At 50.3% G+C, this 67,521-nt stretch overlaps 17 protein-coding genes across 17 annotated transcripts; 4 read left to right on the forward strand and 13 right to left on the reverse strand.

The window, feature by feature from the left end:
* Positions 1-1,178: 1,178 nt before the first annotated feature.
* ALTATR162_LOCUS164 (uncharacterized protein) lies at positions 1,179-3,421 on the reverse strand (the record flags this gene model as incomplete). Its single annotated transcript, XM_043307757.1, has 5 exons — positions 1,179-1,849; positions 1,904-2,252; positions 2,392-2,874; positions 2,935-3,195; positions 3,272-3,421. The coding sequence occupies 5 exons, from the start codon at positions 3,419-3,421 to the stop codon at positions 1,179-1,181; spliced, it is 1,914 nt and encodes a 637-aa protein (XP_043163692.1).
* A 7,131-nt stretch (positions 3,422-10,552) lies between these two features.
* Positions 10,553-12,606, reverse strand: ALTATR162_LOCUS165 (uncharacterized protein; the record flags this gene model as incomplete). Its single annotated transcript, XM_043307758.1, has 6 exons — positions 10,553-10,985; positions 11,040-11,250; positions 11,715-11,725; positions 11,776-11,897; positions 12,260-12,347; positions 12,413-12,606. 6 exons carry the CDS (start codon positions 12,604-12,606, stop codon positions 10,553-10,555), a joined length of 1,059 nt encoding a protein of 352 aa, XP_043163693.1.
* Positions 12,607-16,062: 3,456 nt separating this feature from the next.
* ALTATR162_LOCUS166 (uncharacterized protein) lies at positions 16,063-18,069 on the reverse strand (the record flags this gene model as incomplete). Its single annotated transcript, XM_043307759.1, has 2 exons — positions 16,063-17,142; positions 17,191-18,069. The coding sequence occupies 2 exons, from the start codon at positions 18,067-18,069 to the stop codon at positions 16,063-16,065; spliced, it is 1,959 nt and encodes a 652-aa protein (XP_043163694.1).
* A 3,861-nt stretch (positions 18,070-21,930) lies between these two features.
* On the reverse strand, positions 21,931-23,367 carry ALTATR162_LOCUS167 (uncharacterized protein; the record flags this gene model as incomplete). Its single annotated transcript, XM_043307760.1, has 3 exons — positions 21,931-22,086; positions 22,142-22,544; positions 22,592-23,367. 3 exons carry the CDS (start codon positions 23,365-23,367, stop codon positions 21,931-21,933), a joined length of 1,335 nt encoding a protein of 444 aa, XP_043163695.1.
* Positions 23,368-23,943: 576 nt separating this feature from the next.
* ALTATR162_LOCUS168 (uncharacterized protein) lies at positions 23,944-25,393 on the reverse strand (the record flags this gene model as incomplete). The annotated part of the gene is made up of 3 exons (XM_043307761.1): positions 23,944-23,995; positions 24,053-24,075; positions 24,116-25,393. 3 exons carry the CDS (start codon positions 25,391-25,393, stop codon positions 23,944-23,946), a joined length of 1,353 nt encoding a protein of 450 aa, XP_043163696.1.
* Positions 25,394-25,962: 569 nt separating this feature from the next.
* On the reverse strand, positions 25,963-28,519 carry ALTATR162_LOCUS169 (uncharacterized protein; the record flags this gene model as incomplete). The annotated part of the gene is made up of 3 exons (XM_043307762.1): positions 25,963-27,681; positions 27,729-28,305; positions 28,356-28,519. The coding sequence occupies 3 exons, from the start codon at positions 28,517-28,519 to the stop codon at positions 25,963-25,965; spliced, it is 2,460 nt and encodes an 819-aa protein (XP_043163697.1).
* Positions 28,520-33,213: 4,694 nt separating this feature from the next.
* Positions 33,214-34,789, forward strand: ALTATR162_LOCUS170 (uncharacterized protein; the record flags this gene model as incomplete). Its single annotated transcript, XM_043307763.1, has 4 exons — positions 33,214-33,635; positions 33,690-33,938; positions 33,992-34,173; positions 34,221-34,789. 4 exons carry the CDS (start codon positions 33,214-33,216, stop codon positions 34,787-34,789), a joined length of 1,422 nt encoding a protein of 473 aa, XP_043163698.1.
* Positions 34,790-37,830: 3,041 nt separating this feature from the next.
* Positions 37,831-38,481, reverse strand: ALTATR162_LOCUS171 (uncharacterized protein; the record flags this gene model as incomplete). The annotated part of the gene is made up of 2 exons (XM_043307764.1): positions 37,831-38,377; positions 38,423-38,481. The coding sequence occupies 2 exons, from the start codon at positions 38,479-38,481 to the stop codon at positions 37,831-37,833; spliced, it is 606 nt and encodes a 201-aa protein (XP_043163699.1).
* A 2,709-nt stretch (positions 38,482-41,190) lies between these two features.
* ALTATR162_LOCUS172 (uncharacterized protein) lies at positions 41,191-42,154 on the reverse strand (the record flags this gene model as incomplete). Its single annotated transcript, XM_043307765.1, has 3 exons — positions 41,191-41,646; positions 41,774-41,782; positions 41,834-42,154. The coding sequence occupies 3 exons, from the start codon at positions 42,152-42,154 to the stop codon at positions 41,191-41,193; spliced, it is 786 nt and encodes a 261-aa protein (XP_043163700.1).
* Positions 42,155-45,408: 3,254 nt separating this feature from the next.
* Positions 45,409-47,713, forward strand: ALTATR162_LOCUS173 (uncharacterized protein; the record flags this gene model as incomplete). The annotated part of the gene is made up of 2 exons (XM_043307766.1): positions 45,409-45,499; positions 45,549-47,713. 2 exons carry the CDS (start codon positions 45,409-45,411, stop codon positions 47,711-47,713), a joined length of 2,256 nt encoding a protein of 751 aa, XP_043163701.1.
* A 651-nt stretch (positions 47,714-48,364) lies between these two features.
* On the reverse strand, positions 48,365-49,791 carry ALTATR162_LOCUS174 (uncharacterized protein; the record flags this gene model as incomplete). The annotated part of the gene is made up of 4 exons (XM_043307767.1): positions 48,365-48,451; positions 48,495-48,728; positions 48,780-49,404; positions 49,469-49,791. 4 exons carry the CDS (start codon positions 49,789-49,791, stop codon positions 48,365-48,367), a joined length of 1,269 nt encoding a protein of 422 aa, XP_043163702.1.
* Positions 49,792-51,654: 1,863 nt separating this feature from the next.
* Positions 51,655-52,614, reverse strand: ALTATR162_LOCUS175 (uncharacterized protein; the record flags this gene model as incomplete). The annotated part of the gene is made up of 1 exon (XM_043307768.1): positions 51,655-52,614. One exon carries the CDS (start codon positions 52,612-52,614, stop codon positions 51,655-51,657), a length of 960 nt encoding a protein of 319 aa, XP_043163703.1.
* A 2,602-nt stretch (positions 52,615-55,216) lies between these two features.
* ALTATR162_LOCUS176 (uncharacterized protein) lies at positions 55,217-57,046 on the reverse strand (the record flags this gene model as incomplete). Its single annotated transcript, XM_043307769.1, has 2 exons — positions 55,217-56,907; positions 56,956-57,046. The coding sequence occupies 2 exons, from the start codon at positions 57,044-57,046 to the stop codon at positions 55,217-55,219; spliced, it is 1,782 nt and encodes a 593-aa protein (XP_043163704.1).
* A 717-nt stretch (positions 57,047-57,763) lies between these two features.
* On the reverse strand, positions 57,764-58,933 carry ALTATR162_LOCUS177 (uncharacterized protein; the record flags this gene model as incomplete). Its single annotated transcript, XM_043307770.1, has 2 exons — positions 57,764-58,149; positions 58,204-58,933. 2 exons carry the CDS (start codon positions 58,931-58,933, stop codon positions 57,764-57,766), a joined length of 1,116 nt encoding a protein of 371 aa, XP_043163705.1.
* Positions 58,934-61,492: 2,559 nt separating this feature from the next.
* On the reverse strand, positions 61,493-62,311 carry ALTATR162_LOCUS178 (uncharacterized protein; the record flags this gene model as incomplete). Its single annotated transcript, XM_043307771.1, has 1 exon — positions 61,493-62,311. The coding sequence occupies one exon, from the start codon at positions 62,309-62,311 to the stop codon at positions 61,493-61,495; it is 819 nt and encodes a 272-aa protein (XP_043163706.1).
* Positions 62,312-63,316: 1,005 nt separating this feature from the next.
* ALTATR162_LOCUS179 (uncharacterized protein) lies at positions 63,317-65,233 on the forward strand (the record flags this gene model as incomplete). The annotated part of the gene is made up of 3 exons (XM_043307772.1): positions 63,317-63,459; positions 63,507-63,610; positions 63,657-65,233. 3 exons carry the CDS (start codon positions 63,317-63,319, stop codon positions 65,231-65,233), a joined length of 1,824 nt encoding a protein of 607 aa, XP_043163707.1.
* An 846-nt stretch (positions 65,234-66,079) lies between these two features.
* On the forward strand, positions 66,080-67,130 carry ALTATR162_LOCUS180 (uncharacterized protein; the record flags this gene model as incomplete). Its single annotated transcript, XM_043307773.1, has 2 exons — positions 66,080-66,164; positions 66,214-67,130. The coding sequence occupies 2 exons, from the start codon at positions 66,080-66,082 to the stop codon at positions 67,128-67,130; spliced, it is 1,002 nt and encodes a 333-aa protein (XP_043163708.1).
* Between the last annotated feature and the right edge of the window lie 391 nt (positions 67,131-67,521).

A 67,521-nucleotide genomic window follows, 5' to 3' on the forward strand; every position in this document is an offset into this window, starting at 1 on the left:
AATACAGAGTACTAAGATCTAAGTCTAGGCTTCAGCAAGCGGAGTGAGTGCTACTAAAAAGACGCCGTCGTTGCATGCATGCTTAAAGGGGGAAAGGGTCTGCATATTTTAGGGATGTAGCTGTCGTACAGTTGTACAACGAATGGCTCCTTGCATGAGCACTGTAATTATTAGGGCTGTAGAAAGGTGCCACAGTTTAATCTCTAAGGATGATGAGGAGTTCGGATCTTCCATACTCATGAGCGATGGGTAAGGGTAAAGCAGAGATCTGATGGTAATTATGCTTACTATGGGAATACGCTCTCTAAAGCTGCATGCCGTCCTGTCATCGAGGATGACCCTTGTATCTCTTGTCAAGATGGGCGATGAAGACAGTGGTCATGTGACTGATGTTGCATGACTAATTAGCGTCAGTACTTAGTCTTAGGTCTCACCTTGACAATACGATAACTCTTACACCCCCAAAGTTTTGTCATCTCTTCGCAACGCCATCCAGTGCGCCCGCCTATAGCAAGCCTGTGGCCGGTGCGGGTCGGCCGTCCTCTCTGCTTGTGGTGGCAATTCTTGACTGAATGTTTAATTAACTACTTGTCTTGGCGTGATACATCCCGCAAAAGGGAAGAAATGTAATCAGCTGATAAACTGCGTCTTTGCATTAGTTACTTAGGCTAAGGAGTTCTATTCGTCCTGAGCTCTTGTTTTGAGCACGTTACCACAGGTTGTCTAATTACAGCTTCTGATCTAGTATATTGAAGGCAGGCACGCTCACGAAGCAGCCGTGCAGGCTGATATTGACTCACAAAACAATTTAGGAAGAAGCGCAACCAGCTGAGCCTTCTAGTGTTGTCTACCTGGCAGCTTTACAGTATGATTATAACTAGGAGATACAGGAAGCTCAAATGATTTTAGCCTAGCCTAGCAAAACCGTTAAACGACCAATGAATGTTTGCAGCCTTTGAGTCCTCGAAACTTATCTCTTAGCCAAGCAACGCACCTACCAATCATTTAAAGCTTTCGTCAGTCTCGAGATATGACTTCCTAGGTGCCCCAGCGCCCAGAAGACGTTGATTCACGAACAATTATGAGAGAATCTTATCTAGACTGGTGACCAGCGTGACGTGGGTATACCAAGGAGTCTTGGGAGACTACGACCATTTTGAATGCCACTACTGCCCGAACTATCCTCGTGGTGGATAATAGTCGAACCTTTGCTGTTGTGGCGCGTATCCCATATTCGGCCCATGCCCACCATCGCGACTATCTTGTGATGGATTTCCGTGTGGCAAATTCGGATCGAAAGCATCGGAAGGTCCAGGTTGTACCCACAGGTCTGACATGTTGACAAACGGTACGCCATAATCGAAGTTCGTGAAAAATGGGCTGCCAAAGGCCATCGATGCTGCGAGTTCGTGCTGCGGGTAGAACTGGTCAAAATCACCCTGATATGCAGGCAGATTGTCCAGTGCATCGTCCTGGAGAGGCTGAGGATTGAAAGTGCCACTATTATCCATTGGGTTAAGTTGAAAGTTCCCTTGTGGCACTTGCGCAGTTTGCTGAGCGTTATGTGGGATATGATGATAATGATAATGCTGATAAGTATGAGGTTCTGGGGTTCTTTCTTCATACAGGGTGAGAAGTTCATTAGCCTGAGATTGCAGAGCCGGAGCACATCTCTTGAGGACTCCTCTGATGACATGGTGTGCTCGAGCGGCGACGGGATCGTTATGCTGCATTGCGCGCAACCAACGAATCAGTTTTTTTATGGAAACGACCATGCTGGGTTCAGAGCTCTCCATGTCCTTGTTCCCGTAGGCCATTTCTAGTATGAGTACCGCAATTGACTGCATGACTGGACGGATAAAATTAAATCATGTTGCATACTTCACGCTGGATGAAGACTTACTAAGATGAACAACTGTCCACCACGGCCCCTTAGAATAGACGAAGTCGAGGTCCGGCTCATCAGGGAATAGTTTGGTCATTTCCAAAGCAGCTGCGACGCAAGCTTTTGCGATTGTCTTATTGAACTCAGCAGATGCGTTACTCTCATCGCGAATACGCCGTTCTATCCTGCAGAGACATGGTCGTGTAACGACCATTTTGGTACTCCAGTAGTCTGCCTTGAGGAGGAACTTCTCGCGTTCAAGACTCGTCTTGTGCTTCTCTTGTCCTGTTTGGCAACCCCCGGGTAATGCTGCCTTCGACCATTCCTCGAGCTCATCAAGCAGTCCCGAGATCTTTCTTTGAACGGACTATGGACACCTACTGTTAGCATATAAACGCAAAAACGATAGGAGGAAACGAGTGTGGCTGCAAGTGTCAACCGTAAGGCTAACACCGGAGGGTCATCGCACCGCAGCTTTGTATGCGGATTCAGGTTAAGATACGTACCTCCCAAGACTCAGCTGCAGTTCGAGGTGAGTACAGCTCTAGCAAGGCTTTTTGCGAAATGATTCTGATGTTGATGTGGTCAATGAGGTAGCGATGTTGATTTGGGACTCGTTGGCCAGCCTCGGACATGCGGCCGCTTCTCATAGTTTGCGGCAAGTTGTATCCGGTACGCCTCCGTGCTGATTGTCGAGATGTGTCTCCGGACTCTTGTTGTTCGCCTGGAAGGTTGCGTGGTAGAGATACTGTGCAGTCTTCGAAAGCAACAGCAGGTGGTCTTCCCGTGATTGCGCTCACTAAACACTCCGTCGAATGCAGACTCCACCAAGTATGCACAAGCAACTCTTTCTTTGATTCTTCGGCTCCAGGATCTTCGTTCCGCAAATGAAGACCAAGAGCGAGCGCGAGCCGTATGGCTATTCCAATCATGATCCATGCCCTACTCACATGGCCTATCGCTAAGAAGTAGAATGCTAATGCGCCGGTCTGCGAGAGTTAGTCAACTAGTATATGGCTAGTGTAAAACTGAAGCTGTATGATCCTTACTGCTTGTACCAGTTCAATGTCCGGCGCTGTAACGATCATGATAGTGTTCTTCAAGCCGAGAAGATGCGCAGCTCTGGTCATATATATCAAATGATCGCGATCATCCTCCCTCCATTCGGCGCTAATGAGATGGGAGTATTTCGCGCCTATAGCCAAGAGCAGATTCATTTGGGCTCGCCACTTTTGGGGTACCTGATATGCACCGTTGTGCCTTAGTGCAGTCAAATACTTGCGAAACTGGTCTGCAAAGGCTTGGGGTACCTGATAGGTAGGAACAATAAGCCAACTACTACTACTACTACTACTACTATTGGCAGTTGATCGTGGCGGAACTTACAAGAGGGAAAGAAGGATGAACAGTCTCAAAATAGCAGTTGAACAGCCTTTCAGCCGCATCGGGATCCGGGTCTTCATAAGGATCGAGAAAAATATCCATTCCGATGTCGTCGTTATCCAAGTAGAACGTTGTGTCATTCATATACTTCATTGAGCCTTGCCTTGAATGCTCTTTGGTATCGTCTCGTCGGTCATGGAGAGCATCAGAGCGCTTACTAGCAGCATTCCGCGTCGAGCCTGGCGGCCCATGTGGTTGACCATAAGGCTCCGCTCCTGTATCTTCGGTTTGGCGTTGTGCACTACGGAGCCACTGGACTTCAGAATTCAGACCAACGTAGCCGGTAGCCCTCGATTCGTGATCACGCATCAGGTCCTCGTCGAGATGGTCGAGACCCTCGTTTGAACCGACCGATGCGGTGACGTAGGCTTCACCATGTGCTTCGCCATCCTCGTCCTCACTATTGGATGGCTTTCTGCTGCGCTTTCCCAAATTGAGAGACGCACTCGCCGCATGCGAGATTAAGTCATCGGCCGCCTACGCGAAACAAGAATTAGTCATGCACGACGACTGGTAAGGCTAGAAGTAACGCATAAGAGCTAACTCACGTCTTGGAGAGCGTCGTCAATTCTCTGCTTATTTTCGTTATCGACATGCTCGCTCAAGTCCCGGAGAAGGGTCGCCAGTGTGTGATTCAGCTGTGTGGCCCTGTACGCTTTCAGCAAGTGAGAACTTTTTTCTGATGGTCATACTCTCTCAGACGATCCCTCCGAGCTTGCTCATAGATGCAATTAAATGGCTTCAGTCGGCAGTTGGAACAACGCGGCACTTCGCCTGAACATTTGATTTCTAGCCGAGTAAGCAGATAAGCTCAACGTAGTTGCAGATTGAGAGACACTAACTGCGTTCACGGCATGCTGTACATGCTCGGGCTCTAGAAGATCGTCAGCGCGAAGGCAAAAGAGGACTGCTGACTTTCACAACATACACGTGGCCCTCTCTACTCCTTTTACTTGATGTGGGTGGTGGTGGTGGAGCACACTTAAGCCTAGGGATGGCCATCTTGGGGCCCTGCTGGGAGCTGCCCAACTCTTGAGAATCGCCCTGCATAGTGGATAGTGGCTGCCTCGCCCGTATAGTTGCGAATTCTCAAGTACGTACTCGACAATGACGTCACGTCACGTGTTGTGTTTTGCCCTCGTAATAACTGCGATACGGTTGCTGCTGTTCCAGAATGCGTACTGACGAGGTACGCAAGCGTTGTGGCAGGTCGAAGATCGGAGAACCGCAGGCCGCTTGGAGCAGACACAAATCAGGTTGTTGTTTTGGCTGTCTTATGTGAACTTGAAGCTTGATAAGGGTAGTTCGACAAGATGCAACAGGAAGGCTTAGGCTACCTACTCTGAAACATCTGGCGCCATGTAAAAAAGCGATTATCGTTAGATTTCTTAGAGTATTGTTCTATAGACGTTGTCACGGGGGCGGCAGGCAGGGAAGATAGATGCACGTGATCGGTATTCACTACGTATCGCTGACAGTACGGGTCAGGCTGAGGACAAGGACGTAGCTCAAGGAGCCTTGGGCGGAGCGGCGGTTGCAGGTTTTTCTGTACAAACGCCGGGTGCGACTGGCGCACCCGGCTTTTGTGGAGCAAATCAGCGTCACGCGCCTCTTAGCCCCTTCCTCAGCTAGCGCCGTGACAGATGTATGCGAAACTTTATAACGTGTCGGATAAGCGAGTAAGCCAGGCAAGCGAGTGAGCCACCCCACCAACTTTGCGCACCCTACATCCTCAAATCGCCTATGGCTCCACCAAACCTATCTCAACACGCCTCTTGTAAGGCTAATATAAACCTTGCAATCTTAGCTCTTAATACAGATTAAATTCAGACTAAGAGACACGCTGCAGCGACGTTTGAAGTCTCTCGCGCTACCCTCCACCGCCAACGCGCTAGCAGACCTTCCCGACGCGATTGCCAGCCCAACTCGAAGAAGCTCACCCAGCTAGAAGAGGAGGTAATAGTTCAGTATATACTTAGCCTAGATAAACGCTGATTTGCGCCTACGTACGCAGCTGTACGTGATATGGTTAATAAGCTGCTAGCCGCGCGGCGCTGGCCAGGTTGGGCAGAAGTGGCTAGCTAACTTCGTCAGGCGTACAGACAGTCTCACGACGCGTTTTAATTGAGCGTACGATAGGCAGAGAGCTCTGTGTGAGGATTCTGTGTTAATTAGGAGCTGGTTTAAGCTCGTAGAGCAGACAAAGGCTAAGTACGGCATCTGCGATGAGGACGTCTACAACTTCGCCGAGGCAGGCTTTATGATGGGCAAGATTAAGACCCAGCTCGTTGTAACAGGTTTAGAGAGCAGAGGCAGGCCAAAGGCTATCCAGCTAGGCAATCGTGAGTGGGTGACGTTGATCGCTGCGATCAACGCAGCTGGCTGGTCAGTCCTACCGTTCCTCATCCTTGCTGGCTAATATCACATATCTGCCTAATACGAGGAAGCAGAGATCCTATGGCTTGCAATACTGCTTACCAACCGGCAAATATGCCGTGAGGCTAGTGTTATACTTTACGGAACGAACCACTTCCATCTTGTGGATACCACGCAGCAACAACTCGGCCTTCTGCGATCATTCTTAGACTGCATTGGGTCTGTGAACGCTGCGTCGTTGTCTCATCTATGCATTGACTTTCCGGTCTCGGAGGAAGTATATGGCCAAACAGGGGAAGTCAAGTTAAGAGACGACAACCAGCAAAGTTTGAAGCTCCTCAGAGAAAGGTGTACCAATCTATCAACACTGGAGACCCTTGTGCACAACAAAAGTAATAGTGTCTTTAGAGAGACCGGCGATTCTCTTCAAAAGGCATTGTTTTTAATCGACGAGCAACTCAAAGCCATATCCTCATTGGAAAAGATTGTTGTCCGGGTCGTGGCCCGCGATGGGGTTCCAACAACTCTAGCGAAGAATATCATGCAAGGACTTGGATGGGTGCTTGTCGATGATGGGAATCAGAACCAGTAACCAGAGAAGTCCTATGAAGATACATAGTCTAGGTTCTGCTCCATGCTTCACGAAACTACCTGTATTGAATGCCCAAGGTGTTTATTGGAAGGACACAATTCGGGAAAAGTCGGGTGAGAAAGGAGTGAATGGTTGGCCTCTGTCGCGGCCGTCGACCTTGCAGGGAATTTGTAGATTCACCCAATCGTTGGTTTCTGGGGTCATGGTCAAGCGCTGCATTGAAGTTGTATTAGGTATAGTGGGTGAGAGAGCATGAAGGACTGAGTTGATTTAATAGCTATGAAGGAGGGAGACTATATATATGTGTATAATGAGAGAGTAGGGATAATCCCGGTGATAAGTTGGGAGAGATCGTCAAAGAGGTTCTTTCTGCCACTGTTGAATGGCAATGAACGGCAGGCGGGGAGAGTTTGCAGTACTAGAACGAGGTTGATGTCGTGGTCATGCAGACCTGTAGCAATTAGAAGAGCATTAGAATCCGAATGTTCAACTCTTACTGTCGTTGTCTAACCGAACTAGCTCCGTCGTAGGACGAGCACTGCAAGGATATGAGAAGGCGCTTGGGCGAGAGAAACCTCAGACACTTATTAGCGTTAACAACCTTGGGTCAGCGCTATGTAGTGAGCAGGTTTTTGGGTACCAAGTGCTTGTATGTTCAGATGAAAATTCTACAATGTCATTTATGTATCTCTAGGTTTGGCTACTTTCTGTGTTCCTAATCCTGTCACCAAAGCGCCTCGTTACCAAAGCGCCTGCGTCTTGATCCTGCTATCCTCACCGTCCGTACCGCTAACTTTAAGCGCCACAAGTCGTACGAGGTCTACACTGCCTCATCTTAAACTGCCGCTGAATTATGGCCCGCCGCTACTCCGCATATGTATTAATGTCATTGCTAGGCGGGTCTGGCGTGCTATCAGCTGTGTGGTTCGTATAATCTTCAGAGTCCTTAAGCTCGTCTAGTGTTTTGCGCTTTCCTGTTATTTGGCGAGGGCTAAAAGGCGGCATGCTATGGACGGTTTCTGCGTAGCTCCAGAACGTTTCCTTAGAGCTAAGTGTGCTTTAGCAGTGCGGGTGCGGACAAACAGCTAGAGGAACATCTAGTTAAGCTAGATGCTTTCTTATATAGGTATGCAGATTAAAAGCGCTGTTAAATTGCAGAAAGCGATCAGGCAACGGCGCATTCGTATCGCCTAAGCATAAGAGGCAATGCTCGGCAACTATAATTACACTATTAAGCTAGATGATGCCGCAGAAGTTGTTAAGTTCTAAGAAGTGGTATAGTTTAAGATGCTGTGACTACAGCTCGTCTAAACGGCACTATTCGTCGTGCTCGTAACAGTAGTGCATCTTTGTCAGCATAGTCTAATCGTTAGGGACTTGATGCTCTTTAGAGACGTGATAAGCAAGCTTCTCGTAACTCTAGAAAACCTAGAGGCACGCATTCTATAGACACTGGTGACTGCGTATATTGTAGATATGCCTCGTCACATGAGAAGAGTTGGTCCCGTAAGATTTTCCACGGAAGCTAAAATTGCAGTCGTACTAAGCACAACGGTGAATATAGGCGAATTGACGGTCTATGTGTTCTCGTGCATGTTGTATGTGTTGTTTGCGAGCACAATGAAGTAAGTGCTCATTTATTCGATCTGGCCTTGATCTGCTATCGTTAGTAGAGCACACAACATAATGCGGAGTACGTACCTCTTATTGTTCTTATGAAACTGATGTCTACACACACTACAACGGTTCTCCTTAGTGGGTAAAGCAGAAACATAGGCGTACCGCTTCTTCTCCAGACGAGAGATCTTTACCATTAGCTCGAGTATAACATCGAGCGAGATCTTAGTTCCTTCGGCCGCGACATCAGCTGCTGTAGCGCGGCCAGGGTAAAGCAGTCTTGACATAGCTTTCCGTTTAGGCTTAAACTTCAATAGAGCTTGCAGATATCGCGATGGAGTACGCAAAGGCTTTGTTGTGGTTTGTCCAGAAGTCGATGATGTTGTATCATCGGGAGAGCTAGTACTTTCTCCCCCGAAAAAAGCCTCCCGTTGCTTACAGTACGCGACTTTTCAGAATTGCCGTCGTATAGCATACTCTTGGCTTGGAGTTCGTTCTAATAAACTTACTTCCTTAACAGTCTTACTAATCTCCTTAGCTTTTAGTATGACACGGTTAGTAAGTTAAGATCTAGGAGGCATTGGTGCAAGAAGATTCCTTTTCGACATTATAGAAGTGTTTTCGTCAATAAGTTTGGTCTTTTGCTCTCGCCCGTGGATTATGGACTGGCTGTCAACTCCAACAATGCCGGAAATGTAATACAAGACCGTATCATCGTTAGAATGACCCATAAGTAACCTCCTCTAAGCTAGAGTTGCCGTCTCTTTTAGATGGTCAGTTAAAAGCAAGCATTATATTATCGTGTGATACATACTCTCTACTGCTACAGCATAAGCCCTGCGGAAGCAATATGCACTCAGCCTATCTTTGTACCTAGCCCGTTGTCCAAGACCCTTGATCATGTTGTTGAAGCAATTGTATGTGAGGATATCGTTTTCGGAGACTATACCGTTGTTGCAGATACCTCGAAGGATAGGTCTTTTCTTCGCCTCCGGCTTGTAGCGATATTTATACAGCTTACTACCTAGTGGCAGTTCCTGTGCTGCAACGTCTTGGAAAGACTAACAGTCCGCGAACACTCCGTCTGCTAGTGCTAACGACAAAAAATGTGTGACTAGACATAGAGCTCGCGTAGGTTCTTCGTAGAGAAGCATTACAGGTCTGTTTTTTCTTAGAGTTGAGTCTTTTGCGCTTGGGGATCTTCGCTTACGAGTGCTTTTTATTGTTGCGGTGTCCTTTTCGGTTGCGCAACTTGACATGAAGAAGAAACCCTACGTATTCTTCATTTTGGAAACGTACGAGAGTGATGTCACTATACAGGAGCCCCTTATTACTGTGTTTCCAGGCCGCTGATTCAATAATTTCTCCTGGGCGGCTGCCTAAATATGTCATAAGGACGATGGAGAAAGCTAACTGCAGACGTGCACGTGGATGTGCAAATTAATATTCGTTGCACACCTACATAAATTGGATTAAATCCTCAGCGACAAGCAAAGGAGCCACTGGCTTAATATAAGCCCCAGTTCTAATTTTCTCTTTATGTACGAGCTCTTTCATAATGTAGTTCTCTAGCTCCTTGTTCTGCGCGGAGCTATATTAGTAACTAGTGTATAACTTGATGGCTCGTTTAAGTGAAGACAGGCGGTTCCGAAGAGTAGTGTCTGTAATGTTCTCGTCTAGCTAGCCAGTTCTTGTTGCAGCAAGCCAGAACAGGTGCATCTTAATGCGGTACACAGCGGGTGCTTCTCTAAACTTAGGGTTTACGGGTTCGTTAGGGTAGAAGGTTTTGAAGAATCTAGCTTGCTAGCAAAAGCTTTGCACCTAATGCTAGCCCTTAACTTACTCTATCTAGAGATCTATAGTGTACTTGTGTGACTTGTAGCTTAAAGGAATTAACATAGCTTTTACGTCTTCCTGCGTGAGTAGAGTTGGCTCTTCCTCGAGCTGAACAAGAGAGTGCAAGTGCGCAATATCTTCACTCTTTTTCTTAGGCGCCATAGTAAGCACACGGAGAAGTTAGGACCGTAGAGGGAGTAGCACTGCAGCGGAGACAATGCGAGGAGGACAGGAAGGTTGTGAGCCCGATCCTGGCGGCAACTTATCCTTAAACTAGTGCGCTGCTATTGCAGCGAGTACTGTTAGACGCATACAGGAATGGTGAATGACTGTTAATGGTCATTCGGGGCTATGGTGGTGGGGGCTGCGGACGGAGTCGCGATTCCTGAAACGGGTAACCGAGGACGAACCTCAGTTAATTGACCTCAACACGGCACCGCGAGTTTTGACGGATGGCGAGGGTGAACTAATTTTCAGTGTCCTATGGTCGTATGTGGAAGAGTTGCCATTGTATCACAATATAATCTTAACACATTTGTTCGAATTTTCCAACAGTAATTTGCTAATGCCTGTTGATGTATCTCGGGCTCCAAATTTGTCCGGCCTGGCTTAGCTAATCTCTTCGAAGTGCGTTAGTAAAGGATATTAATTAGAGACTACTGTATCCTAAGCTCAAAGGTGTTCCATGCAATAGATTTTGTTTCAATGTTTGCGATTGACTTGGTCAAGGATCTGCCAGACTCTTGAACCTTCGAGAGCTGTTCATTTCTGTGGACGTGCTCACCAGCGAGGCAAGTCCACCGCTAAAGTACTGTATGATAAGCCGCCCTAATGTAGGCCTTGACACCCTTCTTTTTCTGCCCGTCGCGCATCTCCTCGATGCTCGCGCGTCTCTGGTCTTCGGTCACACCTTCGCCGCTGATTACCTCCCTCTGTCCCTGCCTCATGCCAGTATAGATGTCGATGTCCTTCGTTCGAATCCACAATGGACGGTGCGAAGGATACTTGAACCAGCTGTAGACCTTCCACCCCAAGTACAAGACGATGAGGAAAGGTGCCGCCATGTAGGTTTCGAAAAAGCCCTCGACGCTGAGAGGTGTTCCACCGACTGGGTAAAGCGCGACGTAGAATTGGGCGATGAGCGCAATGGCGTTGATGGCGAAGCATACCCAAGAGCCCCAAACGCCGAATGAGGCTCTGTATGGGATTTCATCAAGAGTGTGGCCATTCAAGGCCCTAAAATAACGTTAGTGCCAAGACAGACTTTGCATACTGTAGCATAGGACTCACCAAGCTCTGCGGAAACGGATATGTGCGACAGCAATACTGCCGAAGACGAACAGCACAGTGATGCCAGACAAAGACAGCAACCAGGTGAAGATATCTCCGCCGCTGGGAGCGAGATTGATATATGCCAGCAGTCCGAACAGAAGCTGAATAACCACCACAACGACTGGACGACCCCGCCTATCAATGTAGGCGGTGAATTTCGGACCCATACCTAGATAAGCATTACGATCAGTAAAGGACTAGTATGTTGTGGTGTAGAACACTCACCGTTCGCCGCAAGAGCCTGCATCGTGCGTGTCGAGCCAAAGGTGCAAGCGTTGGCGACGCTCATGACTGCAATGAGAATGACGGCATTGAAGATTGATGGAAGAACCTTGATTCCAGCGAGCTGGATAGCGATTACGAAAGGTGAATGAAGCGAACTCGCGCCAGCACTGCCGTTCAATGCTTCGTTGTCAACGGGCACAACTAAGCCGACCAGAGCAAGGTTCACAACGTAGAAAAGGATGATGCGATAGATGACTTGCTTCGCAGCCTTGGGGATCTCCTTCCTAGGGTTCTGCGTCTCAGCTGCCGCCAAGCCAGTAAGCTCGGTGCCAGTGTATGCGAAAGCTGCATTGACGAAAACACCGCAGAAGCCATGAAAGCCATTACGGAACCCCGCCGAGGTCACACCAGGAATATTGCTAGAGTTGAATCAGTAAACAGCTCTGCGATCCGAGTAGGGAGGACGTACTAGTATCTGTTGCCAATATAACCCCTGTCGTCGGTTGGCACACCTCCGGTATTAATAATAATGCCCAGGATCATGAATCCTACGCAAGCCAAAACCTTTATGATGGATAGTACAAATTCAACCTGTTCGGAAATGTTAGTCCGGTTGTCTCATAGCGGAGCAGGCCACAGAGCAGCACACTCACCTCACCATAACCCCTGACACCGAAGAATTGAATGCCGATCAAAGCCACAAGAAGTGGTGTGATCCACGCGGCATTGTTGATGCCCTCCGATCCTGGCCAGTAGTGGATGATGTTGCAAGCAGCGGAGATCTCGAAAGGCAGGACAGTGAGCCAGCTAATGGCGTACTGCCACCCACAGGCAAAGCCCCAAGATGGATCGACGAATCGACAGATGTACATGGTGAAGGCTCCATTGATTGGATACATGACCGCAAGCTCGGCCAATGCCTGCATCATCAAGTACATCATAATGCCGATGACGGTAAATCCAATGATAACAGCGGCAGGTCCACCAGTGACGAAGGATGAGGCAGAACCAATGAACAGACCGGAGCCAATGGCACCGCCACTGTAAAGCATGTCAGCCTGAGCAAAGCATAGTTATTCCATCAAGGAGTGCGCGGCGAGACTGACATGGCAATCATCTGCATATGACGACCCTTCAAGTCGCGCTTAAGCTCGTTCTGATCAGAGGCGACAATAGCGACATCCTCGTCGTTGCTACTGAGCTGATGTCCTTTGGCAGGATCCGCCAGGGGGTAATGCACAGGAGGTGGGTTGTCATAGTGATTCTTTTCCATCCCGGCAGTCTCGTGCGCGAGGCTCATGATGGCAAAAACGTAACGAGAACCAGCGAGGACCGTGCGACACTCAGGCCAGGCTCAAGACGGAGTGAATACGTCCAAAGTCGCGAACGTTTGGAACGTCGAACGGCGATCAAAGAGAGGAGGGCAAGATGGAGGGCAAGAGTGAAAGAAGCGAGGTGTGCGCGAGATGCGGTAATAAACACATCGGTTCGCGACGAGGGCCAGGAGCTTAAGAAGAGAGGACGCGGCTAGACAGTCAGTGGCGACCATCTGGTGGCTGCATCCGCGCACAGGGACTCAGCCTATCTTCGCCCACGAACCGCTATATCAGACCCTCTGGCACGGCGTTCAGCACATAATTGGTATAGTATACCCTACCAAGATTTACCGACCCTTTGTACCACGCCACCCTCGTAAGCCTAGGGTTACGCTCCGTGTGGTCATGCAACACAACGTGTAGACTGACGTGGAGACGGATCCGAGGCCTCCGCGAGTGGTTGTGGAGATATGTTCTAAGGTCTTTGGGTGTCTGGCTCGCGGTATCGCTTACAAGCAAAGAACAAAAAGTTCTTCTGGCGTCTCTTCAGTACAGACCGTACATTGACTTGGAACGCGTTCGCGCACCGAACTACCTGCTAGGATCCCAGGGTAGACTCAGAGGAAGGAAACTCAGCACGTTTGGGAAAGCACCAATGTCGGACCTTCTGTACCCATCTTAGCTCGCGACGTTTCCACCTCCGCAATCGCGCAACGCCCGAAGATCGCTCAAACTCCAACATGTTATCAATGAACCGCTCAGCCACAATAAGCACTAACGTACGCTACAGGCACGCTAGCTATCAATCAGGCTAGGTGTCTTTAATAAGAAGCCGCTAGGAGAGGCTTCGACGCATCGAAGAAAGCTTGCACAAGCTTGTGTGTGGGATTGCTCCAGGCACGTACGTGGTGGGCACTTGTCGCAGGATCGATGGGGCGCTGTTTGAGGCAGAATGTGATAGATGTTGGTTGTTTAGATGATACCCTGACGCATAACCCTTACAATCCAGATAGAATAGATTGCATCTAGTCCATAAACCCTCCGTCCTCGCTCCGCGGCGTGTGTCTAGACGCTCAGGCAAGATCGGGATTCGCATTGTGATAACAGCCCACCTCTACTTTGCGACCCGAGACGAACTGCTAAAGCTATTAGGTACGCTGCAATAGACGTGGTGGGTGAGTTCTGGAAGATGTCTATCCCGAAAAGGAAGGTCGTCGGGAGGGTTTGCCGCACATTTCTGATTGATTATGCAATTAAGGCTCACGCCGTTGAGTCTCCGAAATCGTCCCGATCAAACTATGACGTGCTGTTCATGTGTATTTATCGCAGCCTCCTCCCCTTCTTGCCGCAAGAGGAGCTTTTACATGTCTGTTGCTCTAGGTGCAGGATAGCACGATTGGAATCTTGTCCGAAATGCCTCCGCTGCGCATGGTTTGGATCGTTCACGTCTAAGGCTCGCGATAAGCATCAGCAACCTCTGGATCTCAATCCTTTGAACGCGCTCCAGAGTGGTCGAACTTGCTAGGTACTCTTAGAGGCTGGTTATCGCTCATTTGGTGCAAATTTCCCAAGTTCCCGAAAACAGGAATGCGCATTACACCGTACCCAAAACAGTACCACGACAGACGGCAACCTGGGCAGGAGAACTAATCCTCAGTTTCCTATGGTCGTGTTTGGAAGGCTGGCTTTTTCAGTACAATATGTCCTCGCTGTTCAGTTGCAACCTTCTTATGAGCATACCTTGGAAGCTGATGGATCTCGGTCTTCGAACTCGTACGGCTTGGCTTAGCCAATTCTCTCGGAATGCGCCAATAGAGGAGATGTTTACGCTGACTGCATCATGTCTACAAGATGATGCGCAAAATCTTCGACATCGCACCGCTTCATCGCGTTACACTTCCGAATTTGATCCTTCATCTTTCAACCGATGTATCTCGAGAAAAGAGATATCAAGATTTGGCAACGGCATTAACATCAGCGGACCTTTATACCTTGGCGTCTTGAAACTTTACCCACTCTAGTTCCGAAGCATATAGGGCATAAACAGACTTAGCGGTTCCAACACACAAGCGCGTAAATGAGTAGGACTAAGCATCGTCGTATTCTTATACAGCTTTACCCGTATCAAGTCACCGGCGGGAACTTGTTATGCCGTCATGTCGCGTTACGGGAATCCGGTGTCGCGAATGTTTTGCAGGACTTACGCAGGTAGCGCGGGTCAAACACCTATCAGTATTTGATGAACAGCTTCTACATAAGACTGTAAGAATTCTTGCGTCTTCAACTCAATCATACCATTTGGACAGGGTGATTGCGCATGTTTCTTGTCTTTCCTTGTCTTGCCCTTTCCTACATCGACACACCAACACCCGAACCACTCCTTCCTAAGCCTGTCACAACAGTAAACACTAACTAATCGCGGAACACAGCTTCTGTACCTCCTCTACCAGTTACCCCGATACCGGAGTGGAGACAGGAGACGACGAAAGGAACGGTATCAATCTGGAGCGGGTCCTTCTCCGTCAGCCTCTCCGCGATCCAACTCGCCGCCGCATCAGGTCTTCACGTCATCGCAACCACATCCCCCACCAACTTCTCCCTAGTGAAGAGCATGGGTGCGGAAGAAGTGTTTGGTTACAAATCCGAGTCTGTGGTTGGAGATACCGTTGGTTTGCTCCAACAACAGTCAAGCAGATAATCGAAACGCTTCAAAGCAAAGTACAAGTCGTGGTTGTTTTGCCATGCGCTCACGACATGTGTTCAGAGTGGTTTGACCCGCAGTTCTCCATTGCGTTCCAGTTTCTGGCTTTTCCGAATTAGTTTATTGGAGAGTATCTGTTTGGGGAGTTTGTCCCTGAAGCGCTGGAGAAGGGAGTGATTCAACCTAAACCTGATGCTGAGGTTGTGGAGCAAAGGCTGGTGAGCGTGCAGCACGGTATTGATGTGTTGAGGAAGAGGGTTAGTGCGAAAAAGATTGTTGTGGAATTGTGAGGTAGATGTGTGATTGGAGTTTAGATCGTGAGCGCATTGCGCGTTGCGTTTGGGTGGTGGGTTGAGAGTTGTTCGATATCATGTTACAAATGGCAGGTAGAAAATCAGAGTCTAGTTGCGAAGACAGAATGAGAATGTGAAAAGGTTATACTGTAAGATGGTATATTGAACGTAGCATTTACTGGGCATGATATAAACTATACTTTGCTCCGATGAAACCCCAGCTAATGCTACATACGTCGCTAATGATAGTAAAGAAAAAATCAGTCTTTCTGACCAATCTATTACAACGTATATTTGTTGCCGCAGCGCCGTGGGAATATTGGTATCGTAAAAAAGAACAAAGAACCATTGTTACGCCAGGTGTGTATCTCGCTCCGTTATATCGTCCACATAGCCCACCTTTTGAACGCCATAGAATCCGGAAATGAACAAGAGAGGAGTTTGTGTTATTGGGGAAGTGATTGGTGTGTGATGTGCGTGTCTTGGCCTGATTCTAGTGGCTCGCCTGTCCTCATGCTTGTAGGGAGGGAAGCTTCCTGTTCGGCGTTTGATGGCGCTTGTCGTGACTGAGTTTGTGATACTGCGGATGGCATCACGCCTCCATCAAGGGAAAGGTGTTGCGATTCGTCTTCTTGGACGTATGCGATAGGGCCCCACACGCGCCAGTGAAGTAGTATGATGTGTGTGATGCGGTTAGCGAGGTCGGTCAGTTTCGCGGTCTCGGGGTGTAGATGGGCGAAAGCAAACGTATCGGAGATGGTAGGTCGTGAAAGTGTTGGAAGTTGCGGCATGGAATGAGATGTGGATACAAGGCTGTTGAAGAGTTCGATGGGCGATGAGGAACTGTGGCGGTCGACATTGGCAAGGATCTGTGGTAGGAGTGACGCCTCGAGACGCGATGCGTGCCAGGCAGATTTGCGGACGAACATGAGACGGAGGCATTGATTAGATTCAGCCATGCGATCGAAACTGCACCCGGGTGTTTGTCCGGCGAGATGTGAAGCTTGGCGCAGAATCTCAAGCGAGAGAGCTTCAGAGTTCATCATCCACTGTTGGGGACCATGACCCGCAGCCTCACCCATGATGGCGGAGAGAGCGGTGCGAAGCTGCTGTCCGATGGCCATAGTCATGGGTCCTTGGTACCCTAGCTGTCTTGCGAGCGTCACGTACATCTCCATGCAGACCTCAAACATGACAAGATCGTCAACCTCGGCTTTGAGTATCACTAGTCGATCGTGGTCCAGGAAGAAGGTTTCGGGGAAGTCACTCCGGCCGTCCCTGCCGAATGAGATTGCCACTACCGCGCGAGTAAAGACCTCTAGCTCAAAACATGGTCCAGCTCGGGGTCGGGGCGAACACTGCGGACCAAACTCATCAACTGCGTTTGTGAACCAGTTTTGTGCCGTGTTGATGTTGACTCTTGCTCTGCCATGCACAAGTCTATCGAGATGGTAGTGCTTCTCAAAGTTGATCGTGTCCTCAATCAGAAGAGTCTTCAGATTGCGGATCTGATGGTTCGCTACGTCCTATTTGCAATTAGCTTATGGATACGTTATATCCTCTTCGTGACTTACAAGTTTCATAGCCTCCAATATGCCAAACAGCTTTCGCAATCCTTCGACGATCTTTTCGAGATTACGATCTGCCTCACCCAGTCTCGTGCAAGTGACCATCTCGTCAACCAAGACATCGCGCATCGGCGCGCAATGTTCCTTGAGTAGTTGCGCCATCCACTCTGCCAGCCGTCCCAAATCACACACTCCTCGCTCGATAGCTTGCATCAACATGGGAACATCTAGATGCTCGTCCACTCTGGAATGATCTCGGTCGGGTACCAGACTCTTGAGAACGTCTCGAACGTTCTGGAATAGGATCGGTATCCGTCGTTGCGCATAGGGAGTGAAAGCTTCCACTTGAATCGCTGATAGTGGTGGCGTTCCATGGAACATACGGTTGTACAGTACCAACTCGGCGATCAATGCTCCCCAATATTTGTCCGCTACTTTCTCCTTCTCTTGCCCTTTGACACCATCGACATTCGGTCTGAAGCTCAGGTCTCTGTCGAAGTTGACATCATGCCGCAGCTTGATGTTGGTGATGATACTCTGAATGTCCAGCTCACTTAACGACTGCTTAGTAACCGGAGGTAAATCTAATGCTTCGAGGAAGTTCTCTGCCAGCTCTTCGCCTGACAATTCCACTCCAGTCTGCCCAGGCATCATAGCTCGTAAATGTCCCGCGAGCTCCTCTGGAATGGTAGAATGAAAGAGTGATAACGACTTTGCTGGACTTCCATCTCTTGACGCAACCTTGACCGATGCATCTGAGGTGGTAGAACTATGCCATGGTTGCGAAGTGTTTCTCTCAAAAGAGGAAGTCGAGTTAACAACAGGTTTGGTCGACTGGGTACGCATCTCTTTCCGTCGACGGATGCTCCCGCAGTTCTGCTGCATGGTCGGTCGGGTTCTCATGAGATGACGTAGGTAGGGTGTACGGTGACGGTTGGAAGCGGTACCGAGTTGAGCGCGCGAGTGTGCGTAATGGCGACGATAAAGCCTGGGAAAGCGAAGGCTCAAGAAAAGCGCATGGGGTTGCTACAAGCGCGGACTACCACTCGTTAGCTTACCAAACTATCCAAGACAGAGCGGTTTGTAAGACACAAGCCGTCAACGTGTTCATAGGTTGTTTGACGAAGCCACGGGTGGGCGCTGAAACGAACGAAATAGCTCCCGAGTCAGACAAGCACGAAGACGCGGCGACAGGCGGGATCGTGCTTGGGAGAGTCGTACCTTTTCGCATGTGCCCAACTTGGATACTAGATCAAATAGGATCTCTCGTATGCAAGTCGAGGCTTATTTCATAGCAAAGGAGGACAAAGTGGTCATTCGCGATGACAAAAGCAGAACAATGACGGTTGCGGAAGCGTGAAGAGACAGCTTCGATAGGAAAACCACTTTGCAAGAAAAGCAAAGTGGAACAGCGCGGAAAAAGAGCAAAAATCAGAGAGACAGACTGGAAGGGGTACTACTGAACGGAGTAGTAATGTAGCGACAAGGCGTGGGAGTGCGGCAAGGTGACGATGCGGAAATCAAACAGCGTTTGTGTCGTTACGGGTGGTTGTGCAATAACGGAGGCTGAGGTCAGAGCGGGTGCCCTTGCATTCTTGTTTAAAAGAAGGGCACAGACTACAGGCTACGTCTGTGATTATGCTCTGACCATATCTTAAATGTGCAATCCAATACTTTGGGACGTGGAGGCGATCGCCACAGAACGACCGACGGCGTTAGGGCGTTCCGTAAGTCACATCGGGGGCGTGTCTGGTGAGCGTGAAGCTACAACGCGTGTCATCCCAGCAGCAGTCCACACCGCTAGTCAGCAGCAAAAATAAAGCTCAGCATCAAGACGGTAAACGTGGAGCCGCAGTAGCGTCGTCTGGCCCGTCAGACACTGTAGACGACGATGTCGTGAGGGAGCAGAATGCAGCAGATGTGCAGGCCCAGGACGCCGAGACCGCTTGCGGCTAGCTGTGATTGGCTGCAGCATCGGAGAGCGCATCACGACCGCCTCACTTTTATGAAAGTAGGGCGAGCATTTGGCGTATGCGTTGCTACCAAGGATGGATGAAAAGAAAAAACCGGTGCTGTGTCGCGACATGCTCGACCCGCGCGACTGACCGGATGCTCGCTTCCACCCTTTACCATCGGAGATGTACCGGAGGCCCGCTGCAGCAGAAGCCACTGAGCTGCAGTAGACAGCTGCTAGAGCACATGGCGAGCAGACGCGTCGCACTCGTGTCCAGCCTCTAGACTACTCCGCGGTGGGTCAGACTCGTCGACGTCAGGTTCGTGTTCTTGGTCTCTTCGATACCATCATGAGTCGGACACAGGTGCGAGTGTCCTCGCGTGCGGGTTGACTGAAACGCAACCGCTTCATCTAGCAGGCCTTGCCGCTCCGACAAACTGCCGAAGTACTCAAGGACCGACTCGTTCAGAGGCATCTCCGGTACGTGTGTCGCAGGATGGTTGCTGATCGTGATGTGCAAAAGCAGAGCAGCCTCTCATGGTATGACAGATAAGCGACGGGCGGGCGACAAAGGGCTGCTAGTAAGGAAAGCCCTGGTGCGGGGAGTATTTGTCGTATATCACATTGCGGGTATGAGGCGATCTATACCGCGTGCAGAATGCGTGCGTGGGACCAAGAGCATCTGGAAGAACAGAAGCACGGAGAGGGCCCCATTTATTTATATAGTAGGGCTGGAGCCGCCGGTGGTTGTTCCTGAGGCAGCAACAACGCCCTCTTGAGGTTTGGGAAAGTCGCGATGTCACACGACGCAATCTCTTTTAGGTCCGACTAGCTGTCTCCTGCCGTCCGGCGCACTCTGAGTGGTTATCTCTCAGAACTGCAGGAGGACGATTTTATGGTGAAACATGGTTGAGAAGTCCTTCGCTTGCGTGTAGCGACGATGGACGTCCGGTGACGCCAACGTTAGTGCAGGGAAGAATTGCGTTCAGGAAGATCATGTTCGTTAACAGGCACACTTCCGACTGACGAATCAAGACCTACGCCCTATTCGACTTTCAATCTCGAAAAATAATGAAGCAAACGCGCAAGTCTCTGAATTCCGCAGCATTGCCATTACCCTACACAGCGTTCACCTACCTGTCCAAGAATCGCGTTGCAAGAACGAAATAACCGCTTACAAACAAGCCCCAAATGATTAACCATCGCCAGTCATTCATCGAGGGAACGCGCAATGTACTAAATGTGATTATCATACTGACTTACTTAACAGCGCTGGGTTGCCTTGCGTAGGCATTGACACATACACCACGGCAATTCATCACCCCCAAAGCCGGATGCCTATCATAATTTGGGCATCTGGTCCAGTCATCCACGAAACGTAAACTGTGCAGATACTTCTCATGAGCAGGTTTTTTCATGTTCACCTTCTCGCTCAGTACTACTACTACTATTGCGACTATTCCAGCCCAAACTGACCTCGATTTCCTTGGTATGCAGGATATCTTCCCATTTCCCGTCCATCTCTAGTCCTCCATCTCTCTTCCTATCCTTCTTACCACCCCACCAATGCACCTTCCACCTCCCCACCTATATCCCACCCAACCCAAGACCCTCCATTTCTCATCATAGTCAATCCCACCGAACAAACCTCCCCCTGCCCCTCCCGTACCCTTGCCTTGCCTCCACAGCCAACCTTGCCCTCCTCCACTGCACCCTCCCCTCCCTCGCCTTCTCCCTCCCACACTGTCTACACCACCCACACTCCCCCTCTACCCACATGGTCTGACTCATTCTTCTACCCACAGGACACGCCTTGATGGGGTCGAGTGATCTTGCGTAAGGGCAGAGGCGGAGGTAGGGGTATATGGGGGCTGGTGGGCAGGCGCAGTGGGAGGAGGTGGCGAAGAGGACTATACACATTTGTTTGTGAATAAATAGCTGGATGAACGGGTAGATGGGTTGACGTGAGGTATTCTTTATCGTCGTGGGAGTTGGCTTGATTGATTGATCAGTTGGTTCTTGGTACTCGTGAGGTACGGTGAAGTGTTGATATGTATTTGCGTATACCACTCTCTCCCCTCCAAGATCTAGTAGCCGCCGTGCACGTCGTGATGACTCTTCTACGTATGTAGTGGAGTTTGGTCGTCGTCGATCAGACAAGAAACGATCTTGGGTTCGCAGCGATTAAACAGCGTCAGAATGGGAATAGTACTTTTGATAATCGACTGCGCACTTTCTCGTCAGGTTGAGAACATATCCGGTCATCCATCTTATTATCAAGCCATTCCTTTCAACAATGCCTCAATACCTTCTGTCAAAGATACGCGAGAAAGGGAAGGGAAACAAGCCAGGCGATTGCGCCGTACAACAACCATACGTTTGGCTAACCAACTGCGTTTGACCAACAGCAAAGCAGGCTTTGCAAGTTGTCATCAGGACAAAGGTAAGTAGGCGCTTAGCATAAAACCATGACTGTGGAAATGGAGGTTCGGCAACACAAAACAAGGCGCAAGAAGGCGCAATTGGCAACGAGGAACAGAGTAAAATATTATGATAAGGTAAGTTTTCGCCCTGCTGGAGAGGCGGAGCAACAAGTGTGGAAAGACTCTCCTCCTCTAGCCACGTATCATGTTCAGTCGCACAAGGTGCCTAAGCGGTGCTTGCTAGATCTGGCTGTGCAGACGTTTGATGGAACCAAGCAACTTTTCCGATGTTCTCATGGAGCGCGAGTTTTTGGGTCGAATTAAAGAAAGGTACGCAGAGGTCTAGTACAAATAGCGGGTCAAGGCTTCCTAAGCTGCAGTATCCATAGCCTCGCTCTTCGTTTGTTTGCCAGTACGTCCACGGGGCGCTTCCTGATGGGGACTCCTCGCTTCCTGCTCGTCTGAGCTTTCGTCAATGGGGCTCTGCGGCCTACTGTCATTAAGGTTACGACGACTGCGGGCCATCTATAATCTCGTTAGTACTATGTTCGCCATGTCCACAATTGCTGGCTGCACATACCCATGATCGCACACCTCCAATCAAACCTAGATTATATCCAGCCGCGAACTCGGAGCTTTCCCTCGTGCTGTTGTTCGCACGCGGGATGTCAAGGTGGCTGAGGCGCGATATAGCAGAGGGCGATCGAGCCACGTTGGCTGATTCCATGGCCTCGGCCTGGGTCTGCTCCCGTGTTGGTGTCCGAGCTGGGCTTGCTGGACGGCTTGATTGCCAGAACTGGCGGAAGTCCTTGCTAAGTTCCTGACCGGTTGTGGTCCAGTTCGCTTTGATGCTGTCACGGAGCTCGGCCATGGTGCGCTTGACGTCGAGCTCGTTCTTCTTCAGCCACGATACGTTGAGTTCTTTGCGCGAAGTGCCGCGTTTGAGTTGGCGGTCGATGTACTGGTCGTAGTCGCGTACGATTCTGCAACATATTAGCATATGACTTCAAGTGCGAGCGGAGAAGTTTACTTTGTGATGATGCCCGTTGTGCTGAGACCCTCGGTTCTTTGGGTGACCAAGAACATGCCTCGCTCCTTGATCGGACCGTAAATGTCATCACCCTCGTCTGCGCCATAGGGGAGGTCGTCGTGGGCAACATAGTCGATGTTGTGCTTCAACAAGAACTCGGCGGTGACGATCCACGGGCAGTCCTCAATGACCTCGTCGACCCATTTGCAATGGCGCACACTCTCGGCACGCTCCCTTGCCGATAAGACAGTAAGGCCCTTGCGCTTGTGTGTCTCCTTGTTACCGGTAACGCCGACCACGAGGTGGACGTCGGGGAAGGCCGTCTTGGCTTGCTGCAGGGCGCGCATGTGTCCGATATGGAAGAGATCAAAAACACCGTCTGCATATATCCTGACCGGTCGTCCCTCTGGCGGGGGGTTCGTCTTGTAGCCTACAGGGTCGACCAAGCCAGCTTTTGGTGGAGGCTCCATGCGCATGCTTCCGGCCTCACCACCCTCGCCGTGGTCGTCGCCCGCAAGCGATGATGTGCGTCGGCTCTTCTTGCTCGCGCGCTCATCCTCGTCGCTGTCTTGGTCGCCGTGGGCGCCCCTAACGCGCACCCGCTTAGTGGTTGTGCCATTGGCATCGGCCTGTCGCTCCTTCTTGGACGCGACTGCCTGGAGAACAGGGTCCTCGGCACCCTCGTCCGAGGCATCGCGCGATGAGGGCTGTACAGCGTCCATGGCGTCTTTCTTGACCGAGGTTACAGTGGCTGATCGCTTTCGTTTTGGCGGCATAAGCGTGGGGAGTCCGAAGGGTTCAGGCGGTGAACAAGCAATAGGACAGATGGGCAATTACAGGCGCAGTGGGCAGACGATTACACTGCACGTGCTGGTTCCAAACTATGCTGAGGTGGAAGTAGTCGTAGGTAGCAAAGTAGACAGATGTCGGGTGCGCAATGCCCAGATATGGGGAAACGCGGGTGATAACGGTGTCGGGAAGACAATGCGCGAGCGCCAATTAGATGGAGGAAGTGACGAGAGGCTTGCACGGCATCGCAGACTGGACACGATAAAAGATACAGGTCAGATGTCGGGAGAGAGTACGGAGAAGAGGGTCTCTAGTACATGTTGGAGACGCGTAGATTACACCTAGCATCAGTCCCTAAAATCTCGCTGCGCTTCCTTGAATCCTGATGTGATCGGCACGCTTGGCATGACGAAAGTCCGCCCAACGCTCCCTGCGCCACACAACCAACCCCAGGGCCTGCATCAACATGGCCCACGTGTGGCATTTCCCATCCTGATTCCTCGCATTCGCGCCAGATTGGCATGTGACAGGGGTGATATCTGCCAACTTCTAGATCCTGCATCTCAGAACGTGTCATGACGAGGGAGATGGACACCCAGGTCATGACTTGGATAGCTGCTCCAAACTTAGCACCTGCAACATCGGGATACGTAAAGCTTGATTATGCCGTACTTGCTATGTAGATATTGTTCATGCTTGAGGCACGACCGCATCGTCCAGAGTCCACACTCGAACTTCGCCGTCATCACCAGTACTCAGAACAACCTCTTCCCCCTCTTCCCTCTTGCCCTTGTCTGCTCTCCTCGCCCAACTGACATGGTTGATCTCAAACACATCATGTCCTGAGAATAGTTCCGCAACAACTACCCACTCCGTTGGGGATTGTGCTTGCGCGCCATCTACCTCCATCTGGTCGCCGTTTACACCACCAGAGGCGGGTTGTCTCCATCTCTCCTTGTAAACAATAATCTTGCCGTCGCTGCCTGCGCTGACTATCATACCCGTGGTGCGACTCCAAGATACTGAGTATATGGCGCGTTCGTGGACTTGCGGAAGGATCGCTTCTTGATACCAGTCCTCATCGATGGCTGCAGAGCGGATGATGCTAGGTACGCCTGTGTTGCTGCTTGCATTGTCGTCCCTCTCTTTCGCCTGCCGCCGCCATATCCTCACTGTGCAGTCGTCCGAGCAGGTTGCGAGCCTAGGTCCAGACCTCTCCAGGCCCTCAATATACTGTGTCTGCTCCTCTGATAGTCCCGTCCTCTCTGCCCTCCAATCCTTCTTGCTCATCCCGCTCCCCTCAAACTCGGCCCACCAAACTGTCTGGTTGTGCCCGTCGATCATCGCGACCTGCACCCAGTCGTCCGCGTCTTCTCTGTACAACCGGACGGTATCGTCGTAGCTTGTGCTGACCAACAAGTCCTCCTCTGGGTGCCATGCCACGCACTTGACATCGCCATCATGTTCCTGCAGCACAGCTACCGTCTCGAAGTTGTCGTCCTCCAGCTCCTCCCATATCCACACGCTCTTGTCGCGCGAACAAGTCGCTAAGTACTGCCCCGAGGGACTCCACGACAGGCACTTGATCTCCGACTCGTGACCGTCGAGAATACAGCTGAACTGATAATCGTCGGCGTCATCGTCCTGGTCCTCGTCGTCTTCTGCGCCGCCCATTCGTCGGTTCGTGAAGTCGTTTTCGAGGCTTCCGCCGTGCTCTTCGCGTCGCCAGATGCCAGCGCTCGAGTCGAAGCTGCCTGTGGCGAGAACGCTCTGTCCTCGCGTGCCAGGCTTCCAGCTGACTGTCCGTACACTGCGCTTATGACCCCCTGTTATCGAGTGGAGAAGTGTAAATGATGTCAGGCTGTAGACGCGCACGCTGCGGTCGGAACAAGCCGTCGCAACTATGGGGAGAGAAGGGTGTGGCGCCGACTGCCATGTTCGCGAGTTGGATGGTGGTGTGAGAGTTGCAAGAGCGGAGAGAGTGTGTGTCGGTGCGTTTGTGGGCGAAGACATGGTGGAGGGGCCGCTGCGGGCGGGTTGCGGCTTCCGAAACTCGTCAGCGGCGAGCAATTGGAGATGTTGGTAGAGGTAGGGGTGAACGAGTATTAATTGAGAGCAATCGTATCAGCTTGTCTGCCGTGGTCGCCTAGAGCTAGCATTGAGTCAATGTTTTGGAGAGTTCACGCGTGGGGCATAGAAAGTTCAGATGAGCGTCATCCGCCAAGCCTCCCACCATTGCGGGCCGGCCTGCGTTATCGGACACCTACAGACGTGCTTTATCCTTCCTTGACCAGATGTGTTTTTGGAATCCTTCTTGTTATACACATTGTACATATTACGTATTTGATACACTTTTCTCAAAGATTCTAGGAGACTCTCTCCTCACCAAACCCGATAAACGCCCATCTCAAAATACCAAACTTCCCTTCTTGCTGTCGTTGCTGTCATTGCATTTCATGATGAAGGGTATCACAAATATTAAACAAACTCAACGCCGCGCAATGCTTCTTAAAAAAAAAAAAAAAAAAAAAAGAGACAGACGTGTACAGAGGTCCATCTGTCCATCTGTCCATGAATAGAATCTACTTCCGGATACCGTGGTAGCCAGGTCGTTGTATCGCGTGCGGGTCGCGGAAGGCAGTCGTGATAGACATTAGTCGGTCCGCCAGCGTCTGCTGCTCCGTTTCCGCCATACCGACTTTGGCTCTTACACCAAGATCGTGCAGCTCTACATTCGCTCCGTCCTTGGTCTCGTCCACGTGAATGTTTTGGGTCGAAGTGACCATGATTCCTCCCCAAGGATGTGTCGAAGGCTCGGGCGCAGAAGTCGTGCTGTAATTGACAAGACCCTTCTCCGAACAAGCGTCCGTCTGCCAGGTCAGTTCTGTTGAGTTTGATCTCTTTGAGCGCAGACCACGGGTCCATTTGCTTCCGCGGCTACTGGGCGGCATCTTCGTAATGGATGGTACTTGTCGAAGACTGCTAAACTCCTTGTGGTTCTTCTGTGCCAGTATCGCGTGATCGGCACACCCTGGCTGTGACCTCAAGTACGTTTGGAAGAAGGATAATGGAATCGCCTTGAGTGTCAGGCTTTGCAGCGATTGGACATAAATCTCTTTGATGCCGCAGAACGCGAATATTGTTGCCTGGCTGGACTCGGTCTGACCGTGCATCATATCGAGCTGCTGCGATGAGAATATCGCGCGATGTAGAGTTTCCTCAGGACAGTCCCGTAGAAGCTCCATAATCCGGTTGCGAAATTTGTCGAGGAACAAATCGTCCTCGTGTTCCGTCACCGATCGGTTGTTGATTCGCAACAGGCAATCATCTAAAGTAAGGCCGTTGAAAGTCGCAAGGATGCCCATGTGTCGATTTTCCAGCTCACCATCGCTCAGCTTGACCATTGGTAGGCGTCCAGGTGTAGCGCGCGGCACAATAATATCCAAGCCTCCCATACCAGGCTTAGGCTGTACGAGGAAGGATCCGATGTAGGTACCTTTCTTGGGGAGCGACAATTGCCTCTCGCTGAACGCATGTAGGCGTCCAACGAGGTTCTCGAGATCGTCACGCGGTATCTGCAAGCTGCGGGCTAGAAGATCGCTAACCTGCTCGACACTCGCGAATCCATATCCCAGATTATGTAGCCGATGTGCCTCAGTCGTATCAACCTTCTTCGTAAGAACGAGCATTTGACCTCTGCCAAACAAGATCGGATTCACCATAGCGGCTTCAAGATCTTTTGTTGCTACATCTGCAGCCACGATCGTTTTGTTGCCGTAGTTGTTTGTCCAGATCGCCCGGTTGTTCATGGTTCCCGTCGTCAAGACGTCCTCGTATAGACATCCCAAGTTCTGCAGACTCGTATCAAGGGTTTTCGCAATCTCATGAGCTGTGACGCAGAACAATTCCCGAAAAGTGGCCGAGTAGCTCGAATCCTCGTCAGTTTCAAGAGAGGTCCGGCTGTTGCTTGCATAAGTAGGCGTTTGGAGATAACCGGTCGCTTGTAGATGCTCTCGCATTGTCGGAATAAGATCGGAGATGCCAGTCCAGTTGCGCGATACCCGAAAGATCCATTGGAATACGGGATGCGATGTATTGAACTCGTCGTCAAAGGTTCTTTGATGGAATTGGTGAGTGATAGTCTGACACGGCATCAGCCCACTTTGACTAACTAGCAGCTTTCCTTCAGGGTCGAACGTAGCAATCGCCAAAACGACCTGCTGGGCTCGATTCTTCTCCAATCGTCGTTGGCGTTGCTTGATGAAGCCGAGTAGAAAGCATACGGCACATGCGCTCAGGCACTGGTCCTAATTAGCAATGCGCAATGCTTATAAAGCAAGTGACTTACAAGGCACAGGGAGATGATCAGGTTTGTATTTCGTTCCTGGCCAGGCCCGCTGTGATAGCCACGAATCTCATACCAGGTACCAGCTGCAGCAGTCCAATGCATTCCGCAAACAGCCAAGGCCAGTACGATCGCCACAATGATTCGTCGCCAGACATTGTTCATCCAGTGCTTGCTCCAATGGAAGAAGAGACTGAATGAGATGAGACATGCGCCCACAGCGATAACGGCGGCGCCGACAACGTGTGCCCAACTCAGTATGATCCGATAGTTAGTTGTGCCGTTGTTGCCCAGATAGTGCATCTCCGTGACCGCTGCTCCTCCACAAACACCGCAAACACCTAGAGATGCGAATCGAACCAAAGATCCCTTACTTCCTTTGTAAAACTTGTCGGCGGCCAATAGTCCTAGGAAAATGACGACCACGGGTAGAATAGCCGATACGGCGGTAAAGGTCGAACTGTAGTAAAGTTGGATCTCGTCTTCACCGTCACCGAGTACAATAGCTCGGTTCCCTACGAAGTGCATGCACCAAATCGCTACCAATCCGAAGGAGACCGCACAACCTCCTATCTGTACACTGGAACTTGGTTAGGGAATGCTATACAGCAACGACCTGTCAGAACATACCACGATCGCCATCCTGCTCCTGAAACTCTCCGATGCAGCAGCTCTACCGTTGTGAAAGCACCGATTAGGCTGACCACGTATGAACCCACGATGAGCCCCGGGAGAAATGATATGCTGGGTCTGCTCCCCAATGGATACTTCGTCTCGATATCTGAATTCAACATTGCAACGCAGATTCTTGATTGAGTGTGTTGAAAGGTATAGTAATCACGTAAGGCTGATGATGCGCTCTTACGTACGCTGCTCAATGAGCAAAGACTGCAGTTTGTCAGTTAGTTATGCTCATCGGGCTGTGTCAAAGAAGAGACGATCTGGGACGCACCTTTACAAAAGAAGAGACGATCTGGGACGCACCTTTACAAAAGAAGAGTCGAACCAGGTTGAGGATCAGCCGAGCGGAACCGCACGGGTTATGATCGTTCTGGTTGTCTTCTTGGGAAGAAGGGGTTTATCACACTCAAGTGGTTTGCATCATCCACCGCTGATCAGGGTAAGAAGAAGATTCCGGCGTTTCGTTTTGGTCGTCCAAGTCAGGCGGTAACCAGTGTCTTACAGACTACTGCTTTTCCAGAGTCCAATCAGCACGTGTGCGGAGAGTTGTGTATAAAGTGTAGGTCTCCTTCCAGCAGTGAGAACCTAAAAGATCGATCGGAGAGGTAGCCGACGAACAGTGGATGTTGCAGATATGTACCTGCACTTTTGCCGGTAAGATTTCCTTCTAGACTTCCAGGAAAGTGGGAGACATACTTTGGGCCTGGTTAGTTTGGCGCGGCAGGCAGCGACACCCCGTCGCACGAAGTCTCCACACTTTGCTGCTGGGACCGATCACAAAGCTCCGCCATCTTCATGCCGAGATACCAATGGCGCCAAGGCAGTTTTCAACGCCACAGCTCCGGCCCTTGATGCAAACGGCTCGAACCTAGTGGCTCGAGACTTGCTCTCGGGTAACTGCAAAGTTCATGTATCCCGTTCGGCTTGACGTTCTAGCCATTTACGCATGTAACGTGCTTCGCTAGTTATGCAGGTAACTTCAACCGACCCCGGTCTCATGCTGTGTTACAACTGTGGCTGCTGAATGCCTGAATGACTGTGCCCTCTCTACGAATAAGAGCACGCTTAGAGATTGACGAGCGGGATGTGAAATGCACGCGACAAACGCTTGCCGTGGAGATTGCACAGCCAGAGGCGACTGTCACACAGCTTAGCATTAGCCTGGATGTCATTGTACAGTTAGCGTGAGGCTCAACTCTGGTACGCTGGCCGACTGATCCCGGGTCTCGAGTAACATTGGTGAGAGCGGTAATTTGAGTTCGTTCACGACGCTGACAGAGCAATCAGAGGCATTCTGCGCCGGCAAGAAGTAGGTGCTGATGATGGGGTAGTCCGCGATTTGGCCAGGGTTGGCACGTTACACAAGCCCGGATGGTATGTGCCGTGTGTCCAGAGCTTTGGTACAACGATCGCCGACCCATTGAAACAATTCGCGGCTGCAGCCAGGGTGTGAAATGATGCATCTTTTTGGAACAAGCCCATAACTTCAAGTGCTCTGTCTTTCCCATCATCCCGCGTGAGCATCCGCCACTTTACTTCGAGGATGTGACTGCAAGATCTATCATCGCATATGCACAACAATGAGTACTGCATCATGCGCATCAACAGTCACTCATGTTCAGCCCTCAAGAGCAGTTGTAGATTGCATTGACTCCAGGCCGATAATCCGTTCGAATGGTAAATTCGGAAGCGCCGGCTTGACATGTGTCGTCGTACTCGCGAACTATCTGTTGGTGCGACGGCACGTAGTGGGGTGGAGAATGAGCGTGCTCGCCTCTGATCACATCTTCTTAGGTCATGACAAGGTCTGTGCTCGATAACCGAAATTGATCTTCACGCGCGCAGTCATCCCGCCGAGCCGGTGGGGCGCGAATCACGACAAGAGAGAGCTTCAGAGCCTGTTGACTCTTCTTTTGCATCCTCGAATTGATTTTGTTAAAAAGGGTTGTCACTCATGTCTGACGTATGCCAACTGCTTTGTGGCGTGTTGATCCCGTGGTAACTTTCGTCGGTGTTTGGTGTCCGAAGCGAATCTGGTTCGCTTAGTGCAACCTCGGCAGTGGACGACTTGGTCCATTGGATATCGGTGACGTTTACTGACAGGAGAGTTTGACGGATCGGTTTGCGCCACGCGGGCTACGAACGAGACCCAGTCTATCGTTCGCAAAGTGGATGCTGCTACTCAAAAACTTCCGTCGCGTCCGCGTGGCAGTTGGATGGAAGGTAAGGAACCATTCTAGGCGGGCGTACGCCATCATCGTTCGGCTTCAGTTGAACAGTGTTTTTCCCGTTGATTCCGGGACCTGCAGGATGATGCGCAGCTCTAGCCACCAGCCAAGCCACTCTTAAACGGACATGTGTGCTAGGGCATGCGTCTAAAGACGATTCATGCTTCGTATTGTTTGATGGTGGCGATATTGGTAAAGTGTGTTTATGTGAGCTGTGATCTACATACAGTGACCCGATTGTTGATTCAACATCAATGTCGAATAATGGATAAATGCCTCCTAGAGTCGAGCCAGTTCATATCACAAAGCCGGTGGAAGAATGCCATATGTCTCCGTATCGCCGTGCGGGATAGCACGCCACGTGTAGCCCCATTCGGGTAATAAGAATAGAAATATGTTCAAAGCCATAGCGGCGACTACGTGATGCCACCATTTCTATGTGAAACGGCTGCCAACCCACCTCGGCTGAAAATCTATAGACATGCGAAACCTTATCGTGCCAGCTTAACGCTAGTGAGCTCAAGCCCCTTTTAACACTCGAGGGATCGGGAGAAGTTCCTCGGTACAGCTAACGTCATTTTCGAATAGCGGTTCATGTGAATTTTCAGGGCTTGCCATTGCCGATTGGTCTGATAAAGGCTGTACAGTGTGCAACGTATTGAGGTAGCGTCGTGAATTTGAGCCAATCGACTGCTGCATTGGAACAGGAAGCATTGACGGAGGATACCCATCCAAACTGTTGGGCGTATGATGCTGATCATCGGCGGAGCACGCTGTGATTAAAACAGTATGCTGGGAAGGTGAGTCAAGGAGTAGGTCATCCTCGCTTTCTCGAACATTCATATCCAAATTGGGACTGCCGAAAGGTTGCCCTTGCTGTTGGACTGTTTGACCATACGCGGCCGATGCTGAATCATGATTGGAGGAATTATGATAGCTGTCATCCTTGAAGTATGTAGTGCGCCGGGAATGATGCCAGCGTGATTCTTCTTCCGCCAGCATGTCTTCCGAGTCGGACTGGCCTGGATGTAGAGAGGTAGTAATACATGCTTGGATCGGAGCCATCTGTTTGTCCAAGAGACTTCTCTGGGATTGTACCCATAAACGACCTGCGATAGCTGATTCAGTTTCAGCGACATAATCGCCAACGTTTGGCCCCTTGGCGCAAGATACCTCGCTAGGTAGCTCAAGAGGTATCGTCTTCAAGCTCTTCATCTTGTCCCTGAGCGAGATGGATGTCGAGTTCACGCTACCGACTTGGGCGATGGAACGAGCAATAGTAGGTGATAGATGAGCTCTTTGAGATAAAGCCTGCTCAGGGTTAGCAATACATAGAGAACCAGAAATAAGATCCTCCTACGACCAAATATCCAGTCCTCCATATTGCAGGAGCCACATCTGCGAGCCCAAGACGGAAGGTGTTTGCTTTGACCTTGCATCCGATTGCCGTCTTGTTCAGTGTACCACAGATCGACAGACGCAACGCCCCATCAACCATACTGAAAACGTTTGTCCTGTCAGGTAATGTGAAATTTGTACGTGAGTTACGCTGCATGAAAGAGTCAGTGGCCGTTCGTCTGCGTTGTCGCTTCGATGTTTCGGTCATGTCAGGTGGGTATGAGTTAGTCGATACCAATGTCTCTGTAACTGGCCGTTTTCTATTTCGATGTGCAGCTGCTCTCGGAGCGTTTGGGCCACGGTCAATGTAAGCATCATGTAATAGTTTATCGGGCGCCGTCTTATGCAAAAGCGTTGCAGAGTCTTCTTTATCTAAAGCTGGTGCTTTTCGCTCGCTTGGAGATAAGTCCGATCGTTTTGTTGTGAGCCTCCGGCGCGGGCTTGTCTCGAGGACGTCAATACAGAGTCGTACCGACTGGAGTGAGACAGTCATGATACCCTCGGGCGGCCGAGTATCTGCTGCCGGGACACCGGAAAAGAGTCTGTGACGCTTCTTTCCCTCCTGCACCTCCGTGGCGCATGCATGATTGATATTCAGGTGTACTGTCCCTGTATCCATTGCGACATCCGTTGGTTGGGTCGGCTTCAACATCAGCTGGTCCCAAACCTGTGCTTTGTCAATATTGATGCATTTTGAGAGCGGCCGTACCTACTGGCGCATGAAGTACAGCATTCATGAGGTCTTGCAGTTGGTTGTGGGGCAAGGCTTCTTCACGTAGCTGAAGTTTCATCTCAATGTGCATGTTATGCTCACGGCTGACCCAGAGAGTCCCGGACGTCAACATATCAAGATACTGGGCTGAGGTGAGCTGCTGTAGGTAAGTTGCATCCTGTTTTGGTGAGATGGTGATCAATGTTGTGAGCCAAAGCTCGTGATTTGTGCTCGGTGAGCTCAGTACCGCACGCCCGAGCTCGATCGATTTCGACATTTTACTCCAACCGAATTCCGGTCTGTGGAGAAGGCGAAGACTTCGACACAAGGATTGCTGAGGTTGGTGGAGGGGCAGAGTTTGGGATGGTGAGGTCTCTCCGTTAGCGCCAAGACATGCGATCGGCAAGCACCTCCAAATGTCAGTTCCTCGCAAGCTCTCAGCTCCACAACCTCCACCTCGCGTCTCAGTATGAGGAACCTCGCCCGTAACGCGCTCCAACGCGTCGGTCAAGCTGCATGGTCCAAGAATGCTACACATCAGTCACCAGTAGTGATAGTGGGTTCATTAGCTCGCAGAAATCTTCATTCCAGTCCTTCGCGACGCACCGATGGCGTCTTCCGAGAGCTCACTTCGATGCGGGTGCGTACTCCGTGGGTGGAAGCTTTGCGTCAACAGCAAGCAGAGGGCAAACAACCTGTGGAGCCCTCAGGGAGGCCCGAAGTCTCCAAAGATCGCGAATTAACACCCAAACGCATGGATGAAAGCTATCATTCGGTTGTGCTTCCGCTAGCTCAAGACCCATGGCTACTCGACACATACCTGAACTCCTCAGGGCACATACGGCTTGGGACCATCTTCATGGACCTTGATGCTCTTTCTGGCATCATTGCGTAAGCGTCCAACAGCTGCGCGGAATAGCTGACCTGGTCTAAATGCTCCAACAGGTACAAGCATACCGGAGACGATGTGACCACAGTCACAGCTAGTTGCGATCGCATCACCATCCACTCCCCACTAACCGAGATATGCGATCTAGAGTTATCTGGACGCGTTACCTATGCGACTGGCAGAAGCAGTCTAGAGATCACTATGCAAGTTGCCAAAGCACCTAAGAAGGGCGAAAAGGCCAAAGATGACGATGTATTAATCAATTGCACATTTACCATGGTCTCCCTAGATCCAGGCACCAAGAAGTAAAGCTCATCGTGGCGGGTAGGAGTCGAATCGCAGCTAACTGGTTTCTTAGACCGGTAAACGTCAATCCATTGGTTGTGGAGACGCCTGAAGAGAAACGCCTATATGCTCTGGGCGAACGCAACTCGAAAGTCCGGAAAGAGCGCCGAGATACTTCTCTGCTCAAGCATACTCCGAATGATCTCGAAAGCGATCTTATACACGCATTCTGGCAGAAACAGCTGCAGTATCACGGTCGGTCCTATTCCCACCAGCACTCATAGCCCAGCTAACAAGTGCAGACCCGTACGATGACCTTCGCAAACCAGACAATGTAGTCTTCATGGACGCCACGCGCCTCCAGACTGCTACAATCATGCAGCCGCAATATCGCAATCGACATCACTTCATGATCTTCGGTGGCTTCCTCCTTAAACAAACATTCGAACTCGCTTTCACCGCCGCCGCTGCCTTCGCACACGCCCGCCCGACTTTCGTCTCGCTCGATCCCTCCACGTTCCAGAACCCCGTACCTGTAGGCAGCATACTATACCTGACCGCTACGGTCGTATATACAGACCCGCCTCTAATTGGCGCGCCAGACGAAAAGGTCGATGATCAAGCCGAATATACACGCGTGCAGATTAGGATTGATTCCAAGGTCCGCGACGTTGAGCATGGCCACTCTAAGCCTACTGGGCAGTTCAACTACACGTTTACCGTACCGAAGAACATCAGGGTCATGCCAAGGACCTATCAGGAATTCATGATGTACATTGATGCCAGGAGGCGAGCTGAGCAGGTCAAGCGTACCCTGGAGGAAGGATACGGTGTCAGCCCGAAAACAGCAGAGGATAGTTTGACGGAGTAAGGCTAGGGTTACATATGTTGAAAGCACGAACAATGCTGGAGGAAAGTCTTGGACGTCGGCGCTGCGTTGAACATCATGCGACTGACCGTGTATATTGTAATTGAACTTATATCAACAGTATCAACGTATCGACCAGCATCTCCAAATATCCCAAACGCCTCCCAAGAGAAACCTGTCGAGAATGCAACTTAGAGGCTAGTAGAAGCGCCTGCATGCGCCGATAACTCGCAACTCAAACAATGAAGAGGTATAGCGCATTCAATGCAGGCGCAAAAACGTGAAAGGAAAGTACTGGATGGGACGATTACTGCGTGCAGCATGCGCGAGGCAGAGGGTGCATGCATCGAGAAGGCGGTGAGCCAAGTCCGACCAATAACTCCGAAGACAGACGCGTGCCGAAACAACGCCATGCGCGAAGGGACGCGACGTGTGAATCGACCTGCATAACAAGAGTCAGTACTTCGCTTTCCAATCAACCGGATATATCTTTCCACCTCCGCATATCCCGAAATTCCGCTCGTCTGCATCTCGCTTGGGGGGAAGAATGAAGCGTACCTGACCGGGCCGTCCGTCGTCTACAACTCATCCAGCTCAAACTCCAACGCAACGTCCTCGGAGCAGTCTGTGCAATAGTAATTTGAAAAACCGCCGCATTCGATCTTCATCTTCGAACACATGTCGATGGACCAGGCGTCGTACGAGTATCCGGATAATAGCCGTGAGGAGCAGACTTCGATGCTGTTGGCCCTTGCGGCATGTTAGCCTCACTTTTGATGGACATGAGGTACTGGAGCTGTGGAAAGGGCTTACCAGATGTAGTAGTCATGGTTGCAGTAGTACCATGAGTAGGTGTAGGAGCACATCTTGAAAGTTGCACTGGTCTATTTGCAGGGATTGGTCACAATGGTTGTTACACTTCTCCGTGTAGGCTTGCCTGGGAAACGATGCTGCCTATATGGTCATGTATCCTCAATGATCTATATACATGTTAGCTGACCGCTTCTTCCCCTGTAGATCCCCCCTCGTTGTGAGTATGCATTCTTGGACTGTGTTCCGCGGGAGGGAGTGTGCAGTTCTAGGCCCAGCATTGTAGTCGTGGCTCCAACAAAGCTGTATGCAGGGCCTATTGTTCAGCTCGCTCTAACTCACCTTTAGATATGCCCTTCCAAAAGAAAGCAGCCTTGGCAATGCTTGAGATGTACCCGCTTCTTCGTCGATAGATACTATGCTCTAAGTTCACACTGATAATCTTGCAGTTGATTTCCTTTCAGATCCGAAGAATCAAAAGCACTCGAGAGTCACCTTCGCAAGATGTCAGCGGGCCTTTATGCCCGTCTTTTGTCTGACTCTTACCAGGAGCTTGGGCCGACGGGGTATTGCAGATACGCCGATATGCTCCATGGTCTTCCCCCGGATTAGCTGATAAGGTAAAGCGGTTCTTTCCAACCAACCACATGTTCGTGTTTCCAAGATTGGAAGCCGAGCCGGGGGATAGATCCATGGCCCATGCTTGATGTTCGGCTATGCATGGAGAAGGCGGTGGAGGCCCTGTGTATGCTAGATGGAGATACCATAGTAACTTTCACGTTGTCTGCTTACTGCATCAAAGCGATGCCTGTAGGCTTCCAGTCCAGTCCAGATGTCGCATAGTTGGTCGGAGACATTGTCGAGACACTTCAGTATTGTGTTCTGACTCCCGGCCCTCTCACAGGTATGTCCAGACACCCCAGACTTTGCATCTCGCCGACGACCGGTTGGACCCTGCGTCTGCGGGACGTGCATGCAGGGTCTTCAATCTAACTGTATCGGGTCGCATGACTCCTCATTGGATAGGGAAGACCGGAACAAGCAGCTGTAACGGCCTTCGGCCTGAAGATAGCGATAGCAAGGCTGTACAAATGCAGTTGTAAGACAATTGTGTAGCTGTTCAGGCGGATAATGAGAGATAAGACTGTTGCTAGGGAGTAGGTAGTTTTCGATGTCCATGTGTCAGCATGTATAGCTGAGACGTAAGTATAGACCAAATGCTGCGTATATTTTTTCGTACTTTTTCTTGTGGTACTTTGAACGATCGTTACTTCGCCCCAAGTCTGTGTACACACTGAGTTCAGATTGTTGCCAGTTGCAAGGTCGAACGAACAGCTCGGTGACATTAGTCTTACCCACTGGCGTGCGATAATCGATTTCGTTCAAGAAGTCGGCGTCGCGCAGTATTCCTCAGCATCGCATCATACCTATGTGGAGGACTTCAGAGCTGAAAATGAGATGCCGACACTCACCGTCCTCATACACATATTCAAAATAAGCTGACTATATTCCAATGCGCCCGATGTCCGTCCTAATGCAGTCCGGACTTCCAAACTGCCGATTTCGCCCGCGCCAGCAGCATCCGTCAAGGAGGCGCCGCCTCGCCTTCCGTATCACGCCAGTCACAGAGAACCTCGCATCATCATAAAATCCGCGCCCCGATGGCTATCGGGCGTGTCGCACCGCTATGCCGAAGGGTTTCGATGGCTTTCGAGGTGACTTGCCCGTCTGGGAAGGTTGGTGTGGTGGACCGACGGTGGTTGTCGCATTTCGGACGCCCAACACCGAAAATTTACGGGCGTCGGCGCCCTTGTCGTTCCACCTTCGGACGGGGAGCATGGAAGGTGGTTGTGGTAAATACTTGCGATGCCCGGCGACTCCAAAATACATTACTGGAAGACAAGATCTGTCATCCTCCTGAGAATTTTCGCGATCTTTGGATATGTTGTTGGCTACCGCACGGGCTGTATGCAACAAAAGGAACACTCATTTCATGAAAGGTAGGAAGTTTTGGGATCACGCTTGGTCATGATTGTGTCCTGCAATTGAGTACTCGTGCATACACTCATTCCCATTGGCTTCTCTGTTGCCTGCGTAATCATTCACCTGAGCATGGCTAGTCTCTCAAGAAGTCTAACCGCTTGTTTCCAGAATACTAGAGCTGAGACGAATCTTCTCCAAGCCGAGTCGTTAACTATCATGGTCAGTCTTATCGAGTGCACTGCCCACAGTGTTCAATACCATAATATCTGGCTATGCTGGCCATACTCAAAAGTCCTCACAGTCCCAGAGGGTCTGTACTCGACCTCGAAGCCCTCGGCAGCGATACCGGACAGTATCTCGACTATGTCCTCGATCGTGTCGAAAGCGTAAGCCCGTTGCACATACAACTTCCGCAACATCGGCAACATCTGTAGTATATATGGGGTTTCTGCGGTGGGACTCGGGTGGGACATCTCCCACGCCACATTCTCATTCACAACGAGGGATGTTATGCGAGCGCATTTGGAGGTTCTCATAGCCACTTCCACATCGACAAGACCATTGACGAAGTAAGCGTTGATGATACATGCATCCCAGAAGATAGATGAGGCTTCATGGTGGATCTGTCGGCAGGTCGCGAGTACGTGGACTGGGGTACTCTTTTTGCTGTGCGGCCAGCGATTCCGATACAAATAATTTACAACCGTCTCTGAACCGGAGAAGACATACTCGTAGACACGATTACGAATTTCTCCGGGAAGGCGCAACAAGGGAGAGTTGAGCTGGTTATCGCACGTACTAACATCATCAGTGTGGAAGCATTCACGGTCGTCATTCACTTACATCGTATCGACGTCTCGAGAGATGGATCCGTAATTGTTCTTCTGTTTGCCGCCAGTCATGGTGTACGTGGAGGGGTTGGCAGTCGTGAGAATCGAGGCGAGTTAACTGCTTGGACTGAAGTGGCAGGAGTAAACGAGTAGACCAAGGCAGTATTATTCTCCAATCACTCTCTAGGCGCCAGCTCAACGCTAGTTAACACGCCCGCCAGCGGCAGGCGCCTTTTACCACCACGAAGAGAGAGAAAGACGAAGCTTATCACGCGTCACTACTAGATGTGTTCCAGTCTATCATGAGGGCGACGCCATACCTAGGTAGAAGGGTTTACGACGCCTGCACACAGTGACACTCAATGCTGTACGAAACATAGCCACTTTTATTGATTATTTGCCTTCATTATCCCTAGCATCGCGAGTTGCTGTTATGTAAGAGCATTGACCGCCTCGAAACTCCCCTTCACCACACCCAAAACAAACTTGACAGTCTTCTGCTCAAAACCTGATCAGAGTCAACCCCCTTGTATTTATATTAATTTTGGTCCCCCAATGTCCTTCGCATCCTGATCAGAGCCATAAGCACCTCGTGTTTCTTGGATCAAAGATCTTGGCCGTAAGGGTAAAAGAGTTCTGCGTTTCCTCCAAAAGCTTCTCTCAACCTCTTAGTGTACGCGTCTCTATCGCCTATCATGATCTCTTCAAATATCAAGATGACTTTCTGTACCTCAGGGAATGCCCTCTTATGTGCATGTAGGCCTATCTGAAGATCCCAAACATTGTCAGGATTGGGAAGGACCACCTTGATCTGAACACGCATACTCGGGCTCGTATTACGTATAAGAGCATGCATGTTTTCGTAGCACAAACGGAATGTAGTACTCTGCTAGAAGTATGGAGGCGTTTCATAGCGGCACTGTGTGCAGCTTTGTGCTAAGCTCATAGGACGAACGGTCCGAGTTTGGCAGTCGCGGTACTTCCTGCCGAGCTGGGTGAGATAAATTTCGTTGGACTCATAGGTAAAGCGATAGATGCTGTTTCAAAGCTCGACTGGAAGGCGAAGGAGAGGCGAGGTGCGCTGGTTCGTGGCGGTGCTATCATGATAAGTGAATTTACAATCGATTGTACCCTAGTTGCGGGTTCCTACATGCTGTCGAGATCTATATCCGCCTGACGAGGTTGGATTTGTTGGAGCGGTAGATTAGTCTCAAGATTTCCCGTAGAGAACGTAGTTGGTGAGTGATTGGAGAGAGTAGAGGATGATATTAACAAGAGACGATCGCGTTGACGCACGTGGCTATTCCATCACCTCTCTGCAGTCGCTAGACAACCTTAAGCTATATCATCTCGCTAAGCCGTCTCGGGAGAATCCGCTCTCACCTTCAGTCTCGAAGGTATACGAAGACGCTCAGGGATCCAAAAGCAACATGCGCCCTAAGGACTCTCCTGGAGATCACTCTTTCAGTCCAAAAGTGACCTCCACATCGCGACCCATTGATTTTCTGATTCCTTCCAACACATGTTCACGACCAAAAAGAACGTCGTCTCCATCAACGTGCCAGTGCTCCAATCCTAATAGATAACCTGCATATTTCAGCAGTTCCGTGTAAACCAACGGTATAGACGCGCAGCGTCAAAACCTGGACACCATGATGCTAGTTGGAAGGGCACTGGTCTGGACCGATGGAACCCTGGCGAGTAACTCTACCTTCGTTCTATCAGCCACATGCCTCATCTCCCCGAAAGAAGCAATGTGGTTGCTACATACAAAGGAGTGAAGGTAGCAATCTGATTGTGCATATAATAGATGCTGGAAACCAACACAAGTTGTCGTGGACAGTTCGAAGCGCTTATATGCTGTCGAGTGGACGCCGCCGCACAGCTGTGACTTCATCGAGTATGCACTCATACACCTATTCATGAGCTCCGTAGGCAGGCTAAAGAGAGGCAAGCGTTGATAGTTCTTTGTAGTGCTGCATACTGTTAGGGAAGGAAATAGCATCCTGAGCTATTGCTTTCTTACAGGCTGTGCATGTCGCTACTTGTTGTGGTCTTCATGATTTGATGCTCACTTCTGTTGGGTTGGGTGAGGGTACGTGGCTCTAAAGCTAGTTCAGTTGCTTCAAGTGATATCTTGTGACGATTCGCTTCCACAAAATCCCGTGAAGATTGGGGACTAGCTACCAGACCTTTCTCCTACGACACCGAAACATCCCAGAACCAAGATCCTCTATTTCCCATGGTTGACTGAGTACTAGCTGATATCCAACACGGGCTCACCACTACACCTTTTGTGTAAATAACGCCAACCTACTATCGAGGTATGCTTACTTCGCTATGTATCGCTTACTCCTACTTCCTGTATATGCATGCGGTTCTAGATGCGAATTTGAACGCTCGCGTAGCTGTTCATCCGTGCGTTGCTAATAATAAAGGCCGTTCTGCTTTTTGATACGTATAGCTCGTCTACGTGATCAAGATGGGAGGACTGCCGAGAGAAACTTGCCACGTCGATGCAAGAGCACTTCGCTGCACTGAAAGAGTTTCGGGGGGTAGCACGAGTTCGTAATTTATTAGTAAAGTGACATCAGAGTTGTCATGTAGGCCACAAGATAGTTGGCGAAGCCAAGTTCACTTGCGGAGAAAGAAGGTAGTGCCTACACCGTTCGCTCACCCATGGAAATTGTGAACCAGTCACTTGCGAAGACATCAAAGCTGCTGTGTCACCAAAAGTAGAAAACTGTTGTTTCGTTCATTACTTCGTCTCGCTTCGATCTGTTATAACTGGTCTCGCCGTACAAAATTTATCAGTGCATAGGCTCCGCTCGCCACGGCTGCTCCTCCTAGTGGACCTACCCAATAAATCCAATGGTAACTAGTGAATCCTACAACAACCGCCGGACCAAAGCTTCGTGCGGGGTTTAAACTGCCGCCGGTAAAGTACACACTGCACATTTCTGCAATGAACAGTGATAAGCCAATGTACATTGGTTTCGATGATCCGGCCTCCAGCATGAGAATGCTTAAAATAAGCTGCGCTGTGACGAATGCTTCTAAGAATAACCCTCGCGTTACGGAAATCGATGCGTCGAGCTTTGTGTCGATGGTAAGATCGCCGGGCAAAAGACCGGAGACGAAGCCTGCTGCAGCGATGGCAGCTATCATCTGCGCTATGATAGTCTGGAGCGCACGGTGCCAATGAATCTTTCGTGTGAGCCACAAGGCGGCAGTAACCTGTGAGCAATTGGGTTAGTGTTTGTCACACTACATATGTATGCTACCAATGTGTCTTTCCGATGTTGCAAATGGTGTTACCCAAGTGCCGGGAACACAAGCACACAAGCTGCACGGCTGAACTCACTGCTGGATTCTATGCATGTCAGTACAGGTTCGGAATCATGGAGATTGTTTGAAGACTTACGAATTTACCGCCACTGACGTCGGCGAATATGGCGACGTTGATAGCCAGAGAGACACCAAAAGCGAAGGCAATGTAGAGAAGCTTTCCAACGTCGGGAATGGGGTTTGAGCTCGCCGTCAAGTCGTTGGTGCCGGCGGCATTGAGCGCGATCTGAGTACCAGTGAAAGCCAAGGATAGAAACATGAAGGTTCCGATTAGCTCTCCCAAGAAAGCTGTGATTTCTGTGCGTATGACATGATGCTTTCTTCGATCTTCCGAGGGAGGTGCAGTTGATGGCTCATGAAAGGGGAGACCGGAGTCGGTCTCTTTGTCGTTGAACATGGTCCAGTACGGGTTGCTACCAAGCGTGCTTGAAGAGAATGGCCTCAAGGTGATGGGAGGTGAAAGCACAATTGAAAGAGAGGATGTGTGTTTGTAGATAGAAATGTGCTTTTCGAAAGTCATTATATCTCATCGCTGAAATGGGAGGAGTAGAGTGGGCACTGGCGATTCTCATATTCGCCTGTGCGACCCGACCAGCCGTGCACGCTTGAGAAGATCATGGTTCCGTCCTGCTGGGCTGGACGTTGTCTGCTTGAACCCGCACGAGCCTGTTGTTGGAGGTAGTATCCATGCATTGCGCCAGACCAGGGAGTGCTGATGCATTAGCGGAATCTATGTCCCGACTGGTGTGCCGTTATGGCGAGATTGAGGAGTCAAATTACGATAGAGTTAAAGCGGAGAAACGTCCATAGGGTCGCCTGACTAGGCGCCAGATCAACTCAAAAGTGATGAGATTTATCGACTTCGTTACGATGGTATACACCTTTTCGGTCGCTGTTGGACTTGATGTGCAGTAGCAACAGCCGATAATGTTCCGTTTACTGCAGATGATCGATGGCACAGGACCACCCATCTTACCATGCGTCAATAGCCTCACTGTTGGTTTGGAAAGAATGACTGCGATTCCTGCGAAGAGGGTGTGCATTGAAGTTTGAGTGTTGCCAAGCTTGGAGCCAGTAACCAGGCACGGCCATTGTTTTGACAGGTCGTTCGAAACGTTGGTCGCTCCGTGATACTATAGAGACGCGTGCATCGCCCCTTAGTGGCGGCTTCGGGAGGGTATGTCAATCAATACTGAAGCGATGGTTGCGGAATTATGCCTGTCAAGCTGGCAACGTCGGGTGCACAAGCATCGTGTAGGGTGCTGCAGAGTGTAGGTGTGACGGAGGATCTGCAATGAGCGATTAAACATCAGCATTCAAATATGGCGGACGAGTGGCTCCCATGAGCCCACCATGGACACGACGCGTGGCAGTGATCATCCAGAGCCTGGAAACGACTGCGCCATCAGAGCTGACTTCTCTCAGGAGATGTAAAGTTCTCTCGTCTACGCTACTACCGCTTTGCGTACGCTCAGTCGCTAGATTTGTAAGACTCTGTACTGCCAACACATTTCCACATGTGTAATTTGGTTTCGGTATTGTGCAACATGCTCAGGCCAACCTTGGTGTTGTGTGAAAGTTTGGTCCCGGTGCACGGGACTTGCGTTGTGCGCTTGGGTTGATCACCCGTCCACAGCCAAACGTAAAATTATTATCACTGGGAGTATAGTACCTTCATGACAGCCGCTACCAAGTAGTGTACGAAGAAGCTGGTTTTTTACCGACGTTTACTCCCACGTAATTTTGATAAACATCTTAATTCGATAAAGATAACCCCCTTTGCACTTACGCTATCATCTCTTGAACGGGTGCAGAACGTTTACACTTTCAACGTTAGCTAGTTATCGCCACAAGTAATCTCATATAAGTGTTGTCTTTGTATCCGGTAGTTCGTTCGAAGGGGATGGCAATGCTGCAAGCTACCTTGGGAGCATGTGACCGGGTACACCCTCGCTACTAGGGGTGCTCTTGTCCGTGACGAATCAGGCACATTGTGAGCTTGTAGCTAGACACTCTCTCCGCGCCACAATGACCATCCGATGCGCTATTGTAGAGTGAGCGAGACCATGACGGCTCTCTTAGTATCGCCCTACATTTGATGAGAAGTTTCAGAGTCTCTGTAGCAGCTTACGACGGGCTCGGGCCGATGTTTTAGATCTTGCGCGCCGTTTCACTCGAAGATCGTCAAAACAGGAGACACGAGTGACGCCTTCGAGAAGGCCGTATATATGCGATGCAATCCGATGCGAGAGCTTCGTAAGCTTCTTCATGGAGGATGCCTTGTTTGATGTCTGCCGGTAGCCGAGTACACTGGGAGCGTGCTTGCCTTCGAGGGTGTCGCGGTGTAAGAGTGAACAACACTCAAAATCGGACATCATCCTCGAAAATATGTGGACCGCGTACGAAAATTTGGTGTCGCTTCCACACAGCTACTCATCTCGAGATGCCTTGTCTTGATCGCGCGTGAGCAGGTGGTAGGTAGGAGAGCACCGCCGGTTACTAATGTGACCTCAACGCAACAGAACAGCCGCAACCCTCTGCAGGTTCGCATGAGCTGGCAAAGGATCGCAACGATGTGGGAAATATAAGACGGGGCAGTGCAATGACGCGCAGAGTTTGTTGACGGTCCACGCGTGGAAGGGTAAGGAGATGGAGGTGAGTCCCGATCCTTGTTTAACCTGCGGAACCTTAGGCAGGGGCAAATTACCACAATCGCTAGCGAGCCACCGCCGAAAACCATACCAAATGCGTGGAGATAACGCCAAGAACTAAAGCTATCAGATACGTCTGTACTAATGTTGTACTACCACGATTACTGCTTCGATCAGTTTGGCCTGACTCATGACTAAGCGTTGAAGTAGCTGCACTCTCGCCCTTGATACTACCTAGGTACGTAGGCAGGTCATGCCAAGACCCCGGGTGCAAGCGATGTTGTTCGCTCGGGCAGAAGCATCAATCATAACAAAGAGTCATTCGTTGTCCGCCGTCGGTCAAAATGGTGTTCTACGTTTCGGCGAGTACAGATACTGCGTTCGGCTCTAAAGAGGCTGCTGAGATGCGAGGTGCTGAGGCGACGCTATTGATCGTGAACGTTAGCGACGTCCCGCTCCAGGGGCACCGTGGACCCTGCTTGCACGCGAGCTCCCAACCTCACATCTCCCGCGGGCTAGCAACGCACGTGGCACGACCCATGCATGTTCTGGACTGCGAGATGCAAGACTAGATCGAGAACTCACGGACGACCCTTTGAGCTCAACATCGAAGATGATAAGTTTCTCGGCGTGTGGCTTGCGTATCCACCAAAACTACTCGAGATGCTGACCGAACGAGTCAAGTGATACGTGAAGACCTATCCCATTATGGTACTCGTGCAGCCATTTTTGATCTATGGCACGATTCTGCTCCATTCACTCAGCTACGCCTCGAGAAAGCCATGATTTTTGCATGCTTCAGCTGCGGTCACTCCGTACCGCATGGCGTGAATTTGTTTGAATCGCAGTCTGCATGAACTTTTCACACGGCTTCATCATGAGTATATAAACACGTACAGCGGTTCAGAAAGTATATCCAGCAGCAGCAACAGCAGCCTCTTCACTCCTTCACTCATTTGCTCAGTCACTCTTTAAGCTCGAGCATCTACTGTCCTTAACTATGAGGTCTTCGTTCGTTCTTTCCGCCGCTGCGGCCTTCGCTGTGGTCGGAGCTCAAGACATCGACTTCGCTGGAGTCGATGCCACGCCTGGTATGATGTCTTCCTGACCAACGGCTAGTATCATGCTAATAGAAGATAGACCCAATTATCAACATCATCCCTGGTTTGAAAGAGCAGGAAGTCCCTTTCAATAAGGCTGAGGCTATTGCAGACGTTGTCTCTCAGGTCATCGCCGATCCGCTTGATGTTAAGCCTTTGTCGGAGCCTTCAGCCGTACCGGATGTCAAGCGACATCTGAAACGGGCAGCATGTGACCCCGAGCCTAGCAATCCTAACACTTACGGCATCGATCTATCATCTGCTAGCAAGTTCCGCGCCGACACCAAGCTTGCCTCTGTAGCCAAGGGTGCTTCCACACCGTCCGGATACTTCAACACCTTCACAAACTTGCAAGGCGCCAGCAGCGCTTATGGATACATGGGCTACAAGGTGGTGGAAAGCTATGATCCTTCCCTGTGCGCGTCGGAGTGTGACTCGAAGTCTGGATGTCTTAGCTTCAACATCTACGTAGAGCGAGACCCTTCGGCAAACCCGGGGCCAGATTGCCAGGACCCCGAAGCTGTTGCCAACATCAAATGCTCATTCTGGGGCGGACCCGTCTACACCGACACGGCGACCAACACTGGACAGTGGCGAGAGAAGTTCGAGGTCGCCATTGCTGGAAGCAATGGCTACTCGTCTCTCAAGACACAGGCTGCTGACGGCTACAAACAGGTTGAGCTCAAGAACAGTGCGATCAACTCTCCTCTCGACTGCAACAAGCAAGGATCCTACATGGGCTACAAGCTGTTCGTTGAGAACGCATTTGATGCCAAGCTCTGTGCAACTGCCTGCAAGGAAACCAACAAGTGGGCACTGGAACATCCCCCTGCCACTGGCAAGCCACAGCTTTGTCGCTACTTCAACACCTACATTCTGCTCAAGAACGGTGTATCTCAGGGTCAATACTGCTCCATGTACACCCAAGAGTGGGACGCTTCCTTCGCCACGAATGATGGGCAATACCGCGGCGACGACCACTACACTATTCAGTACAGCTTTGGTTTCACTGACGAGAGCGATGATGGTGTACCTGTCTGCCCCAACGACATAACCTACCTCCAGTCAAGCGGCAAGGAATTCTGCAGCAGCTACATTGGTTACGTCCAGCCGACTGAAACCAAGACAACTACCGCTACCTCGACACCTGCTCCCCAAACTCTTACCGTCACGAAGACATCCATGAGCTACATCACTGCTGCACCTACAGTCACTGCTGCCCAGTTCGTTGAAAGACGCGTTCGACGTGCGGAAAACAGTACTGAAGTAACCAATGATGTCGTGGTTGACCCTTACGAGATTTCCATCGTGGCTGTCACGACTATTACTCCCGAGGACGACCCAAGTATGCCAAAGCTCAACGATACTATGGCAGCGGAGCTCAACAGGGCAGTTGAAAAGCGTGGCCTCGCGGCTCCAGCCTCTATCTCAGCTTGGCCTACCAGCAAGATCTCCGCAGCTTGCTCTCAAGTCGCCACCGGAACTACCACAAAGATCGCAACGATAACTGCAACTGCCAGTGTCCCCTATGCAACGGCCTTCCAGACCGTAGTCGTTGTTGGAAGCACTTGCACAGCTCCCGCACCCAGGCCTACGGCTCCTTCATATACCAAGATTGTTGGTGGCGACCCATCGGAAGGCGTGCCTATGGTACCTGGCCCCGCCGACGGCAGGCATTACAACGAGAAATTCAGTCTCGCCTTACCTTTCCCGGTCAAAATCTTTGAGACCTCATCCACACAGATCTCCATCAGTGTCGGAGGAGTGATCACGGTCGGACCTTACACATTCAATGCCTTTGCCGACCAACTTTACGTCTATGGCCCCGGTTGGAACCAAGGTCTGTTCTACCGTGTCGATGGCGCCATTGGCTCGCGCAAGATCCACTTCTCTTGGTTCACAGGCAGCTACTCCTGGGGACACGAGCGCTTCCACATCACAGCCACCTTTGACGAAGCCAAGCCTGGTGTTCTTGTTAGCAAGATTTTCGACACTTGGGGTCAAGTCACTCCTAGACGTACCATCTCTGTTACCGGCAATGGCAAGAACATCCCCTTCGCTTCGTATGGCACCAACAATGTATATGAGGGCCAGGCAATCACTTTCGATACTACAGGTGCCGGAAGCGTGTCGTCCAAGGACTTCGATCGCATCGACTGCTGCAAGAAGACTCCATGGGAGTGGCACGTGTGCTCTGAGGTTTAGACTATGGCACTGGCTCATTTCATTTGTCAACAGCCCGAACGAGCTTCGTCTCACCTTACAACTCACTGAAGCAGTGTCTCTTATAAATAATCTAGTAATGTAATATAATGTAATGTATTGACATCAGTCTATCATTGGTCTTTCTCCTTACTGTGACTCTTCATCTTCCGCCTGTGGAGCAAGGTTTACCTCACACTATCGTCAGCATTTCTCCCTCGCTCTTCTCTCCTTCCCCATTCATGACCCCATGCAAGTATGCGTCACCTACGATCCTGTAGCTTCCTTCAGATTTCCTTAACACGAACGGAACTCTGCACCCCGCAAAGAGACCAACGCTATCCCCAACCTTCGCCGAAACCGGCAGCAAACCAATTCTACCCAGTCCTGTAAGTCCAAACTGCCTCCCCTGCATCCACTGGATATGCATGGATTGGAAGTCCTTTTGCTGGACTTCCAACTGCGCCTGAGCACCATCCCAAATCTTTTCGATAATGCTGCTAATCGCCCCGCTAATTTTGTCGCAAGAGCGAACCCAAAAGAGGAAGCTCAGTAGCGTGGTGCATAGCAGAAGCTTATTCCTCCGTACATAATACGTCAGAGCTGAAAAGGGAACAATAGTAATGCCCAAAAGCCACCGTTTTAAATTGCGGGTTACACGGCGATATCGATGAAAGCGAAGAAGGCCGAGCCACGAGGAATAGCCGTCGTGGTTGGCGGGAGGCTCGTATGCTTCTGCGGCTAAGCGGTTACAACACAAAGTGCGCCAGAAAGCTTCGTATACAAATTCGCCAGTCGGTTGGTAGATCGAGTAGGGTTTCGTGCCAACAGGTGGTGTTGTAAGATCACCTAACGGCGCTATGAGACCTTCCACACGTTGAAGCCAATCGGTATACTTCGACAAGTGGTTCTCAAGTTCGAGGTAGGATTGTGGCGCGGTATAGCCCGGGCCCATAGCGACTGGGTAGGGGATGCCATGCGTTATCGTGTCGAAAACAATGCCGCGGATGTCAATAGACTAGTAGCCATGTTAATTGGGAAAAGATATCAGGAACTGTGAACAGCTTACTACCGTCCCATCTCTTTCCAGAAATTGGATCTCTGGACTACGTTCAATCACCGGCTTTGAGGACGGGTATGCAGTCATCATAGGCGTGTACACGGAGTCCTGCATGTTCAGTAGATCCACCACCCAACTCGGCTCTGTAATGTCGCCTTCCTCTCCCCTTGTGATGAACGACCAGATATCCAACACACAACCCATTGTAGGCTCGATCTTGCCATCTAGGAGCATAAGACTAAGTTCCTTAATCACGTCCTCGTAGCTTTTAGAGTAGTCCACGAAGCTCTTATCGATGTCACTTGTCAGACCCACAAGCGCAAATATCCTATCTCGCCGATCTGTTGCATCGAACCATCGGGTCATCATGAAGAGGTACAAGGTGCCACTCATTGCCTGTTCTCTTGCGTATTTGATCGCGTATAAAACATGCGCACATTGCAGTTTCAACTCGGCTGCCCGCTGCGCTTCCTCATCGTTCAATATCATCGCCCTCACTCCATATCTGATTTTGCAGACGCAGGTTATCATTTGCGAAAGTGGTGCGGTTGCTTCAAGGACCGGAAACTCTTCATCAACCGTGCTCGCCCCAGACCACATTTTCACCCGACGTGCGAGCAACAACTCCTGAATACTGCGCTATGTTAGTATAGACTTCAAGCTACATGTAAGCTACAACTAGAGGGTATGAAACATACATCCAAATACGGCTGAACCAGGGTCGTGAGAGAAACGCAGCCAGCGCGGTGAAGTACTCTTGTGGCACCCGCGGCGACAGGTACGCATCCCATGCCTGAGCGTCCTGACCAGTCTCCAATATTGGGATCGCTGTAGAGCCAGCAAAAAGCCCATGAACCTCTTTCAACAACTCCAGCGCCAGCTTATCGGTTGCTTCTGCTTCGCCCAGCCACACGACCACACAATCCGCCTTGGAGTAGATTTCATCCATTATACGGACCTGAGACGTACGTTCTGAGATATTGGATTGGTCGATACAGATGGCGTCGACCCATAGAGGCATGCTGGTATTTCTGCGGCGATATTCGAGCAAGAAGGAATGCAGGTTAGGTGTGACCAGGAGGGGATGCGAGTTGCATGTTATTTGAACGGGTGAGTGATTCGCACCCCAGCAGTACGACAGAGCGTGGTAAGTAACAGGAGCCGTATCCAAACATGTTTCCGAAAGTTTGCATTGTAGTAGAGCTTCTGGATCGCCTGGTTCGACGGTAAGCAAACGGATAGTGCGTCCTGTGAGTTCATGGGAGTAGATGGGTGAATTGACCATAGCTAAGTGTGGGTGTAGGTTTCCCAGCAATGGTCAATTTTCAGTCGTTAGTGGTACAGGCATGAGATGTTGACGGGCCGAGACTGGGTGACATGACTATCTGCGCCACCCTCGCTCAGCCCTGCTCTGCCTGGTGCCTAATGCGACAAAACAGCTCAATAGACGAAACGACTAGCGATTTACAGCGCAGCTGGAGCTGCAGGCGCACGCCTGGTGTCGCATCGATACGACTTTGAGATGTGCAGTGGGAAGCTGCATTCGCTGCCCTAGAAGAGGAGGTGGGGCAGCAAGACGGGCGGGCCTTTGAGCACCTGGTCAAGTACCGGCGTTACTGGCGCTAACCTCTATTCGCTCTTGCGCCCAACTCGAGTACGTAAGTCTTAGGCCATGTCTCCCAGTCTCCCGCCCGGTCGTCTAATCAACTGGTCAAAAACAGCTGTACAATAATCACCAAACGTGGGCACGGGTCGAGAAGCGTTCGAATGCATAAATCTATATCCCGGAAAATATACCCCAACCAACTTAACAACCACAGCCTTACACCTACATCCAAAGCGCGTATGCTATCCGCACGCTGTATGACAAATCTACTTCACTCCGCTTCCACGGGACTACCCGTCACAAAGCTTTATATACATGTATCACCACCAAGATGCTTCTTGTAGACCCAAGTAGATCCAGTCAAGACGATTATGGGGCCCAGTACCTCCACATGTACCTATGGCCCATAAAGATGTCATACACCAATGGGTAAACACACCGAACATTAGTAATTGTGTACACATACGGTAGCTCTATTCGATGTTTGAAATGAGTTGTATCACGCAAGCTCAGGGGGTTGTACTATGGTGATCAAAGGTAATAGATACATAAAGCAAGCACTAAGCAGTGAACACACCTCGTTCTTTTTCGTTCAATTGCACTCGAAAAAGATCGAACAAGCAATCCACAGACTTCATTGACAATATGCGTTTCTCATCCATCATCCTCCCAGCCCTTGCCGGCTTTACATTTGCCGTGGACTTATCAACGTAAGGCTCCCTTTCATAGACTGTAAATTGAATCATTACTAACACAGACCCTCCAGCAACCCTGCTACCTCCACAACATCCGCTGCAGAATCGGTTATATCTTCTATCTCGGCCTCTATTCCATCCAAGACCGAGGAGAGCACGTCGACAACCACACTAGCCGCTACTACCACTTCCAAGGAAACTCATTCAAGCTCCACTGCATCAACGGGCGCGGCTGTTACTATCAAGGCCGGTGAGACCGGTGGTGTCGTAGTGGCCGCACTGGGAGCTATTGCTTGGATATTGTAATTCAGTCCGACTGCATCATCAATGGTTTCAAGAGAAAGAAAGTTGGAAGTGAGAATAGTGTACGAGAAGAGAGCAGGACGAATGTACAACAGCGATAAGACGAGAAAATGAGAAGGACGTTTGAATTAAATCATCGTTGATTCATTACCGATGGCTAAGCATCGTATGCAAATATCTTACAGAACCGTTCCCATTCCATGCATATGCTACCTATTACTCCCTTCCATGCAATTCATGCCCTTGTCAACCATTGATTCCTCTATACCATGTCATCCATCTATAGGATAGCGATCCTCCTGACTTGTGGAGCTTGTGCCCTGGGAACAGTAACCTTGAGGACACCGTCCTTGAAGCTGGCGCTTACATTGGAAGCGTCGATGCGTTCAGGGAACTTGAAGGTGCGCTCGAATGATCCGTGAACACGTTCTTGTTGCTGAGGCTGCTCTTGTGGCTGCTGGACTGGTACCTCAGGCTGTGGCTGGGTTACTACAGCGGTCTCAGTGGAGGCTGGCTCTTCAACTGCCTTCTCCTTGCCCTTGGGCTCGCGAGGCTCAGTAGGAGATGATGGCCGAGACGATGGGAAGTCAGCGGCAAGGTCTTCGAAGTCGTCCTCAACAGTAGGTTGGTATGACTTGTGCGACGAGGTGTCGCTGTCGTTGTCTGGTGTAGCGGCGCCGGTTGTGGTAGTGTCAGCCTCAGTGGTAGACTCGACTTCTGGCTCCGAGGGCGTGGCAGTAGACTGCTCATCGTTGGGGGTGGGTGTAGGCTCAGCTTCGATCTGAGGCTGTTGTGACTGAAGCTGCGACTTCTCCGACTGCCAGTGAGTGTTGCCAGCAATCTTCAGCGTCTGTTCATCGATGACCTCGATGTTGATGTTGTCTTGGTTGAAACCCTGAAAGTCGCCATCTACCTGCCACCCCTGCTCAACCTGGTTGACCTGGAACTCGGCACGAAGTGCGCGCTTTCGTTGAAGCTGTCGCTGGCGGTAGGCTTCGCGCAGTGCCTCGCGATGCGCCTCAATCTGTGCCTGGCGCTGTGATTCACGGTCGATCTCGCTCAGGAGCTCATCGACCTGACTGAAGAAGTTGTTGTACGGCGAGTACTGTGGGCGGCGAGGTTGAGGGCGAGAGACGCGGTAGCCGTGCGATGGTCGTGATACTGGGGCACAGTAGCCGAAGGGGTTGCACTGTGGTGCCTGGTAGGCGGGTGCGAAGCGTGGAGTAAGGACGAACGCCATTGCTGGGGTGATTGGTTTGAGAAAAGAGGCTTTTTGATTGGTTTGGAGAATAGTGTAGGCTGATGAGGCTCAAGAGTAGTTGTAGTTGTAGATCGTAGATCTGTAAATGTGATGTTCTTTGGATTTGATGATGGGCCCATGGAGAGCCACAGGACATGTCTTTATAGACATTGTGGAGGCGTTCAAGGCAGCAGTCGCTTGCGTGCGCGTGGATGAGAAATGCTGATCTCGTAAGAACAAGATGATGCTGGAATTGTGTAGACGATGCGCGACGATTGGTGATGCTTCGAGGTTTGTCAGGAACGCGCCTGAGGATTCGCGATGTTTCTCGAAGTTTCTACGTCATCGGGCGGCTGAAGTGGCTCGTGCCCGCTTATGTAACGCCCTGGCCACCATCACCAACCCTTCGTGGTGCTACCACATCGAGCAAGAAAGGTGAACAAACATTACCTTTTCAAAATCGGTGTCCTTGACTGACAAGTTCTGAGGTCGTGAGCCGCCGGTTGAGCTCGGTAGAAGCGCTTAGATCACGTTCGCCAATATCACAAAGCTAGGGTGGTAAATGGGTTGGGTTGACCTGAACAGGTAATGACTAAGCTAGCGGTCACCGAAGCTGGCCACCCACTGAAGCTGGCCACCCGCCTAGAACTCGGCCACCCATCAAAAATCAACGTAATTAATTCAACCTAGTTACAATTGCCACTCTGTACACATAGACTGAAGAGTTTGAGTTGCTGATTCAGCTGCTGCTCTCTCTGCTGCTTTTTCTGCAGCGTTACTATTGTTTTGTAACTCTAAAAGAGCAGACGCCTGCACTACTACCATAATTGTTTCTATATCTGCAAAGCGTTGATTTGAATTTACATGAACTTTCTTTCGTGGCTGCTAAGGCTTAAGAGCCTCAAGTTGACTATATAGTCTTTTGTTCTCTGCTTCTAGCTGTGCTGCGCGAGTATTTGCTACTGCAATAGCTTTGCCTGCTTTTTGAATAAGCTGGTGAGTCTTGCGGCTAACGCCTGTTCCTGTGCAGCTCTCGCTGAGCTATAAAAAGATCACGAGGTCTACGGGGGGTAGATAGATAGCTCTCAGCAGGTTGAGCTTGATTCTGATGTGGTGGCGTAACAGGCCTTTGAGCTACCTGTGAGGAGTTAACTACCCGCTCAATGTTCAATGGACAGATGCCTGCAGTAGCCCATCTAGCTCGTACTACTCTCTCAGTAATCGCAGCCTCTCTAGCGTTATAGTAGGCTGTAATAAAGCGTTCTTTTTTAACAGGCGCTGCGTTATCTAGATGCGATAGTTCCTAGATCTGGTTTTGGTAGATTCTCTTCACTACTAAGAAAACTGAGAGATCTAGTGGCTGCAATACATGAGATAAGTGAGCAGGTAGAAACAGAAGCTGAACTTTATTCTGCTTGCAGGTCCACAGGAATTCCAGATCAATGTAGCTGCCGTGGCCGTCTAGAATTAGCATCCTCCAACGATCGTCTGATGGAGCCGTCTTAGGCAGAAATATCCGTTGCAGCCATTCGAGGCCTATCGCATTTGATGTCCAGCCGTTCTCAGAGGTTGTGTAAAGCCAGTCGGGTATTATCGCAGGAAACCAAGTACTCTGTAGGTTCTTGCCCTTGAATATCACCCCGCAGCGCAGTTTCTTGCCTGTAGCCGACACGCATTCGATTATTGATGCCCACTCGCGATTCTCTGGCGACTGCTTGTAAGCCTTGCTCTTACGACTATCTGCGAGGACTCTAGTGTTTGCACATACCCCCATAGCCTTGCCAGTCTCGTCCATATTCCACATATCCTCAGTGCGTATACCTAGTCGTACGCGAGTCCTCTCAAAGAGCTCAAGAAACGCGCGTATCTGTTCCTGCGTTGCGCCCTCAGCCCGCGAGCCCTCTATCTTTCTACCAACAATAGATGCGACGCGTAGGTTACGCTTAAGAAAGAAGGATATCCAACGCTTGCCCACAGGATTGTTGTCACCATTCATCCTCAGGATTCGATTCGCCATTTCTCGCGCGCGCGCGTGGGATAGAGGAAACGCGCGTGCGTCCTCTTCAAGGATCTATTGTACAAGAAATTCCTCTTGTTGTGGAGTTAATCGCTGCTGGTATTCGTGGCTAGATTGACGTGTCTGTGTACCACGTAGTCGGGCCGCAAGCGTGCTTCGAGGGATCTTGTACGCCTTTGCAGCAGCTCGTTGACTAGTAAAAACACCAGAAACAACGTCGCTAATAGCTGCTTGAATTGCTGCTTCACGGGGATCCATTTTGGTTGCGTAGTTATAGAGAAATCACGAGCGTAGAGTGGGTGGCCAAGTTCTGGACGGGTGGCCAGCTTCAGTGGGTGGCCAGCTTCGGTAGCCGCTAGCTTAACTCCAACTTAGCCTAGGTACTACCTGTTTAGGTCAACCCAACCCAACCCCGACCCAACCCCAACCCAACCTCAACCCATTTACCACCCTACACAAAGTCAAGGCAAGCGTATCCAATATTGCATATTCGTAGTTATTGTTGTTTTTCATGATTTCATCTACGTTCCATCTACGTTTCATCTACGTCTATTACAAGTTCCCTCCAACCTATCCACTCCCGTTCTAAGCCTTGTACCTAGCGGGCAGAGCAGCCTTGAGCAACTTGGGGAAGTTGGGTGTACCCAATCCGGAAACCGGGTCCCATCCCGCAGTAGCGTTCCAGCTTGCGTACGGGATGACAGGGCTACCATTTGGCTTGCCGTTGAAGCGCGCATGACCATCACAGCCGGTGCTGCCACCAAGAACGATATCGTTGAGCGCATGAGGGTTGGAGTACAGTAGGGGGTTCAAGAAACCAAGAGCTGGTTTCTTGGCCCTTAGACGTGCGTCGTTGAGAAGAGCGACGATACCGCCGAACGCGGGAGCGGAGCAAGAAGTACCCTGGTATCCCTTGAGAGAACCTTTGTCATAGACCCTGTATCCAAAGCCTTGCGCCGAGACGTCGGGGAACCCGCGTCCGTGGCGGTTGAAGTAGGGCTTGTTCTTCTCGCCGAGTTGGTGGAAGTATGCCTTTACGGCATCATCCTGGTAGCTGGGACGCTTCCAGTAGTCGGAGAAACCACCAGAGGAGAAGAAAGTAGCAGTCTCGTTGAGGTAGCGAGTTGAGCCGACGGAGGTGACGAATGGGCAGGCGGCGGGGTACTGAGGCTGGAACTTGGTAGTGTTCTTGCCATCGTTGGAAAGGCAGGCGGATCCGGTACCAGAGTCACCAGACGAGAAGATGACAGAGACACCACGGCTACCAAGCTGAGCAAAGAGGTTGCAAACGCTAAGAGCGTAAGACTTGGGCACGCTCTGCTCGTTCTCGCCGTAAGAGGTGGAGATGACCTGGGGAAGGTCCTTCTGCTTGAGCTTGAGCACCGACTGAAGGAACTCGAGGTAAGGCTCGTTGGCGCTGTCAGCCTCATCAGGCTGGTCGAGATCAGCGATCCATGGGCCACGTCCACCAGTGCTGTACTCAGTGACAGGCAGGGGCTGGGCAAGACCGAGCATGTACTGCAAATCCAAGTTGGCCTCGCCACTGTCATCGCTAGAGGCCTGGTCGTTCAGACCACCGTTGAACTGAACGACGGAAAAGTTCTGGCCCACAGCCTCGGGAAGGATGTTCTTCTCGAAAAGGGCAAGGTCGCTGTAGCGCGCGTACTCCTCAAGGTAAGAAGCAAAAGCGGCCTTGCTACCACTCTTGGGGTCGGGAGTGTAGTCGATCTTGTAGAGCTGCTTCAAGCACTGGGGAGTGATGGAAGCATCACAGTTGACAGTCACGTTGGGGGAAGAAGCGAGCGCGATGCCGAAGATCTCGCGCTCTGTCTCGTGGTTTGCACGGATGGCCGCGAACCGAGTAGTCGGTTGAACGAGGTTGATGTGGTCAGCAACCTCGTCAGGGACAGAGTACTCGAGCGTGCGGAGAACTTTGCGAGGGGTGCTCTCCTCGCTGACGAACCAGGAGAACTTAGTTCCGAGGAGCTCATTGGCAACGCCGACGGTCGTCTTGAAGGTCACCCAGTCGGCGTCGGTCTGGAAGTTCTCGATACCGGCAGCCTTGAGCCAGGAGGAGACGGAGGAAACGGTCTCCTCACTGGGCATAAGCATGCGCTTCATCTCCTCGTGGGACTCAAAGTGCTGTCCGTACTTTGCGTTTGAGGGGGTGGAGATGTCCATGACGGTCTGCTCAAAGCCCGCAGTATCGCCTTGCTGGAGCGCGATCTGGAGCTTGAGCGTGTGTGCATCCGATGCCGGACCTTGAAGCTTCCATCCTGCTGATCGTTAGCATAAATCGAAACTTGATCAGACATATGGCTTACCCTCCGGAACGTCAAAAAGCTTCTCGAATGGCTCTGCGAAGGCCCTCACAGCCAACAGCGAGCCAACGATGAATGAGAGCACGGGAGCCATCTTTGCCACAACCGGTATTGCCTTGAGCGAAGGTAGTCCGAAGCGAAAGCGGATGAAGAGGTCATGAAAAGCGGACAGTATAGTACTTTTATACCGCGTTTGCGGTCGACCTCAAACCCTGCATATCGATATCGACCTACCTCATGTAGTTTAGATTGCTTAACTCGCTCATCTCGCGATGCAAGTATGCGATGCGTTGACATCGACTAACCATACCCAAGCAAGCGACTAAGAAAGACAAGCCTCGGACTGGTGCTCTTGACAAGGCTTGTGTGCCGGATAAGCTCCTTCTTGTTTTGGCATCGGCGTTGCGATAACATGACCGATGACCCCACTTTCATCGTTGTGACAGGTGGATGTCAACCGGTGCGGGTTCGCTAGTACCGATTTTGAGCCGCCTACTAGGATGGCGTTATAGCCGGACCGTTGCCTCGGCCACAGATCATGCAAGGCACATACGAGCACCTTCCGCTAACAACATAGTATTAGTGTGTAGAACTTGTCATTAGCATGCGAGATCCCCCTGGATTGTTTAGTAAATACGAATGTACTTGAGTTTTACATACAGTGTTCACACCCTCTGCGAGGGGCTGCTATTCATGGAGTTTGAATCGCGTTCAGTATTTGATGGATAAATAACAGGCTGTTCTCGTGAATGAGCCCATATAAGGGCCGAACTGGTGCCGACTTACACCAAGTTCCAATCGTTGCCTCTCACTACCCTCGAGTACCTCTCCAAAAGTCTGCCAGCTTGAGGCCATCGAGATATTGGTCGGGAAATTGTTGCAACGAGTCGCAATGATGAGTATTGAATTCCTGTCTCATATTCCACCGAGCGATCTCTTGAGGGTTGTGCAACTCTGGGCTCTCGTTCAGTTTTCTCACAGAAAACCCATGGTAAGGATATTCGGGTGGACATCTCAGCAGACCCTTAGCACGCATGTCTATCGATAGAGATCCAGCTAACAACGAGTTGCACTCAAACGAATTGTCCCGGTTTTCTTTCCAGCATAACCTGGAGCCGTTCTCATACGCTTCCAATTGATCATACAGCAGCGAAATTCGCGCTTGAAGTAACTCCAGTCGTCGAGCTTCGATTGCTTCTACCACATGTCAGAAATGTTACAAAGAACTTACAATCCGCGCTGCCAGCTTACCTGATACTGAATCTGGTATAGGAAGCCCTAAAGTGCGTAGACTGCTCTCGTTGCAATACGCGATTGCTATCCTCGTAGCTCTCTGGAATACATCTTCTTCCCGGAAGATGTAGCTGATCCAAAGCCAGAGTATGAGCTTGCGGGAGTACTCATAACGTAGGCCATTCTTTCGAAGGTTTCTTAGCCAGGCGGTAGTGAAGAATTCGAGAGCGTTCCCGCAATTATAGTAATCTATGAGAACTCCGATTTTGGTCAACATTTCGAGGCTCACGGACTCCGGGACCTGATTGGTGCGCGCGTGTAACATGTTCATTAAAAGGAAGAATGCTTGCTCATCCCAATCGTCTGCGGTGATGTAGTAACGTCCGTCTGCCTTCTTATGTCCCTCGTTCCATCTTTGTGGTACCAGCGCTGCACAGAAGACATGAGAAGCCAGTATAAGATGGTGCGAAGAGACATAATATAGGACAGACCCTTCAGGAATGAGGGGGACAGCATTAGCAGGTATTGGAGCAGTTGATGTGTCGGCAGGAGACTGGTGAACTTCAATGTCACCCATATCCGACTCCACTCCGCACTCATCTTCCAAATATAGAGGAAGTTCAGCAAGTGCCTTAAGGTTGTCGAGTTCGGGATCATCCCACATGGCGAAGTATTCCTCGTCCGCTGGTGATCGTAAAATGATGACGGTGTCCGCTCGCGGGTCGATCGTATGTATAGCCGAAGCCATGGTGGTCGAGTGTAATTGACAAACCAGGTTGAGTAGTTGTGGTTCAGTATTGGGGAGAAAGAACCTAAATAGTGTGTTCAACAGGTCGAGAGCGTGGTCTTATGTAGACCGTTGTAACGTGTTCAGCCACCGAACGGTCCCCTCGAGGTCTGGTTTCTCTATCCATTGGTGAAAGACAATGACACTGGTAATTGAGATGTTTGGTACCAAGTGAATACTAGATGGAGCGATGTTGGAGATATACCTCCGCCTACCGTAGAAATTGGAACCAGCAGAGTTCCCCGCAATGTGGACGGTATGTCCTACATTCATTTGACCTGGTAACTCATGATCAGTAGTGTCGACGTCGTGTTAAATATGCTGGATGTTGTGAAGCTCTGCAATAGGTTTGTCAAACTTGAGGCGTTCCTACAGCTGTCGTAGATAGGATGCACTTCATCGCACCTTTAGCGCGCATTGCCGGCTTCACCACCTGGGCAGCGTCGTGAGTGCTCTTAACATGATTACGATGAATCCAGAACCAATACACGCGTTCACGAGATTGAAGAAACACGAGCTTCAACTATCATTCAGGCCGCATAAGAAAAGATGGCAGAGCGTAGCCCAGGGTAACATTGGAAACTTTACGGCTACATAAATGCGATAAGGAGCGCTTAATTCTGCTATAAAGGGCATTTCACGCGAGATTGCAGTATTCATTTCAGAAATGCAAAATAAGATAGGAATAAATGTCATGTTCGAATCGATGATGCAGGTTTCGGAAGCAGGGTGTTCTGTCGGCATAAAGCGCGGTACGAAGGAGCTCGTTTTTAGTGTGTCCCCACCCATGTAGGAACAACACTTTTTTGGCTGCACAGCCATACAAAACAATGAAGCAACAACACAACGCGCTCATTTTTAGAGCTAAAAAGGATAAGGTTATTCGATTGTATATAGAGCTATTGATATAGCGATTTTCTAGAGTTGCGCCTCACCCATGGAAGTTGTTGTTGCCCTTAATTTGAATGATCCTACGCACCACCTTAGGAATCCCCATCACCCACCTATTGATCATTTCTTGAGGCAGAGCCTCCCACTCAGCCTCCCATTGTTGTTGACACTGTTGTAGAGTACATGAGGGTGTGAATTGCCTTGTCACATGACGCCGCAGCCATGGCCAGGCATGTTCAGATGCGTTCACATCTGGACTGTGACCTAGCCAAGCCATCTTCTCAATCTTCTAAACTTGTAGGTAGTCATTTGCAATACGAGACTTGTGAGGAGGAGCTCCATCTTTAAGTAAGTAACATGCAACTCCTTGACTTTTGAGGGAGTTAATCTATGGAGCGACCTTCTTAAGAGCTCCTTCGCGGTGGCGATACCCATCCACCCCTCCTCTTGACCTAATACCGCGGTGATAATCATGTTTCTTAATATGCTGAAGCCTTCTGGTAGATGTACGAAGGTTTATATCTACCTCACCAAGCTCCTGGAGGGCTGCGCGGGCCCTGCGTTGGGCATGGTTGGAGGATGTTCGAGTGGCTGCATTCTCCAACCCTAGAAGCTCCTCCGCTACCTCTTTCTCCTCTTGAGTCTCATGAAAGTATAAATAATAAGGTCCTTTAAAGTCGTATCTAAAAGCCCCAAAGAATTGTATGCAGCAGTCTCGACGGTTGCGGTCGTGGCGTACGTCATCGTTGTAAATTTCATCATCGCGCGCCCATGTACGGATTATGCCTCTCTCTTCTCCCACTCGAGCTGGTGTTTCGTCAGTAAATACTACGCAGTGGAAGTTAAAGCCAAGTCCATCACCAACCTCGTATCGATCGGGGTTGTGCTCGAGGGCCCATCTTAATCGTTCTTGGCGTTGGGTAGATGAAAGTGGTGGTTTCCAGCCTGGCTTTCTGCGCTTGTAACCAGCTCTATACATAACATTTTCAAATGTAGAAATGCTCAGATTAGGCGCGATAGCATGAAGCTGGCGATGCTTTATTGCCTGCCATGGCTCCTCCTCGCGGTGGTTGCGATCTTGCGTTGTGATGCGGACGATCTCATCCTTCTGTTCCTGGCTCAGAACCTCAGGTCTCCCACGCCCAATGTCATCCTGAAAGAGGACTGGATCCTATAAATCGAAGCCCCCGCTCTCTGATTTGTCCTGTATCCTCTTCACAAGCTTCAATATACCCGAGCGGTCGCGGTAGAGGGCTGCGGCGATAGCGTGGTGGCTGACATTCCCGAGTAATGCTGCACCAGCTATGAATGCACGCGTTTCTAGAGGGATTTTAGTACGAGAAGTTTTAGCAACTCGAGGAGTACGCGTAGGCTTGTATTAGAAAGGCTTTCTGCGGTTTAAACCCATGTTTCTAGAGTATTGTGGTGGGTATATTGAGATTATTCTACAGGTTTGGAATGGAAGCCGGCATCTCGGTGTTTGGGTGGGGACACACTAAAAACGAGCTCCTTCGTACAGCTCAGTGGGCCACATCCAGATCTGTATTAGCGAGAAACTCCGATCCGTGGATTCGCGACTGTACGTGCATCTCGAGTGCTCCTTTCTTCTTTTCACCCGTCCGAGATGGATCACATCACCACGCACGCCATTGCTGCGATGAGCTGACCGACAGCTAGGCCAGTGCCTATGACTCCTATTCTTGTTGCGGCTCGTGAATGTGTCGTGTATCGCCTGTTCAGCCTTTGGCGCATTTGATACGTAAGGGCGTCTCGTTCTTTTTCGAGCTCTTCTAACCTGAGCGCTGTGTAGGTTTGAGAAGGCTGCGATCCACTTGCTGAAGAAAGTGATACACTGGAGCCTCCATAGGCGTGCTCAACTGAAGCAATCTGGGCGGTGCCTCTGACCTGTTGGCTGCGCTCGGTTTCTAGTTGTCGCTCGATACGTTGCGCTGCCGCCGAAATAGCTTCATTGTCACGAATGATATAACCATCCCACGCCTCGCGGATATCGCTAAGAGTCATTCTCGTGCGCTCAATATCTTCATCAACTGACTGCATGCTTCCAGCCATCTCAGTAACCGCATCCTCAAGCTCACGCAACTCGTCTCTTCGGGAACAGTGAGCCATATCAGCTATTCTCTCATGGACATCATCTGTCCTAGCTTGTAGTGTCGCGAATGATCCAGTCAAATGTTCAAATAACACTTGGCCAGCACCGGTTTCATGAAGGAGCCGATTCTCATCCACCAATTCTCGTTGGAACGCCAGCGTTAGCTTTCTGTCTTTTCCCACAACATGTTGAAGTATCTTCGCTGCGTCTATATCTACAGCTGATAATCTGACTAGTTTACCGCCTCGGCACATAACATCCTGGCGGATCTTGGTATGGAGGTCTTCGTGTCGTAGTTCAGCTTTTGTGAGTTCATCTGTGGTGACTTTGTCCCACATGGTCGTTGCTATAACTATCCCACAGAACGCCTCTTCTCCGCACATCTTCTTGAAGGCACTCAAAGCCCGCACAGCGGAACCTTGAAAGCGATTATTCGTTATGCAATGAAGGTAAATAATTCCACTGAGTTTGATGTCCCTCTCGTAAGCTGCCGTTAACCAGTATGCTAGTTCTTGCAATGTTTCGCCATCGGATCGTCGACTATCGTTAAAGCCAGGCGTATCTATAAGATGAACAGTCCGTCCAAGAATGCTAGTGGTGTGTATCGACACCTGACTCGTACCTATATCTTGCAATCAACGATCGGTCAGGCTTCGAATCGACAGAGAAGCCTACATGATGAGAGCCCATTGCCCGATAGGCGCTCTGAGGGCTTCGTACAATGCTCAATGAAGGTGGATTTACCCGCGCCAGTCGTTCCCATAACTGCGATGAAAACATCATCGGGACTGCCGGACCGAGTCAGCCCTGTATATGCGGGAAACAGGGTATACTAACTCAACGGTTTGCGAGCTTGCAACATCTAAAGCCTCCATCAGAGAACAGTAGGTGATTGTGTCAGGTCGTAAATCAGCATGTACGGCTGTGTCGGCCTGGCTTCTCATGATCACTTTGCTATAGCTATGCTGCACCGTAGCAGCTTCTTTTGCGGCTAAAGGCAACATAAACCTTGCACATTTTCGCTGCAGCGTTGAAAATCAGGCTCCGATCCTATTGCTTGACAGTCACCAATCAGCGACGCACACGTCAAATTTAGTGCGACGGACGGTGCTGCAGGAATATCGATGCATGTAAGACTGTCCCTCTGCGCCTGGGTGTAGTCCGTGCATGATGGCGCCTGCATGATAGCTCAAGCTGAGGTAACCGGTCTCCCTGAAGTCTGCAGAGCATTGCAGCCTACCCGTGTTAGCAGCTTTGTACGTGATTGCGCTTGTTGCCAGCAACTTGCCATATTCCAACGCAATACTCCATCACGTAAATCTCATTCTCATAATGTACACAATATGAGTGCTCTCAGCAGTTCTTCGACTAGGAGGGGAAGTTGCGATGTGCTTGAGCCGACGTGTTCGCCTGGGAATTCTTCGATCAGACTTACTTCTTCCGTACCGACAGTCACGGGCTCGAATCAGAACGCACCGTCTTCCCAGTACGCTTGAGAATCCGATTCGACGTATTCATCTAATTTGTTGATAGAGCGATTGGCATCCTCGTTATGGGCCTCACGGGCGCTGGCAAAAGCACATTCATTTCACAAGTTACCCAAAAAAGTGCAAAGATTGGGCATTCGCTAGAGTCATGTAAGTTCATCTTCACTAACAGGGACTTTGGTCTGATCACATCAAGGTACAACGGATGTTACCTTCCAGTCATTTCAACGAAAGAATGGCCAGAAAATCTATCTCATCGACACACCAGGTTTCGACGATACTCACATGGAGTATGCAGCCGTCTTCCGAAAAATCGCTTCATTCGTCTGTACCTGCTGTGATGGTTATGGGCGTGGCCTTCCTATAGGCGGAATGATCTATGTCCAGCGGATAACCGACATGCGGATGTCCGGGTCTTCGCTCAAAAGCCTCCGGATATTTGAAAAGATCTGCGGCGAGCGACAATACAAGGATGTTGTAGTTGTGACGACGATGTGGAGTTCTCTCAAAACGAATGAAGCACGAGATGCCGCGATGATGCGCCAGAAGACGATGGGGGAAAGGCTTGAGTTCTTTGGAAATTTGATAAGAGGTGGAGCTTCAATAGAGGCACACCGAGACGACAACCAGAGCGGGCTCAGTATTGTCGAACTAATAGTAGATAGACAGAGGACGGTGGTTTTGCAGTTACAGCATGAGATGAGAGGCGGCGCAACAATGAAATTGGAAGGAACGACAGCGGGCAAGTACGTGGAGGGCGAGCTTGCGAACACGCGCGACAGGTACGAAACGCAAAAACGAGACTTGGAAGAGTGTGTAGAAGAGGTTTGTGACGATGAGGACTTGAAGAACGAGTTCACCGAGCAAGTCCAAGACCGCGCTCGCCTTGTTGACAATATCAAAGTTGAACAAGAAAGTCTTTCAGTCACGCTTGAAGACATACGGAATGAGCAGGAGGCACGATTTAGTATGGGTCGCCATGACCTGACTGAAGATGTTCTGCTCAAAGTCAAATCTACGCGCCTATTCGAGCTCGAGGATACGGTTCAGCGGCAGGAGAAGATGATCATGAAAGGCCAGGCACAACTTAGGGACGTGCAAGATCGCAACAAGAAGCTTGAAGCAACCAGAAAAGAACAGGAGGAAACTAGAGATCGCGAACAAACTACACGGGAGGACAGAATAAAGGAGAAGCGAACGTCTCAAGGTGAAGTTGCGTCGTGGATGCGAAACTTCTCTATTGGAAGAGATCTCAGAGACTCTGGACAGCCATTGCGTCGAGCTGAATCTATGCCCATGGAGACAAAGGCAGCCAAAAAGGCCAGTACAAAGTCCCGGAAAACGCGAAGCAGGTCTAAGGGTCGCCAGGGTAGCAAGCCCAACACCAAGCGCACATCTTCGGATGAGCAGGTGAGACATGCTTTGGCTTCTTCTCAGTACCGTCAGGAGCACCTGAACCACGAGCCTGGATTTCTTTATGTATCAGAAAGTGATTACGAAAGCGAGAATGAGGACTCTGCGGCTCCGGTGCATGCACCACATCATACCCATTCATATACACCTGCGACCCCGTCTACACTTAACAGTCACTTTCACGTCCCGCATCATGATGTATCTTTTGATCCCACTGGAACGATGCGCGTTCCGCCGCCGCTGCCGCAAAATCCCTTGCGAAGAATCCTGCATCCTGTCGGCTCACCATACCACCAACACTCTCTCAGATCTGCTTCCTACAGCAGCACCCCTCCTGGTGAGCCCAATTACCGTAGATAGCGCAGAAAGATTGGATCTGTTTTTATTTGAACCTGAGGTGCAACTACCGATGCATAACAAATAGCGTCAATCTCCATAGCAATTCTGATGGCATTATAGCTGTCGCTGGGTCTCTACTGCTGTAGGATCTTCGCAGACAGACCATTACGCGTTTTAATTCGTAAGGCACTACGTATTACGGCACAGTCTACATGTACTTTGCCTGTAGCCTTGTTGAGCTTCTAAGAGATCAGCTGTACTATAAGTTCTGGATTTCATATGCCACCCCAGCAGCAGAACACGCATGAGCCAGCCAGATGCAGGGGCCAAAACATAGTCAAGAACTATCCGGTTAACTTCGAAGGACCACTACATGATAGTTGTCATGTGGGTACTGTACGATGGAGGGGTAGATAGGACGTTGGTTCGCCACCCTTTAGCCTATCGGCCGCCACTTTGCGTTGCCACTTGATGACCAACGTAGCGGCTTGCATATGATTATAAGCGGCACTGACGTGGTTCTCTCAAGACGCAGGGCTGGTTCAAGCGCCATGTGAGTGTATGCGTAAACCTATAGTTCCCAGCCCATGAATGCATTTTAGAAAGTGGTTGCCTTCCAGCCTAGGCGGTGTTGCATCCTCCACTTCACCCATGAGAAGCCTTCGTCGCTCGAACCAAATTGCAGCAACTCAGCAGACTTTTATTGTTTGTCAATCGCGTCAACAGTGCTAGAGAGATGGGGAATCGGGTGGATAGTCCTCATCGTGAGGTGCTTCCGCTTCCAGAGTTGACGTATGAGCTTACTAACGTTGTAACGACTGCGAACTAACTGTTTTGTGAAGGCCCGGTGATATCATCATCGCAGTGATGGGCATAACTGGTTGCGGGAAGACAACTTTCGTTAATCTCTTCTCCGATCGAAAGCTCGAGGTTGGACACGGACTGGACTCATGTAAGAGCCAGCGTTTGCTCCATGTGTATTGTGAACTAAGATCTGCTAGGCACATCATCAGTTCAAGTTGTACCGTGTACATTCGCAAATGGTGTCAAGGTTTATCTGGTCGATACCCCAGGCTTCGATGATACATACCGTTCCGACTCTGAGATCCTGCGGGAAGTCGCACAGTGGCTGAACAAGGCGCACACAGAGCAATTGCAACTTGCTGGGATCATCTTTCTCCAACGGATATCAGACGTGCGAGTGGGTGGCAGCGGTATCCAGAATATCAAAATGTTCCAGAGGCTGTGCGGTGACGGCCCGCTCGAAAGTGTGGTATTGGCCACTACAATGTGGGACATGGCGTTAGAAAATGCAGCAATTGAACGAGAGAAAGAGCTCAAACAACAGCCACAGCTGTGGAAACGGATGATAGATCACGGCAGTTGCGTATATCGTCACGACAAAGGAGAAGCGTCTGCGCTGGAGATCATCAACTACCTAATAAAGAGGTGGAAGCCCGTGACGCTCGATATACAACGTGAAATGGTCGATCAGAACCTCGACCTAGTCGACACGGGCGCTGGAAGTGCGCTAGCATCAACAGTAGATAAGCTCATCCAACACTACGAAGGGAAGCTGGAGAAGGTAGAACAAGACCTTATAGAGGCCCGCAACCGGAACAATAGAGAAGACCGAGAGATCTTGGAAGCTGCACGAAGAGAGCATCGAGATATCCTCGCAAAGCAGCGACAAGAGATGGAAAACCTACAAGTCAGCGCGTTGCAGCTTATAGAAGAGACCAAGAAGGGCTTTGAAGAGAGCCAAAAGCGCTTCGAAGAGAGCGAGGTATTGGCGAAGAAAAGCATGCAACGTGCTCACGAAGATCACACGGCAGAGCTCGAGAAGCAAAGGGTCTTGCTGCATAAACACTTCAAAGAGAAGTACCGTCAGCAGATGCAGGCATGTATCATGATGTAGAGCTCCAAATGATACAATCGCATTCGTGCTGCTGGCTAAAGAAGAAAGCCTTCACACTTAGGTATCTGTCAGTGGCGTCGCAGTGATCGGCATATGTTTCTACTTAACACAATTCTGTGAAGCTTATCAATGTTCCAGATGCGTTGCAACGGAGCCACACATTCGATGCAGTATAGGTTCGTGTTGGCTCAAGACGCGTGCGTCGCGACGACGCGACGCGGCATGTTCAATCAAGTGGGGCTCGCACGCTTCGGCGTTCCAACACGCTGCCAGCCTCCGCTTCACAAGCACACGCCCAACGCATCTGACTAAATCCGTCCTTCCATCACACCGAATTTTCACCGAGTTTAGGTATCTCGGAGATATACATCAATCAATATGTAGCGTTGTA

This window comes from Alternaria atra (assembly GCF_907166805.1).
Source record: "Alternaria atra isolate CS162 genome assembly, contig: 19, whole genome shotgun sequence".
Lineage (NCBI taxonomy): Eukaryota > Fungi > Ascomycota > Dothideomycetes > Pleosporales > Pleosporaceae > Alternaria > Alternaria atra.